The 62,380-nt window shown below is 48.8% G+C and overlaps 2 protein-coding genes across 6 annotated transcripts; both read right to left on the bottom strand.

Moving 5' to 3' along the window:
- Positions 1 to 6,956: 6,956 nt before the first annotated feature.
- Positions 6,957 to 12,399, bottom strand: LOC109762596 (probable alkaline/neutral invertase F). The gene is made up of 5 exons (XM_020321470.2): positions 12,261 to 12,399; positions 10,441 to 10,877; positions 9,761 to 10,195; positions 8,612 to 9,164; positions 6,957 to 7,680 (listed from the first exon to the last, which is right to left on the bottom strand). Exons 2-5 carry the CDS (start codon positions 10,840 to 10,842, stop codon positions 7,367 to 7,369), a joined length of 1,704 nt encoding a protein of 567 aa, XP_020177059.1. The 5' UTR covers positions 10,843 to 10,877; positions 12,261 to 12,399; the 3' UTR covers positions 6,957 to 7,366.
- Positions 12,400 to 16,778: 4,379 nt separating this feature from the next.
- Positions 16,779 to 24,347, bottom strand: LOC109762603 (RNA-binding KH domain-containing protein PEPPER). Of its 5 annotated transcripts, none has more exons than XR_005759296.3 (7): positions 23,888 to 24,347; positions 21,945 to 22,200; positions 20,700 to 20,848; positions 20,357 to 20,569; positions 19,944 to 20,138; positions 17,213 to 17,462; positions 17,027 to 17,130 (listed from the first exon to the last, which is right to left on the bottom strand). XR_005759296.3 is itself a non-coding variant. In XM_073501009.1 (6 exons), the coding sequence occupies exons 1-6, from the start codon at positions 24,287 to 24,289 to the stop codon at positions 16,822 to 16,824; spliced, it is 1,524 nt and encodes a 507-aa protein (XP_073357110.1). In that variant the 5' UTR covers positions 24,290 to 24,346; the 3' UTR covers positions 16,779 to 16,821. The 5 variants fall into 5 exon arrangements, 3 of the variants coding, with proteins under 3 accessions (XP_073357110.1, XP_045085608.1, XP_020177069.1); XR_005759297.3 differs by lacking the exons at positions 17,027 to 17,130; positions 17,213 to 17,462 and adding exons at positions 18,612 to 18,722; positions 18,815 to 19,213 and having other exon boundaries at positions 23,888 to 24,346; XM_073501009.1 differs by lacking the exon at positions 17,213 to 17,462 and having other exon boundaries at positions 16,779 to 17,130; positions 23,888 to 24,346.
- Positions 24,348 to 62,380: the final 38,033 nt, after the last annotated feature.

The raw sequence follows: 62,380 nt of genomic DNA, 5'->3' as shown, positions 1-62,380 counted from the left end.
GATTCTCGGGACAACAGAGAGTATTTCGGGACAGCTCCTAATAACAAGATTCACGGGGAATGATTGTATGAATGGCAAGTGTATGCAGTTTTCATAGGGGTTGACGGTGGAAGGAAATCGCAAATGCGATGTCACAAAGACTCGAGAGAACATCCTAGAGTAACTTCGGAATCTTCTAGTGCATTAGGCGATCATCTGAAGTGAGGGGCTCTCTGGGAGAAAGTATTTTCGAGAACCTAAAGTTAGTTTTGTTTTTAGCAAAATCATTTAACCCGAATAGAAGAGAGATCAGAGTCCCAGAGTATAGGTCGAGGAATAAAAGATCCTAATACCACCCAATGGCGACGTGGGCCCGTAAGCCACACAGCCATGTTAGTAAAAGTTCTGCAATTGACTAGACTCGACTTCGGCCAAGGAGTGTGGAAGGGGGATTCCTACAGGCAGTCAGCTCTGATACCAACTTGTGACGCCCCCGATTCGATCGTACACTAATCATGCACGCAAACGTGTACGATCAAGATCAGGGACTCACGGGAAGATATCACAACACAACTCTAAAACATAAATAAGTCATACAAGCATCATAATACAAGCCAGGGGCCTCGAATACAATTGCTCGATCATAGATGAGTCAACGGAAGCAACAATATCTGAGTACAGACATAAGTTAAACAAGTTTGCCTTAAGAAGGCTAGCACAAACTGGGATACAGATCGAAAGAGGCGCAGGCCTCCTGCCTGGGATCCTCCTAAACAACTCCTGGTCGTCGTCAGCGGCCTGCACGTAGTAGAACGCACCCTCGGTGTAGAAGGAATCGACGTCGACGGTGGCGTCTGGCTCCTGGGCTCCAGCATCTGGTTGCGACAACCAAGTAGAAGGGAAAGGGGGGAAAGAGGGAGAAAAGCAACCGTGAGTACTCATCCAAAGTACTCGCAAGCAAGGAGCTACACTACATATGCATGGGTATACGTGTAAAGGGCCATATCGGTGGACTGAACTGCAGAATGCCAGAATAAGAGGGGGTAGCTAATCCTGTCGAAGACTACGCTTCTGGCCACCTCCATCTTGCAGCATGTAGAAGAGAGTAGATGGTAAGTTCACCAAGTAGCATCGCATAGCATAGCCCTACCCGGCGATCCCCTCCTCGTCGCCCTGTTAGAGAGCGATCACCGGGTTATATCTGGCACTTGGAAGGGTGTGTTTTATTAAGTATCCAGTTCTAGTTGTCATAAGGTCGAGGTACAACTCTGGGTCGTCCTTTTACCGAGGGACACGGCTATTCGAATAGATAAACTTCCCTGCAGGGGTGCACCACATAACCCAACACGCTTGATCCCATTTGGTCGGACACACTTTCCTGGGTCATGCCCGGCCTCGGAAGATCAACACGTCGCAACCCTACCTAGGCACAACAGAGAGGTCAGCACGCCGGTCTAAATCCTATGGCGCAGGGGTCTGGGCCCATCGCCCATTGCACGCCTGCACGTTGCGAGTGCGGCCGGAAGCAGACCTAGCAACCTCCATTACAAAGGAAGTCACGTTACGCGGTCCAATCTGGCGCGCGCCGCTCAGTCGCTGACGTCATGAAGGCTTCGGCTGATACCACGACGTCGAGTGCCCATATCTTTCCCATGTAGTTGGTTAGTGCGTATAGACCAAATGGCCAAACTCAGATCAAATACCAAGATCTCGTTAAGCGTGTTAATTGATGTAACTGCGGACACCGACCACGGCCAGGCCCACCTCTCACCTAGGCAGTCTCAACCTGCCCTGTCGCTCCGCCACAAAGATCCACCCAGAGGTCCATCGGGACAAAGGTCCTTTTAGCCCCCAATCCGTGAATCACTCGCGGGTGCTCCACGAGCTGACCCGACTTTAGTCACCACACGTATCATGTATAAAGTATATAGTATAAAACCCGTGATCACCTCCCAAGTGATCACGACCTGATAGTATAACACAGCAGATGGACAAGAATGTAGGGCCATAGATGGAATACTAGCATCCTATACTAAGCATGTAGGATTGCAGGTAAAGGTAACAACAGTAGTGGCAAAGACAGGCTATGCAGCAGAATAGGATTAACAGAAAGCAGTAACATGCTAAACTATTCTAATGCAAGCAGTATAAAGAAGAATAGGCGATATCTGGTGATCAAGGGAGGGCTTGCCTGGTTGCTCTAGCAAGAAGGATGGGTTGTCAACACCGTAGTCATACTGGGTAGCAGCGGCGTCGGTCTCGGTGTCTAACGAGAGAAGAGGGGGAAGAAACAATAAATATAATGCAAACATATGCATGACGATGCATGACATGACAATGCGCGGTGCTAGGTGTGCCCTAACGCGGTAGGAGGTGATACCAACGAAGGGGGAAACATCCGGGAAAGTATCCCCGGTGTTTCGCGTTTTCGGACAGATGAACCGGAGGGAAAAGTTGCATGTTTGCTATGCTAGGGGCGTGTGGCAGACGAACGGGCTGCGTATTCGGATTCGTCTCATCGTTCTGAGCAACTTTCATGTACAAAGTTTTTTCATCTGAGCTACGGTTTATTTTATATGATTTTCTAAAGTTTTAAATCATTTTTAGAATTTATTTAATTAACTTAATTCAACATTATCCAGAACAGTGCATGCTGACGTCAGCATGACGTCAGCAGTCAACAGGGGTGTTGACTGGTCAAACTGACGTGTGGGTCCCGTTCGTCATTGACTAGACTAACTAATCATGATTAATTAGTTGTTTAGTTTAATTAATCAAAATTAATTAAGTTAATTAATTTCTTTAATTAATTAATTGATATTTTAATTATTTTTATTATTATTTTTTTAATTCTTTTTTTAAAACGTTCCAGGGTTGGGCCCCACATGTCATTGGCCCTAGGGGCCTTAGTGGGTTGGCTAGCAGGCGCCTGGAGCGGGCGCTGGGTACCCGCCCAGGTCGACAGGGGAGGGACGGGCGCTGGGCGCCGGCGGCAACCACGACGAGCGGCAGCAGCGGCGCAGGGGGCCTGGGCTGCGCGCCGGCGCTGCGGGCAGCAGCAGGGCCGCTGCGAGACAGAAACGGGGAGGCGGTCCGGGGAGCGACGAGTGGAGGCGCGTGAGGCGGGCAATGGAGGCGCCCGATGGGCGCGAGCGCCGGGCACGCAGGCGAGCAGGGTTGCTGCAGCGCGGGCGTGCAAGGGGCGAACTCGCTCAGGGGGATGCGGGGCTTCGGCCTTTGCTAGCGGCGGCGGCAGCACTAGCAAGCAGCGGCGGCAATGGCAGCAGCCGCAGCAGGCCGCGGCAAGCAGCGGAGGTGCGAGCGAGCGGCAAGGGAAGGCAACAGCGGTAGTGGGCGGGCGCTGTGGCGACCGCGACGGCGCGCCGTGCCGTGCGAGGGATAGAGGAGGAGAGGGGGGCTCACTGTGGCCGTAGGGAAAGGGCAGTGGGGCTTGAGGAGGAGGTCGGGGACGACGGCATCGGAGACGGGAGGCAGTCCGGCGAGGTGGCGTTGGCGACGGCGGAGCGGTCCGGCGACGGTGTCGGTGGCGAGCGGCGTGCGCCCCCGATCCAGATCGGGGGGGAGGGGAACCGAGCGAGAGGGATAGGGGGACGAGTGGGGTGATCGGGGGGAGTGGGGGTAGGTGGAGTTATGGTCGGGGAGGATAGGCCATATAGGCCGTGGCTGGGCCAGCCAGTTGGTTAGGTAGCTGGGCCGGTTGGCCCAACGTGGGGGGGGGGTGTGTGTGTTCTCTTTCCTTTTTTTTACTTTGCTTTTTACTTTTCAATTTACTTTTCCTTATTTTCCTTTTACTGGTTTAATTTTATTTTGGTTTAGTAAAATATGATGATAGCTCCTAGAATAATGTTTCAGAATAACCCACTACCTTAAAACGTTTTACCCCGATATAAAACAATTTAGTATTTTATAAAATACTAAAGGCGTTTAAATAGTTGTTTTGCTACTGTTCAAATCATACTAGTAAATATTTTATTTAAATATGGGTTCTTCATCATAATTCTTTATGCATTATTTTTCACCTTTTGAACATTTTAGATTTGACAGCTGAAAACTTTTATTGTTTGATTTTAATTCAAATTAAATTTGAATCTGTTTTAAACTAACGCGCGTTTATCGACAGTAACCGAGATGACGTGGCATCATTAGCAGGGGTTCACTGTAGCTTAATTATCCGGGCGTCACAGATGCCCTTGCCCCCACCTTTCCCCACATTTAAAACACAAGCCCCGGGCACGCCTGTAGTTTCTCAACGCTGCTACACGATCGTCCCCCCGTGCCAGTCGCTCTGGTGGGTGCGCTGCTTCCACTCCCCGGCAATCCTCCGCTGCTGCCGGTTGCACCATGGGAATGGGGCGACCCAGTGGTGCCCCGCCCGCCAGAAGTGGGCGAGGTTGTTGCCGGTTTTGGGGAGCTTCGTATCACCTTGGATCGCGGCGAAGCATGGCGTCCATCAATTCTTCCTGCAAAGAAGCCAGGGAAAAAGCGGAGTCCAAGTCCTTTGGTTGGTGAAGAACAACGCCTATACGAATCTCTTGCCTGAGCCCTTCTAAAAATTGTGTAGTGAAGAAAACATGATCAAATGCAGGGTTATGCACTAACAACTGATGCATGATTTGTTCAAATTGATGCATGTACTCGCTAACTGTGCCAGTTTGTTTGAGAGTTCGAAATTGACGCAGGTACACTTGGTACTGTTCTCTGCCAAATTTCCCACAGAGAGCTGTGCACAATTCCTCCCAAGTTAGATTTCAACTCTTAGCCTCCTGTAATTGAAGCCAGCGAGCAGCGTTTCCCATAAAATGCAAGGTAGCTACCCGGACTCAAAATTCTGGCTGAACCCCGTAAACATCAAAATACTTCTCATAGCGGGTCCGCCAAAATTGTGGATTATCCCCATCAAACGATGGAAAATCCAATTTAGGCAGGGACAACTCGCTGGGGTATGATGTGTGCATGCCTCATACTCTCTATACTGACCTACAGAACTCAGGGCAAGAGATCTAGAGGCAGGATCAGTTGGAAACATACTGTTGGCCGGAGGCGGCAACTGGGTGGTGACTACCCCATAAGCCAGACCCCCGGAATTCTCGACGTCGCCGTGGCCGCTTGGCCCGTGGTGCTCAGGGTTGCTGGTGTTCTGCACGCCCGTCTTGAGCCCCACCGGATCGGCTTCAGATCGACCCGGATCCCCCGCGGCTCCGGTGAAATCCGCCGCAGGACCCGTCGATTCCGCCAACACGGGGTGGAGGGCGATGCGCCCCACTTGTGTGCGGAGCTCGTCGGTTTGGTTCTGCAGGCTCGTCACCGCTGGGCGCCAGAGGTCGATGGAGGTCTGGATCGCATCCAGCCGGGCGTTGTTGGCCACGCGACTCTCGTGGACGGACTTGACGAGCGCGGCGAGCTGCTCCTCCATCGCCGCCGTCTTCAGCGCCTGCTTGGTGGCGTAGCGCGGTCGGGGGTAGGCTGTCTCCAGATCGTCTGACCTCTGATACCAGATGTAACAGGCCCGATCTACCTCAGCTCTCTCTCTGGATCAGATCTAGGGGAAGGAGGAGTGGTTGAGAGGATCAGGAGAGGAAGGGAAGGGGATTGGATACTTGGAGGAGGAGGAGCCTCGCTCACGTTTGCCAGTTGTCTCATTAGTCGATACAGAAACCGGGGCTCACCCACCTACTTAACCAATCGCGAGCATGCAGGCAACGCTTGGCCCAGGAAAACGTCCATTTAAAACCCTAAACTCGTAGAGGTTTGGTGAAACGAACCCTTAAGTTGAAATCCCGGTCGATTGCACCCTGAACTATGCAATCCCGGTCTAAATCGAACCTTGACATGGTTTGATACATAAAAACGCTGACGTGGCAGGGATTTGTCTGGCTCGCGGGCCAAGCAGCAGCGATGTTGACCACAACGCGCACTGGGCCGGCCCATCATACTCTTTTTTCTTTACGTTTTTCTGCAAAACGTTTCAAAAAACGCGCGCCATGACGTTTCGAGCCCTCACCTCACAGGCAATGTACGAGCGCGCTAACCATCCATGAAAACATCCGCTTCGTGATAGTTTATTCTTTCATTCTATTTTTAATAACGATCATTTTTTTGTGCTAGATTCTAGCTTGTTTGCTTTTTTGTGCCGTTTTTCTTTTTTTTTAATTTCGTGAACTTTTCTTGAGTTTATGAATTTTTTTCGTTTCTGTGAACTTTTTTCCGAATCTTTTGAATTCATGAACTTGTTTTCAAAATAATGAAATTTTTCTAAATTTGATGAACTTTTCAATGAATTTGTATTTTTTTTGCATGTTAAAATGTCTTTTTTCTGTTACACTGCTAAAAAAAGGTGTGCACATAAGGTGTTTTGAACTTGCAACCTCCCCTTTTTGGTGCAAAAACTGTCCTTACCAACCACGCCACCTCACCTCTTGTGAATAATTTATTCCAATTTCTTATCTTTTTTTCGTTTTTATCTAATGCGTGAAACTTTTTACAGAACTCGTGGACTTTTTTTGAATCCGTGGACTTTTTTCAAATCCACGAACTCTTTTCATTTTTACAACTTCTTTCAAAATTCCGAGAACTTTTCTTTTGAAAATTTGTGAACTTCTTTTGAAAACATTTGAATTTATTTCTAAATCCATGAAATTTTTATAAAAAAATTGCGGCCTTTTTTCCTTTTGAAAAATTGGTTCACGAGGTTTTTTTTTCGTTTGGTATTCCCTACTAAGATGTCCACGAATTTAACAAAAAATTAAAAACGAAAAATATAAATAAAAAGAACAGAAAAAGAAAGAAGAAAAAGAAGAAACAGGCAGCCACATACGAAAAGGCTAAAAGGACTGATCAACAAGTAGGTATGGCTGATCGCAAAAGAGGGAACAAAAAAACAAGCAGGTATGGCGAGTAACTCACACATCACTATCACCATCTCCAAAACAACAACACTTCCACGACCACACACAGAATAAGCCAACGGTGTACCATCATCGATCATCCATCAACATTCAGCGTCATCCATCATTCCATCAGTAACCACGCTCAACGAACATGTTCCATCTCCACCCAAAATCTGTGCACGCGAAAAAACCAGAGCTACTACCGTACCAAAAAACTCCTTTCACCGGCCTAGACATCCGGTGAACCAGCGCATGCACAAGCAAAATCACCAGTTCCTACCTACCAATGTTCCTTTCTACCGTAAGTAACGGTGACAGCAGCGAGACCAAGAAAAGAACAAGTTCCTCTCCCAACACAGGGATCTATGCAGAGATGCGTCTGAACCTGTCACGTACGCCAACTTCGTTGCGACGTTCGTATGTACGTAGTGTAATGTACCTCCTCGCCATCGGAACCGAGTGAGCCGAAACCTGTAGTGTCAGTGTGATATGTGCAGGCCCGGGCAGGAGTTGCTGCGCTTGAGGACGGGCTCCCGGATGTGGCCGTCGTCCTCCAGGGAGACGGCGCGGAGGTTGGAGGGGTCGTCCAGCAGCATCTTGGCCACCAGGTAGCCCGCCACCGACCACGTCTGGAACTTGCGCGACTGCTTCCCGATGTACCGCCCCGTCTTGCCGTCGTAGTACTCGGGGAAGTCGTCCTTGGCCAGACGCCTCTCCATCAGCTCCACCGCGTTGCGGGCGATGTGGGGCCGCCCCAGCTTCACGCTCACCGCCACCAGGAGCCACAGCAGCACTGCACAGGACAACAGAGGGTAAGCACATTGGCATAAAGAAATGCAGTACATACTACGTATATGGACAGAAGAGCATAAAATGCATGGGCACAGATCCAAGGAGGTAATGCTGAGTGAACATAGATTTGGCAATAAACGGCAGCGACATGCATCAAACACCTGAAGCTGTTCACTAGAAGATCGTCTATATGAGCCAAACTACCAGTCTCCTATGAGGATTATTTGATTTCAGGACATTCATATATACACCATGGACAGGTATAAAACCAAACAGAAAAGTAAAATACCACCACACAACACAAGTGTGCCCTCAAGTCCTGAACCAGTAAGTAGACTAACCACAGGTATAAAGCAGAAAAGAAAAGTGAATACTAACTATCCTACAAAAAAAGAAGTGAATACCACTCCCTCCGTTCGGAATTACTCGTCCAAGAAATGAATGTATCTAGATGTATTTTAGTTGTAGATACATCCATTTTTGTGACAACTAATTCCGAACGGAGGGAGTAACAACTAACGCATGTGTGTCCTTAGGTCCAACACCAGTAACCACGAAGGTGAAAAAGTAAAACAAATTCATGTGTTTTAGGGGGGGCATGATAGCGCAGGGTGCCATAATCAGATTCCTGGAAATACTGATACTGTACACAACCCTTTACTGAAGATAAATGCCTAAAAAATCACCATAATCAGATAGTACTATGCTACATTCAAACACAATATGATTGCCAGACAGGTATTAGTTTACTTTGTAAGAGCTACTGTGTCAAGATTGTAACTTAAACAATGTTCACAAAGGAATCATCCATAAATCAATCCTTGACAGCTAAGCTGGACAGAAGAGCCAGCTAAAACAGATCAATATTACTCCCAAGCCAGCACAAAATTTGAACTATAATGTGTTGTTAATCCAACTATTTTCAGACTTACCTGGCCACGACCCTCCATTGTGGTAGCTCCATCTGGTGTTCTTTGGGTCGCATCCAGTGACTATCTGCCATTCCTGGTTTTCCATTGCAGGGTAACAGATCTTCAGGGGCATCTCTCCAATAAGCTCTTCCCAGCGTTCCTCCACGAGATCCAGTATTGCCTCAGCTTGTTCTCCAGTTGCCAAACATGACAGGATCGCAATGAAGTTGCCCAAGCAGAACCAGCGGAAGTCCATCCTTGCAGGGCTGACATTTCCAATGAAGTAGCCACCACGGCTAGGCATGAAGTCAAATATCCAGTCAGGGATCGATTCAGGGATCACATTGAACTTGTTCAGAGCTGTCTGCGAGTACTCTTCGGTCTTGTAGCGATAGATGTCATTGAGTCTTTGGAAGTCGAGCCAGTAGTAACTGTGCAGATGGTAGCTCAAAGCTTTGATCCTCTTTGTTATTTGGTACACAAAGTCGTCATTAGAGTCTTTCAGCAAACTCAAGGCGCACCTCAGAGCCATGAAGAAGAGTGCCTGGATTTCAAGCGGATAGCCGTATATACCCTGCACGCATTTTAATTACTATAAGCAAGAGAGAATATGGCCATGAACGAATGCTTAAGGTATACATTCAGATAGTTCCCCATCCAAAGTTCATAAGATGATCCGTGCTATTTACTTGACCTTGTACAACATTATTATGCAATCTAAGGTGAACTTTGTTTCCAGTCCGAATCTCAATAAGAGCCGTGATACGTGACTAAAACGAATCGCCTTATCTCTTCAACACTTGATTGATGGCATTCACTTATCTGACAGTATGCTGTTCATAACTACACAATGCTCATACTTTCAAAACTACTGCATTATTGTGTAATGTATGATTCCTAATGTTCAGACTGATCGCATTTCAGATTCCTTATCTCATTTGTACACATAGAATATCCTTATAAGCACTCACATAATCCTAATGAGCTTAATGTAATTTCAATTTTGATCAAGAGTGCATTTGTAAGAATGTGCCTGGACAGTTACTTTGTAATAAAACTAATGGGATAAGGGGACAATTTCAATTTTCATGGTAAGCGGGCAGGCACAAGACATAATGTGAACAATAATAACAAAACACATTTATGTAGTGGTGTCTATGAGTGGCTTACCATTCTGCGGTCTATCATGGAGCAACCATCAGCGCAAAGTAATGCTGGAGATGTATCAAACCCTTCAGAGAGCCATAGCTTGAGAATAAGGCGCATGGCCCTTTGGCAGTGAGGACTTTCAGCCAGAGAACTGTCCCTAGTATATTTGGTGTAAGCACGAAGAAGAAAAATCCACCATAGGCCAGAATCCACAGGAGCAACTCGCCCGATAGCAATTTCACCAAAATCAGCAAGCAGAGTTTCAGTCTTCTTCGTAGGGTGGGAATGGTGCACCTTGAAGCTTGCTGGCATCACACCCTGTCCAAGCTTAAAAAGATCAACCATCTTCTCTCTTGATTGAAGGCGAGCAGTCTCTACCAGGAAATTCTTCACTATCGTTGGTTCCCCTTTCATCAAGAAAGCCAAGGCACTAGGAACGAAATCCCTCATGAAAACCTGTTCCAGGATATGGGAAGAATTTCAGCACTGTTGATGATAATGTATGTAGGGTACAAGGAGATTTATAAGTGTTTTTCATGAGACACACAGTAGGTGCTTTACACAAGAGACAGAATAACTAAAAGCATCAATGTTCGCTATTCAAGAATTTTGCTCTAAAAAATACAGTAGAATAGAGTAAGGAATGTTCATAACTACAAGGACGAAAGAAACAATGGTTCGACTGGGAAGGGAAAGGTAACCTGGTCATAGTTGAGTTCTGCCTGAGACTTGTCTATTGCAGCAAGAGTCCCAATTGGCTGACCTTTGAAGTAAACTATTGATTGCTTTAGGGCTTCCCAAGCAGCATCTGTGATTGTGTGCCTGTGCATTCCATTGCTGTCTGCAGTGAATTCTCCAGAAGGATCACATGAAGATATTGGTGCACAACCACCTTTAACGATCTCCGGGATTTGGGGCTGATGACAAAGTTGAAAACCATCATGCCCTATCTTAGATAAGATTGCTTGACTCACTTCAGCAGATCTGTGCCTTTCCATAGGCCACGCTTTTTTCTTCTGCTCCAGATTCAAGGAATCATACTTGGTATCATCCGTCAGTTCTGTGACCTTACTCTGAGGGGCAATTGTTGAGGAGAGTACCATCTTTCTAGTTCAAAAGTTCTGAAACAGCAAAACCTCTGCTAATACAAAAAGGTAAACGCAAGTCAGATTTTATCCAAGACTGAGTTGAATTCATTTCGAAATTCAGAAAATCCATACTGTACATAAAATAAAATACATTGTATTCTAACTGAAAAGGCCAGCATTCTACCAGTAGCTCGTGCAACTTACAAGTGGAGATGGGTATATGTTTGGTGAAGGTTACCAATGACAAACTGAGATACCAGAACATGAACCAGAGATGAAAGCAGAGCAAAATAAAACCAACACGCACTGCATCTTTTACTTAAGAAGATACACAAACAAACTACCATGCCGTCAAAATGTAAGCCTACAGTAAGAGGAACACATCATCTTATCCACAGAAAAAAGGCAATGACAGAAAGGGACTAAGGTAACGTTGGTAATTTACTCACATACTGCTAGGAACAATAGCTTTGGGGAATTGCCTGAGTCTGCCTACTGTCTGAAATAAAATGGGCTATGGACAGTGCATAATTCTAATGTGAAGGTGACAGAAGCCACCTACGCATGTTTACCAGTAAGCCCTGTAAAATACTTCTCTCATGTACAGCACTGAGACCAGCACCACTTGTCCCTGGTCAGAGTACTCAGAAACTTCAGATGCAAATCCAACAATAGTTTACTAAGGGAAGTATCAAAGCAAACTGATCAATCACCGCACCGCACAGGGACACAGCACAACATTACAAGCCGCTGATGTACAGCCTTACACCGACCACCACCAATCTCAAGCTCTTAACAAAAGCACGAAAACATCCACTATATCCTCAACCCAATCAGCACAGATTAAACAATTACTATCACGGAGGCACAACATAATCATGATTCATCAACAAATTCGACCTCTAAATGGAGAATCGTGAAACAGGATGGCACGCCCCTCATCGTGCGCAGAACAGCACCCTGTAAATGGTGGCCAACCGCGGACGATCCGAACGCAGCAGGACGAAAATCAGCGAAGCATTCCAGGCACTCTGCCACAAGAGCAGAGGCGCGGCCGCCAGGGCGACAGCCTCCGAAATCGAGCGCGCCATAAACGGAGGACCTAGGGTGGAGCAGATCGGAAGACCTAGAACGCGAAAAAAAATGGCCAGAACAGGGGAAGCACGAACCCGCGCGTGCGAAACCGCAAAACCCTCTCCCACCCCATAAACCTCGAGCGCAGCGAAACCGCGCGGTGAGAGAGACGGAGCGAGAGGGGAGCCCGATCGACGACGCGGCTCCGCCTCCACCCGTCCCCCGCCCGCGACGAGGCCTGCGGAGGCGGATCTAGACAGCGCGCGCGCGCGCCCGGAGGCGGCGGAGGCCGTGCCCCGGGCCGGATTTAAGCGGGAGAATCGCTGGGGGAGGGGACAAGCAGCCTCGTGCGCGCGTACCTCGGGACCGACGGCCGAATGCTGCGGGCGGAGGTGGCGGAGGCGGCGGAGGCGCGGCCGATGTCCCGGCGGGGAGGAGGAGCGGGTCGGCGAGGCGTGGGAGGCGGGGGTGTGTTCGGAGCCGGAGGGGTGGGAAATGTGGAGGGGAATGGGGAAGGGGTGGGTTTAGCGCCGCGCCTTTGTAGGGGGTAGGTCGGTGAGGACTCGGGAGGGTGAGATGAAAAAAGACTGGAATAACTGTGGTAATTAATTTATCTATAGAGAAGGAAACTCTGGTAATTACTACTGCCACTGGCTTTGTCGGGCGACGGGAGCGGTAAAAGGTTGCTGTGGGGGGATGAGTCGTGGGTGATCCAAACAATTTGCACTGGTCATTGGATAGCTCGTTCCCCTCTGAACTCCCTCTGTTTCATCCGTGTAGTGCGTCAAACATTACAAATTTTGATCATGTTTATTCATAGGCAAAAATATGTACATTTAAAATACCAAATGCACATCATTGGATACGTCATCATTAATACTTTCATGTTGCATATGTTTGTAATTGTATATATAAATAGTTTTTTTATAAACTCGGTCAAAGTTTACTTAGTTTGGCTTAAAAAAAAAGATATACACACTACATTATGAAACGGAGTGAGTAGTAATTTTCTTGCCGTCATGATGCGTTTCCTTCCAACTCGATGTCTTGCATTTTGAGTTAAAAAGAAATAAGGAAAAGTCGGACGAATCATGTAGTGCGAGTAAACTTAATCTAATGTCCCGTTGAAAATAAGAAGATAATCGGTAAATTTTCATGTGTTTCTCCATCGTGGAACGACAAATATCATAAGACATGTAGATCTAAGGAGTCCAGTGGAAAACGTAATCCAACTAAGGAGTCTAGCTAGATAGATCTTCGCTCTAACTCTACGCTAGTCCAGCGGAGCGGGAGGTGCTCAAGAAGAGAGGAATGCATTGGCAGTTGGCGAGCAAGCGTGCTACAGTTGGTAGGAGAGAAGTCCTAAGGAAGTGGGTGTTGGGCATGAAGAGACGTGAATGTTGGCCTGCTCCGATACGTTTATAATCGGGTTGTGCTACCACGACACGAACCGTTATCTTTTTTATTCAGCCCAATAGACCAAATATAGGCCCAACACGGCTTAATAGGTTGAATCCTATGTGGGCGAGCGGGCTAAACATGCCGTCAGGACGGCCAGTTTACTAAGGGGGGTCATGCTTTGGCTAGAGAGTGCAGCACACGGACCACCATGACACGACCCGTTATTTTCTTTTATTCATCCAATAGACCAAATATAGGCCCAACACGGCTTAATAGGTTGAATCGTATGTGGGCGAGCGGGCTAAACGTGCCGTCAGGCTGGCCAGTTTACTAAGGGGGGTCATGCTTTGGCTAGAGAGTGCAGCACACAGACCAGCACGACACGACCCATGTATCAAGCGTGCCATGATGGGTCGTGCCATGCCTGGCCCGTTTGGGCTAGGCCGGGCGTGCCGTGCTGTGGGCTGGCACGTTGGACACCTTTGCTCCTACATGGTTAAAAAAGGGTATTATAGAAGGGAAGATGATTTGTAACACCCGGGTGCTTCACACTCTTATATGACCATTTAGTTCAAAAAATACAAGGAAATTTTCAAAAAAATCTAGGGTTTTGGGATATGAAACCTGGGTGCCCAATCTACTTTCGTGTGAAATTTCGTTAAAAAATACCAGGAATCGTATCCGTGGCAAAAAAGACAAAAAAATTCCTATGCATAGAAAAAATTTGTTTTGATGGATTTTAGTTCGAGCTGTATTTTCTTTGTCACGCATACATTTCATGGTATTTTTCTATACATTCCTATGCATACGTATACACTAGGCATACGTATGTGGTGGCGTAGCAAGCTGATGGGTCTGTTTGGATTCTTCTTGTGCTCGACATGCCAATATTGGCGCGCCAAATTATTAGCAGAAGATTTGACTGCCAGCCACTCGCCAAAAAAATTGGCTAACAAACCACTATGGAAAGTTGTTGGGGCTGGGCCGAACTAAAAAATTTAACGAGATCCAAACAGAGGCCAACGCTACCTGAAGTCAATGCAATTTTTTTGACCGGGTTGCTCGGGCACCAAACCAAACAGACCATTTATCTTCCTGCAGAGGGCAACAGACAAACCGTGAGTGTTTGTGTGTGTGTGTGTGTGGGGGGGGGGGGGGGGGGGGGGGGTCAAAGGCTAAAATAATCTCATCTAAGCCCCCATGTTTTTCTCATACAATGGGGGGGGGGGATTGGTCCCCTCATGTTGACACATAGTGTGTTGGTTGGTTGTATTTGTGATATAAAATATTTTTATATTAATTGGACCACCCTGACCGGAAATCCTGACTACGCAACTGCTCACACAGGACACCAGCGTAGATTGCTTGTCTGGACTAAACCTAAGCACAAGGCTAACAAGATATTAGGGGTGCCATGGCATCCTCCTACTATTGTTTTAGGAGGAAAAAACAAGGACAATTTTGCCAAGCTTCACTATACCACAAAGATCAGTCGATATCGCTTCAAAATATGCTTTCCCCAGTTCTTCCTCCAAAAGGCGAAGTGGCCGTTGTCGAGGGCATTGATGGCTTGGGCGGCACAAGCTGCGTTCGAAACCGCAAGGAACGCAAATCGCTTTGATAACTATATGTGGGTTTCATTGTCCAAAAGTTGTAGTCTGAGACGGTGAAAACATATTTGCTCACTTGATGGTTTTGGTAATTCATGTCAACATACATGTTGTTGGACTAATGTTTTTCCTTAAGTATATTTCAGGAAATGTTCAACCTAGGCTAGTAGATGGATGGAGATGTGGACCCCTCAAGCTACAATGGACAAGCATTGGGAAAGACTTTTCATTTTTGGTTAAGCGATCCAATATCACATTAAGTTAGGAAAGCAAATACTATTAAAAGAGAATGAGATTTTGATCATGAGTCGTTTGCTCAAGTGCTTGAAGATATTGCTTCAAAACCCTCATCCACATTTTCACAATCCAATATGTTCAAAACTCTAAAGTTATTCTCGGTCCCACCGAAACAAATACACCCGGACCCGCCAAGATACACCAGACGAAGCCACAACCTAAAGCCTAGAAACTCGGTTCCACCGAGATGGCATTCGGTACCACCGAAGTGCATGTGCCAAGTTTATGCACTACTGCAGGATGCTGATAACGCGACACTACGATCAGAGACCCTTTGACGAAACTGTGTGTGATGCCATAATCGCAAACGGTGGTGTAAAAAACCGTCAAAAAAGGTGCAAAACGTTTGCGATGGAGGATGCATCAAAAACATGGTTCAGATTTAGTTGCGTGTGCGATGCAGGGCATACAGTTCAGCTCAATTAACTATTTGCGATGAGGAGGAACAAAAGAAACGGGCAGCCAGACGAAGGTATGTGCGATGTACAGCATACGGTTCACTCGGATGAACTGTTTGTGATTAGGCAACACAAAAGAAACAGTCAGCCAGATCAAAGGTGTGTGCGATATACGGCATGCGGTTCACTCGGATGAACTGTTTGCCGGTAACGAGATTGAACTAGGTATGAAGATACGTACCGACGATCGAATCTCGGGCAAGTAACATACCGATGACAAAGGGAATAACATATATTGTCATTACGGTACAACCGATAAAGATATTCGTAGAATATGTGGGAACCAATATGAGCATCCAGGTTCCGCTATTGGTTATTGACCGGAGAGGTGTCTCGGTCATGTCTATATAGTTGTCGAACCCGTAGGGTCCGCACGCTTAACGTTCGATGACGATTTTGTATTATATGAGTTATGTGATTTGGTGACCGAATGTTGTTCGGAGTCCCGGATGAGATCATGGACATGACGAGGAGTCTCGAAATGGTCGAGAGGTAAAGATTGATATATAGGACGATGGTATTCGGACACCGAAAATGTTTCAAAGAGTATCGGGTACATATCGGACTACCGGAGGGGTTACCGGAAACCCCGGGGGGTTAATGGCCCACATGGGCTAAAGAGGAAGGGGCACACTAGCCCACAAGGGGCTGACGCACCCCTCCTAGGCCGCCGGCCAAGTGGGAGAAGGAAAGAGGGGGAGTCGGCCTCCCCCTTCCTTTCCTCTCCCCCTCTTCCTTTTCCCTCCCGATAAATATGGTAGGGGGGGGGGTGAATTGGAATAAGGCCCCCAAGTAGGATTCCTACTTGGGGCGCCCAAGGCAGCTCCCCTCCCACCTATATATACATGGGGAGGGCGCCTAGAACACACACCAACAATTGTTAGCTGTGTGCGGCGCCCCCCTCCACAGTTTACGCCTCCGGTCATATCTTCGTAGTGCTTAGGCGGAGCCCTGCGCGGATCACTTTACCAGCACCGTCACCATGCCGTCGTGCTGACGAAACTCTCCATCGACACTTTGCTGGATCAAGAGTTCGAGGGACGTCATCGAGCTAAACGTGTGCAGAACTCGGAGGTGACGTTCGGTGCTTGTCGGTCGGAACGAGAAGAAGTTCGACTACATCAACCGCATTGTCAAACGCTTCCGCTTTCGGTCTACAAGGGTACGTGGACACACTCTTCCCCTCTCGTTGCTATGCATCTCCTAGATAGATCTTGCACGAGCGTAGGAATTTTTTTGAAATTGCATGCTACGTTTCCCAACAATATATACCCCACCCACAACCACCTACTCTCAGAGAGAGCAACCAGGACGAAACTACACTTCCCATATACATTTTCCGAGAGAGAACCACCTACACTTGTGTTGAGATCGAAACATTCCACTCCAACCATTTGATCCTTGATTTCTTGCCCCCTCAAGTTGTTTTCCACTCCAATCCTTCTCCCATCACCATGCCAAATCTGTGAGAGAGTGATTGAGTGTTGAGGAGACTATCTTTTGAATCACAAAAGTAAGAAGTTCATCATCAACAACATCTGTTACCTTTTAGAGAGTGATGTCTCCTAGATTGGCTAGGTGTCACTTGTGAACCTCCAAATCATATGGAGTTAAACCAGGGAGTTTATAAGGGTAAGGAGATCGCCTACTTCATGAAGATCTATCTCGAGTGAGGCTAGTCCTTCGTGAGCGCAAGCCATGATGAAATAGACAAGATTGCTTTTTCGTGGACTCACGCAGGCGTTACCCTCAGTGGTTTGAAGTCTCCATCAACGTAGATGTACGATAACGCCACCTATCAAAACCACACCAAAAATTACCATGTCTTCATTGAGTTTGATCTTCCTATCTCTACCCCCCTTTTACATTCTTGCACTTGCATATTATTCCTCATCTACTGCCTAGCCTCTAGATATGCATACGTGGAGTGTATTGGTTGTCATTTAACTTGTGCTAAAATCTGCCTAAGTTCCAAGAAAATAAAAAATTGCACCGTTCTCTTGTTAAGTGTCTATTCAAACCCCCCCCCCCACCCCCCCCCCCCCCCCCCCCACACACACACACACACACCCGCGACCCCTCTTTTTGATCTTTCAATTGATATTAGGGCATTGTTTCATATCAGGAGCATTTTGAGCTCGGTTGTAGAAAGATACTTCCACCTGGGGGGGGGGGGGGGTATTAATTTTGTTTAAAAAAGATCATTATTTTACATAGTGGGGTGTGCCCTCGAATTTTGCTTGGGAGCCCGAAATACAAATGTTTGAATCACGGTCACGCGCCTTGAAACGTCGCAGTCCACGCCCTCCGTGCAGAAAGTAAACACTGTCGTCACCGGAGAGATAGAGAGAGAGGCCATCGCCGTTGTCTCCGCTCCCCATTCACCGGAACAGCCGGGAAGCTCATCGCAGAGGACGAGTGCGTGAGCATCGCCGCCCCCACCCTACCAGAATGGTGGCACCGGCTTGCCTGGGTTACAAGAAGGGGGAATGAACCAGCCAGGTAGAAGAGCTGGGTCGAAGACAGCGTGGAGGCATTCGGTAAAACATCTACAGCATTTCCATCACAAGCCGGCATGGAAACTATCACATCCCCAAAACGATCAGGTGCCCCAATCTTCAGAACCAGCAGCAAATACCCCCTCTACTTTCTTCAGACAAAGGCGAATATGCAGACGAGTACCATAGGCAAGTAAGTAACTGCTGGGGCCTAGTGTAGTGTCGGATCAATCGTCGCGGCAAAGCCGTTCCATTCAATTTCCCCTCAATCAGGCATGGTCCGGGTGGTGATCGTTAGGTTAGGCGCGGCGATGAGGAGGATAGGCGCGCGGTCAGTCGCTCGGCTCCGCGTGCTACAGCCTGTACCCGTGGTATGCAGCAGAGTAGCAGTGGCGGACGCTGCCGGACGATGACTGGTACTCGCGGTACAGAGGCGGGGCGTACTCCGGGCTCACTGGAGCGCCACACGGGGCGAACGGCGGCCTGACCGGGCCAGCGTCAGGGTTGCCGTAGCCGCTGCTCCTGGGTGCTAGAACTTTTCCGTCGCGCAGTAGGACCTGCGTGCGAAAATGGCGACAAGTAAAAAAACAGACACCCAACATTGTCAGGACAGGAATTCTTCAGACAACAGTTAGAAACAGAACAGTACCGTTTCATTTGCCAGCGCGCATTACAACCGTCGATCAGAGATCCTACGGCTCCAGCGAGCGTACCGTTTCGCCCTCAAGACACCCGCTCGCAACCGTTGATCCCCTGATGAACGGCCGCAGTAGTTTTTCTTCCTTTAAACTTTACTGCAGCTCTGTAATATCTGAACCTGTCACTTTCTTGCTTTTCACCTGCTCGAACCCCTTTTTAAACCCTCCTCCGGCTTGTGGAGAGGGCATTCTGGATGTATCTGGGCTTGGCCTCTAAAGCCGCCGTGTTCCGGCTGGCGAACCCTAGTTCTGTGGCTCAGATCCACCAGCAATCGATCTCCCAAAATTCCCCAAAATTGAGTTGATTTCGGTTGCGTTCTCTGAATTTAGTGACAGTCCTTAGTTCGAGCCTGTCAAACATGCGGTTCATGATCGTACCCGATAAATCAACCGCGCAAAATGGTATAATGGTTCCAGTGTTTTGCAACGGACGTTTCATTTCATTTGATTAATTAAGAGGCGGCGATGACTGGTCTCCACGTAGACGCCCAGCGTAAACGACATTGTGACAACCAGAGAAGCAAGGCTAGTGTTGTGTAGTGTAGTGTGCTTCACATTTTACATAGGTGAGCTATCATGTCCTGGGTAGCTGCCTCCAGCAAGCTGGAACCTAGGCTAGTTATGAAATGGCCCGAATCACCCACGGTTAACAAAGGAAAATTACTACTCATAGAGAAGGAGCAACTGCGTAAAATTACTACTCATAGAGAAGGAGCAACTGCGCACAAGTGGCTTTCTCAAGTTTTATCCCGCTCCCGAGTCTTGGAGTGAAAGCGACCATGCACCATTTCCTTCTAATATCCTGCTGGTCTGATATCTAAGACAAATTTATCTTCTAAAGGTTGGCTGGAATCTCCAACCTTGTGTAAACTACACTGAACTTGTTGCAAGAAAAACAATCTGGTATACTCTAGCACATTTAGTTCTTGGCTCAGACCTAGTGTAACTGGTAGGTAGCAACTATCTGTGTATGCGTAGTAGGCTGGGCGCAAAAAAAATAAAAATAAATTCAGATGGCATCCTAATCTAATTCAGAAAATGGATAGTAAAGTAGGACCCCTCAGGACATTGATAGTTAACCTGTATGAGTTGATGCGCGGTCTCAACTTGTGAAGAAGTGCCTTCGATCGAAACTAGAACCTCATCCAGATAATTTCCAGTTTCCTCGAGGACAACCACCGCTCCACTGACAGAACGTATATGAGCAACGGTCTGTCCCCTGACACCAATTATCTCTTCAGCTTGCAGCAAAGGGATCTGCATCGTTTGCGTAATCTGAAAGCCAAAATTTCTGTAAGAAACTAAGAACAACGACTGCAGCAAGCCTGATGTAAGATGACTACACCAAGTCAGGTTTTGAGGGTCAAAACTCAAAACGGGAAATGAACAGAAGAAATCTGCCTGTACCAGGTGAAACCTGAGCACATTTTTACAAGCTAATAACTGACATAATATAGGTTTGAAGCTAAGGGATAATAGTTATAGCATTAGACCTTCGATATTATGGAGACAGTTGGGCGTCTGATATCTGGTGAATATGGGTCACAAACAGATGGGTCATGTCCGTATGACAAATATCTGCTGCCATTCGGGTTAAGAGGACTTCGACTGTAGGATAACAAAAGGTCCTGGTTCACTGGAGGAGCATAACCATTGGTAACCTGATTTTCTTTAGAACTATCCTGCACCTCGGTTTCTGCTTGGTTCTGCAGATAAGCAACAGAAATATCAATTCCATGAGAACGTTACAAGCTGCTCTCATCTTTATTCATAATATAGCGTGCAGCAACAACCATAAAAAGGATTACCTTTTCCCCTAAAAAAAACAAGGATTACCTTTCTTTCAAATAGATGAAGGACGCTATGATCAACTAGGAACTTCCGGAGAAGTCCAAGTACTGATTTTAGGGCATTGAGGACCTTGAGGGAAGCACCACGTATCTCCACAATTCTTTCAACCACCATCTGGTTACTCAAAAGGTCGTCTAGAAAAGTAGATCCAGTATCATGTGTTACATCCAGTGATCTAGATTGAATTCACAACAACCAAAACGAGATCGAAATTGAAAAGCCGGCAAAAAGGTATAAGCTTGAATAAGGTGAAAAGTATGTTGTAGGGCTTCTAAAAATGTAACCTACCAGGCAGACTATTTACAGTGTGCAAAAGAATCTCCATGGTATTAGTAGCAACAAATACCAGATCGAAATCAAGTTGCTTCTCTGTCGTAATGAATATTTCAGTGCTTTATGTATCATGAAAGGGAAAATCAAATCTAGTTCGATTATACCACTGATATATAGGGATGCAATCCGGAAGCTTATGTGACTTCTGGTCTCAATATTTTATAAAAGTGGGGGAGTTTAAATTTTCAAGTGATAGGGTCACAACAAACCATCTGGTTAACTGATTGGTGTAAATCCCTTAAGCAACCCATTTTCTACAAGGGTCACAATATACAATTTGGTTGAAAAATTGGTGTCAACCAACAAAACCAAGTATTCTCATGCTAACAAGTTAGATAACACAAGAATAAGAATCCTATCAATTGCACTCCTTTTTCAGTGATGAAACAGAGTACGTTCTACTATTCTAGTGAACAGGGCCGGTGCTACTAATTTCTGGTAGAAGGCAGGTGCTACTTTTCAGAGAAGGTTGGTGCTACAACACAAAGTTGGGAAAACAGTCGAATAGTTTTTCTGGATTTTTCTCGGCATAAAGAACTTGACATCAAGTACTGGTGGACTCTTGTACAAGAAATGATGGATCATAGAAGTTAGGGACACCACGTTTGCTTTGGAATGCCCAGGTATACTCCCTTGTTTCAGCATTCAAGTTATACATCCAAGATCAAAACCAATGTTAATAATTTATAGGTAAAAAAAGACTGGCGATTCTACAAATCAAACTGGAAATGCATCACATAATAATTGAGTTGAAAATGTATATACCTTTTCAAGTTACACATCCAAGAGCAAAACCAATATCATTAATTCATAGGTAATAAAAATGACCAGTAATTCTATGGATCAAACTGGAAATGCATCGCATAATAGTTAACATGAAAATGTATAACCGTGTACCTTGATCTATAATCCTCATGGTAGCACCAGTAGTTTCTTGAATTAACTTGATCATGGTTCCTTGCTTGCCAATTAAGTGCACCGCTTGTGCTTTAGGAACCATTAATCTAGCACAACAAATTTCTGGTGCAGAAGCAGATAATGTGACATCAGGATTGATCCCTTCTATATCATTTACATGTTTGAAGATCCTAACTGCAGCATCCATAGCAGGTGCCAGTTCTGCTTGTGTTTCTTCTGTTGCGGATATCAAGACCTAAAGAGGAGATATAAAATTTAACACAATGAATAAGAAAGTACAAACAAATGATCTAAGTTTAACCTTTTTTGTTCTTTTTTATGTACTCACAGTAAGTACCACCTCAACATGCCACACTAGAATCCTCCCGTTTTAAAAAGCTTATGCTTACGAGACTGAGAGTAATTTTCACCTGGTCAAGTCATTTCAACTTCCCTAACACATGGCCTTAGTAATGCCTTTGTTCCTATGATTGCAAAAACTGTTAAACTAAAACAACAACCCAACAGATAACATGGCCAAGACTTACCAAAGTAGAGATAGCTTGTAGAACAGTTAAATTAAACAATAAGTCACTTATCTATTAAATGCTAACAAAAAAAGCTCATTTAACAATTCGAACTATAAAGCTAACATTGTTTCGTCCATTTCATAACCAAATTAGGTCCCAGAACAAGTTAATAAAAAGTGTTCCAGAACTATTATATATGATGGACCAACCTGGTTTCTATGGTCTTACAGTTGTCTACTCATTTTCTCTAATGATGATTAGGCCGCCTCCGTGTGAGCTAGAACTTGAAAGAGCATGGGGATAATATAATTATTTGACCTTGTGACAACGCATCAGTGTCCTTATGCAAGATACAGCACAATTGCATCTAGGATAGCGTTGCAAGATGACAGTAACAATGTGCCGACGGCCACAATGCACAATTATCAAGAGAACATGGAAACGAGTAACCCAAACCAGGGCAATGCTGGCACACAATTGCTGATCTACATGTCGAGAGCTGCTTGTGGAAGACCCACGCTAACGCCACAGTCCAATTTACAATGAGCATGCACAAATCCCAAAGTCATTTCTAGCTTAGCTAGCTTATATTGCTAATCCATCGTTGTGACCACATGAGACCGTAGAAATTCATGCTCGACGCGCCCAACCGCATACTAAGCATGGCACGAGCGACTCAGTTTCCAATTCCCGATGTCCTAACCACCACCATCGAGCCATAAATCCTAACATGAATCAACCAGAATTCCGGGGGAGGAGCCTTAAAATCTGGCCGGTGACGCCGCCCGTGGTCTCGAGGACGCGGACATGGGTCTCCTCACAGAGGCGCTTGATGATCTCAAGTCCCAAGACAACTTGGAAATGAGCAACCCAAACCAGGGCAATGCTGGCACACAATTGCTGATGTATATGTCGAGTGTTTGCTTGCGGCAGACCCATACTTGTGCCCGGTCCAATTTAGAGCATCTCCGACAGCTCACAAAAAAACTCCCACACTAAGCACTTGTTGGGGCTCCCCAATAACACTTTTCCGGTTATTGGGGATGGAAGCTCCAGCAGATCCATAATAATCGCAGCCCCAATAGAGAGGGTCAACTCCCCCTCCATTTATGGGAAGATGGGCTGTTCTTTGTGATCTCCAAAAAATATTAGGGAAAGAGGAGCCATTGGAGCTGTTACTTTGGCCCAAATCCCCCAATACCAGGAAAATATTGGGGAAAGGGGAGCCGTTGGAAATGCTCTTACACTGAGCATGCACAAATCCCAAAGGAATTTCTAATTTAGCTCCTTAAATATTGCTAATACATCAACTTGATTGTGAAAGTATGCTCCACCCTCCACGCGCCCAATTTCCCGTGCCCTAACCACCATCACATCAAGCCATCAACCAAAATTACAGGGAAGGAGGCTTACAATCCGGCTGGAGACGCCGTCCGTGGCGTCGAGGACGCGGACGCGGGCGCGGGTCTCCTCGCAGAGGCGCTTGACGATCTCGCCCCGGCGGCCGATGAGGCCGCCCACCTTGTCCCCGGCCACGACCAGCCGGAACACGCTCGCGCCGGGGAACCCAGGCCAAGGCGCCGCCTTCTGCCCCTCCTCCGCCACCTCGGACGCCGAATTCGTCGGTGCAGGCGGCGGCGGCTGCGGCTCCGAGTTGGGGGAAGGGTCCCGCGGCTCGAGCGCCGGGTGCTCGTCCGGCTCCGAGTCGGAGGAAACCCACGGCTCCACCTCCTCAGGGTCCTCCTCCTCCTCCTCGGCTACGTAGGCCATGGCGTCGCGGGCGAACTCCTCGGGCGGCGGTGCCGCGGTCGCCATGGACGAGGGTTTTTGGGAAGGACAGTGGTCAGTGGACACGAGTGTGGAGTGTGGAGTGTGGACTCTTTTTGTTTTTTGGAGAATCTTGTGGACTGTGGACTGCGCGAGTCTGCAGGGTCCTTTGTTTCTTTATGGATTTTCACTAATTTTTTAATTCCCTTTACACTTTTTTTATTTGTTTCATTTTGCATTTCCATATATGCTAAGAAAAAATTATAAAACACGTTTAACATTGTTACAAATAAAAGTTAAACATTTTTTAATACACCATTATTTACATGCAAAATTTTAACATTTTTCAAATACAAGATTAACATTTTTCTATACACATTTTTAGATGCTTAATTAAAAAAAATTCAAACACAAGATATACATGTTTTAATGCATGGTCAACATTTTTTCTATACACATTTAACATTTCTTTAATTTTTAACTGTATTTCAAATGCAAGATTTTTTTAATACATGGTCAACATGTTTTCTATATACATTTCTTTTCAAATACTTGATTAATATTTTTTAAATGCTTGATTAATATTTTTCAAATAGAAGTTTAACATTTTTAATAGAATACAAGATTAACATGTTTTTAATGCATGGTGACATTTTTTAAAATTCTTGATTAACATTTTTGAAAATACATGCTAAACATTTTCTGAATACATGGTCAACATTTTTTCTATATACATTTAATATTTTTCGAATGCTTGATTAACATATTTCAAATACAATACAAGATTAATTTTTAATACATGGTCAAGATTTTTCCTATGCACATTTAACATTTTTTCAAATGCTTGATGAACCTTTTCGAAATACATGTTATACATTTTTTAATACATTGTCAACATTTTTTCTATACACATTTAACATTTTCAAATGCTTGATTAACATTTCTCAAAAACGTGTTAACATTTATTTTCAAATGCTTATTTTTTTTAAATACATGATCAACTTTTTCACACGCATTGTATATTTTTTTGTATACATTTTTTTATACATGAGATACATTTTCTCTATACGGGCAGCCCGGTGCATGAGCTCCCGCTTGCGCAGGGTCTGGGGAAGGGTCCGTGTTGGGGAACGCAGTATTTCAAAAAATTTACCTACGATCACGCAAGATCTATCTATGTGATGCATAAAACGAGCGGGAGAGTGTGTCCACGTACCCTCGTAGACCGAAAGCGGAAGCGTTTAGTAACGAGGTTGATGTAGTCGAACGTCTTCGCGATCCAACCGATCAAGTACCGAACGCACGACACCTCCGCGATCTGCACACGTTCAGCTCGGTGACGTCCCTCGAACTCTTGATCCAGCTGAGGCCGAGGGAGAGTTCCGTCAGCACGACGGCGTGGTGACGGTGTTGATGAAGTTACCGATGCAAGGCTTCGCCTAAGCACTACAACGATACGACAGAGGTGGAGATCTGTGGAGGGGGGCACCGCACATGGCTAAGATCAACTTTGATGTGTTCTAGGGTGCCCCCCTCCCCACGTATATAAAGGAGGGAGGGGGAGGCCGGCCGACCCTCATAGGCGCGCCAAGGGGGGAGGAATCCTCCTCCTAGTAGGAGTAGGACTCCCCCCTTTCCTAGTCCTACTAGGAGAAGAAGGAAGGAGGGGGAAAGAGAAGGAAGGAGGGGGCGGCGCCCCTCCCCCTAGTCCAATTCAGACTAGGCCCATGGGGGGGGGCCAGCCCTTGGCAGCCCATCTCTCTCTCCCCTAGGCCCAATAAGGCCCATTACTTCTCCGGTGGTTCTGATAACCCTTCCGGCACTCCGATATTTATCCGATGACCCCCGGAACTCATCCGGTGTCTGACTAACATCGTCCAATATATCATTCTTTATGTCTCGACCATTTCGAGACTCCTCGTCATGTCCGTGATCACATCCGGGACTCCGAACTACCTTCGGTACATCAAAACACATAAACTCATAATACCGATCATCATCGAACGTTAAGCGTGCGGACCCTACGGGTTCGAGAACTATGTAGACATGACCAAGACTCATCTCCAGTCAATAACCAATAGCGGAACATGGATGCTCATATTGGCTCCCACATATTCTACGAAGATCTTTATCGGTCAAACCGCATAACAACATACGTTGTTCCCTTTGTCTCGGTATGTTACTTGCCCGAGATTCGATCGTCGGTATCTCAATACCTAGTTCAATCTCGTTACCAGCAAGTCTCTTTACTCGTTCGTAATGCATCATCCCATAACTAACTCATTAGTCACATTGCTTGCAAGGCTTATAGTGATGTGCATTACCGAGAGGGCCCAGAGATACCTCTCTGATACACGGAGTGACAAATCCTAATCTTGATCTATGCCAACCCAACAAACACCTTCGGAGACACCTGTAGAGCATCTTTATAATCACCCAGTTACGTTGTGACGTTTGATAGCACACAAGGTGTTCCTCCGGTATTCGGGAGTTGCATAATCTCATAGTCAAAGGAACATGTATAAGTCATGAAGAAAGCAATAGCAATAAAACTCAACGATCATAATGCTAAGCTAACGGATGGGTCTTGTCCATCACATCATTCTCTAATGATGTGATCCCGTTCATCAAATGACAACACATGTCTATGGTCAGGAAACTTAAACATCTTTGATTAACGAGCTAGTCTAGTAGAGGCATACTAGGGACACTTTGTTTTATCTATGTATTCACACATGTATCAAGTTTCCGGTTAATACAATTTTAGCATGAATAATAAACATTTATCATGATATAAGGAAATATAAATAACAACTTTATTATTGCCTCTAGGGCATATTTCTTCAGTCTCCCACTTGCACTAGAGTCAATAATCCAGCTCACATCGCCATGTGATTTAACACCAATAGTTCACATCTTTATGTGATTAATACCCATAGTTCACATCACCATGTGACCAACACTCAAATCTTGCCTGTTTGGTAGAGAGAGTACCGGGTATTCCGATGGTTAAAGATTCAAGTCTTAGTGGCAAAGGGGGACAGCTTTGGCCTGCAAACGTTACCACTTTACGGCCCACAGCTTGTGTTCTTCGATATTAATTCGGTTTCTGTTTGTTTGGCTTGTCTCGTGCACCACCTGAATTGAATCATAGTAATGGGACTTTGGTAATCCAGTGATGAAGTCAATGCTGAGTCCCCTGTCTCGTGAACGATCGAACTTGGTAAACTTTGAAATAATCGTTTAGATAGCATTAGCCGCTTTTCTTCCCTTTCTTTGCCAGTCTTTCAAGTTCTGTACAAGAGTCAATAATCTAGTTCACATCGCCATGTGATTTAACACCCAAAGAGTACTAAGGTGTGATCATGTTTTGCTTGTGAGAGCAGTTTAGTCAACGGGTCTGCCACATTCAGATCCGTATGTATTTTGCAAATTTCTATGTCTACAATGCTCTGCACAGAGCTACTCTAGCTAATTGCTCCCACTTTCAATATGTATCCAGATTGAGACTCAGAGTCATCTGGACCAGTGTCAAAGCTTGCATCGACGTAACCCTTTACGACGAACTCTTTGTCACATCCATAACCGAGAAACATATCCTTATACCACTAAGGATAATTTTGACTGATGTCCAGTGATCCACTCCTGGATCACTATTGTACCCTCTTGCCAAACTCATGGTGAGGTACACAATAGGTCTAGTACACAGCATAGCATACTTTATAGAACCTATGACTGAGGCATAGGGAATGACTTTCATTCTCTTTCTATTTTCTGCCGTGGTCGGGGTTTGAGTCTTACTCAACTTCACACCTTGCAACACAGGCAAGAACTCCTTCTTTGACTGTTCCATTTTGAACTACTTCAAAATCTTGTCAAGGTATGTACTCATTGAAAAAATCTTATCAAGCGTCTTGATCTATCTCTATAGATCTTGATGCTTAATATGTAAGCAGCTTCACCGAGGTCTTTCTTTGGAAAACTCTTGTTCAAGTATCCTTTTATGCTATCCAGAAATTCTATATCATTTCCAATCAACAATATGTCATCCACATATAATATTAGAAATGCTACAGAGCTCCCACTCACTTTCTTGTAAATACAGGCTTCTCCAAAAATCTGTATAAAACTATATGCTTTGATCACACTATCAAAACGTTTATTCCAACTCCAAGATGCTTGCACCAGTCCATAAATGGATTGCTGGAGCTTGCACACTTTGTTAGCATCCTTTGGATTGATAAAACCTTCGGGTTGCATCATATACAACTCTTCTTCCAGAAATCCATTCAGGAATGCAGTTTTTACATCCATTTGCCAAATTTCATAATCATAAAATGCAGCAATTGCTAACATGATTCGGACGGACTTAAGCATCGCTACGGGTGAGAAGGTCTCATCGTAGTCAACTCCTTGAACTTGTCGAAAACCTTTCGCAACAAGTCAAGCTTTGTAGACAGTAACATTACCGTCAGCGTCAGTCTTCTTCTTGAAGATCCATTTATTCTCGATGGCTTGCCGATCATCGGGCAAGTCAACCAAAGTCCACACTTTGTTCTCATACATGGATCCCATCTCAGATTTCATGGCCTCAAGTCATTTTGCAGAATCTGGGCTCATCATCACTTCCTCATAGTTCGTAGATTCGTCATGGTCAAGTAACATGACCTCCAGTACCGGATTACCGTACCAATCTGGTGCGGATCTTACTCTGGTTGACCTACGAGGTTCAGTAGTAACTTGGTCTGAAGTTACATGATCATCATCATTAGTTTCCTCACTAATTGGTGTAGTAGTCACAGGAACTGATTTCTGTGATGACTACTTTCTAATAAGGGAGCAGGTACAGTTACCTCATCAAAATCTACTTTCCTCCCACTCACTTATTTTGAGAGAAACTCCTTCTCTTGAAAGGATCCATTCTTAGCAACGAATGTCTTGCCTTCGGATCTGTGATAGAAGGTGTACCCAACAGTCTCCTTTGGGTATCCTATGAAGACACATTTCTCCGATTTGGGTTTGAGCTTATAAGGTTGAAGCTTTTTCACATAAGCATCTGAAAGAATCGAGAAGAGGTGTCTAGAGGGGGGTGAATAGACTCTTAGCAAGAAAAGTGGCAGTTTCTAATTTCTTCAAGTTGAGGTGGAGTTTTAGCACATGTTTAAACATTCACAATACATATCAAGCAAGCATGACAAGAGTATATGAGCAGCGGAAAGTAAAGCATGCAACTTGCGAGAATGTAAAGGGATAGGATTGGAGTGTGCAAACGCAATTGGAGACACGGAGATTTTTGGCGTGGTTCCGATAGGTGGTGCTATCGTACATCCACGTTGATGGAGACTTCAACCCACGAAGGGTAATGGTTGCGCGAGTCCACGGAGGGCTCCACCCACGAAGAAGCAACCTTGTCTATCCCACCATGGCCATCACCCACGAAGGACTTGCCTCACTAGGGTAGATCTTCACGAAGTAGGCGATCTCCTTGCCCGTACAAACTCCTTGGTTCAACTCCACAATCTTGACGAAGGCTCCCAAGTGACATCTAACCAATCTAGGAGACACCACTCTCCAAAAGGTAATAGATGGTGTGTTGATGATGAAATCCTTGCTCTTGTGCTTCAAATGATAGTCCCCCAACACTCAACTCTCTCTCACAGATTTGGATTTGGTGGAAAGATGATTTGAGTGGAAAGCAACTTGGAGAAGGCTAGAGATCAAGATTTATGTGGTTGGAATGGAATATCTTGACCTCAACACACGAGTAGGTGGTTCTCTCTCAAAAAATGTATGCTGGAAGTGTAGGCATGTTCTGATGGCTCTCTCCACGAATGAAGAGTGGGTGGAGGGGTATATATAGCCTCCACACAAAATCTAACCGATACACACAAATCACCAAACTCGGTGGGACCGAAAAACTCGGTTAGACCGATTTAGTTCAAAATGTGAACGTTAGGATATTCGGTGGGACCGATATGATCAACTCGGTGGGACCGATGTGCTAGGGTTAGGGTAAAACCTCATCTCAGTTTGACCGATTACACAAACTTGGTGGGACCGATTTTGGTAATAAGCTAACCAAAGAGTTGGTCAGGCAAACTCGGTGAGACCGATTACAAATCTCGGTAAGACCGAAATTATTGCAATAGGCAACGGAGAGTTTGCAAACCCATCTCGGTGAGACCAATATCCCATCGGTGAGACCAAATTGATTAGGGTTTGTGGCAGTGGCTCTGTCAAGTGAACTCGATGGCGCCGGATAGAATGATTCGGTGGGGCCGAGTTTGACTTTTGGTTTGGGACATATGTGGATATGAGAAAGTGGTTGAGGGCTTTGGAGCATATCACTAAGCACTTTGAGCAAGCAAGCCATTAAGCAACACCTCATCCCCTTTTAATAGTATTGGCTTTCCTATGGACTCAATGTGATCTTGGATCACTAAAAGTAAAATGTAGAGTCTTGAGCTTTTGAGCTTGAGCCAATATTTAGTCCTTAGCATCTTGAAGGGGTTCCACATCCTCTTGTCCATGCCACTCCATCTGTTGAACTTGTCTGAAATATTCTAGATAAAAACGTTAGTCCAACAGGATATATGTTGACATTAATTACCAAAACCACCCAGGGAGCACTTGTGCTTTCAATCTCCCCCATTTTGGTAATTGATGACAACACGCATCAAAGCTTTAGATAAGGATATGGAGAATAGCAAGTAAAGCTTTTGTTAGGGATATGACTATCGGGTATGACCCGCCCAGGGGGGCCGGGTCATCCCTATGGCGGTTCATCTCAATGAAGCCCAAGAGTATAATAACAATGGCGGTTCATAGATAGGCTTAGTAGAGGGCCCAAACCCGAAGGCGGCTTAAGGCCTACGGATATAAACCGCCATGTATATGTAGACTTGTATTATAAGGCATGTAAGATAAGTCACCGAGCCGGACACGTTGTATGAGCCGGCCGGGACACTGTAGGCCGCAGGGCGTCAACCTGTGTATATAAGGGGACGACCCAGCGACGGCTTAGGACAAAAAAAACAACAGATCGAGAGCCAGGCTAAGCGTGTTCGCTCCCTAGTCATCGAAACCCTAGCAATACCACCTCAAACTGGATTAGGCCTTTACCTTCACCACAAGGGGCCGGACCAGTATAAACTCCTCGTGTCCTTTACCCCGTTTAACCCCTTTAAGCTAACCTCATTGCAATGGCTCCACAACTAAGTCCTTCCATGAGGACATCTGCCGTGACACTTCCACGACAGTTGGCGCCCACCGTGGGGCCACTGCACGGTGGTTTCGAGTTCTTAAAGGGTAACTTCAAAGGGATCAAGGGATACGCCATGGGCCGGATGACCAAGAGTCGTCGCGGCAAGCTCTACATCGACGACGCAGGCCGGGGCCCCGAGGCCGGATCAATTGAGTACGGGTACCGGGTCCCCTTCGGCGGAATTCACGTCTTCATCGGCAAGATCGGCGAACCGGGTCCTAAGCCGGACATCTGCATCGACATCATCGAGACGGCTCAGCGTGCGAGACCCGCCCTAGTTCAGCCCGCCATGAATCGTGCCTTCGTGGGATTCATCCATGGAGCAGAAATGGAGGATAGATTGGCATCTGGAGGTGAGACGGTTGTTTACTCTGATGGTGAGTCGTCCACCGGTGAGACCGAGTCATTGTATCAACTGCAAGACGGTCGGCTTGGGGCTGTTCCGATGGCGACAGTATTCTGGACCCCTGTGAGCCGCCGAACCGGGTTGCAATCTTCATGGCCGGTACGCAGCCAATACAACATTCTTCAACTGCAGCGACATTGATTTTCGGGTCAGCAGTGGCGACGATGGCCGGGGCAGGAGGCCCTGCCCGCCCGCCGGCTCAAGTCTTGTCCGATTTACTAGACACCTTGGCGACACTGTTGACGACGGAGGTTAACCCAGATAATCGAGATCAGCATAACGCGGAAGTCACAAAATTGCGAGATCAGATAGCTCAAGCTAAGGAAGACCTGGTGGCGGAAGACACCAGGATGGCCGCAGAGCGGGTTATGTTGGATGCTCAGGCGCAACGGATTCAGTCAGAGTCTTTCCGGCTCATGCTAGATCAGAACACTTCAAACGAAGTCATGAGGAGGAGGCATCAGACTTGTCCGCCCCCGGTTTACGAGGCAAGAAATCTCTTTAACACGCCAGGAGCAGGAACCAGTAACCCGCCAGTGGTAAACCGGGTTGAAGCGCCTGGGACGAGTACGCCGGTTCAGCCGCGCACGACGGACCCGCCTCGTCAGAACAATACCCCGCCACAACACATGCCGACACCACCGGGTCATTACTCTAACCCTTTGGATAACATGATTGCTGCGGTGTCACGATTGACGGCTCTCTCGGTTGAAGGCGGGTCTCCAACGGCGGTTGAAACACGAAGGGCTACATAGCTCCTTCAGACAGCTTTGGTTCAGCAGCAGGCTTATTATTACAGTCATGACATGATTCATTCCACCCCTCGCCCGAGACGGATTTACAGCAGGCATATCGATGAGCCGGCTGTGTCAAGCAGCAGGCGACGCCACAATCTGCCCCATGGATATAACCCGGCGGGTGATGGAGCTGATGCACAGAATGTAGTGGATCAAGGCAGGGCGCGTCGGGAGGCCGAGCTGGCGGCTCAATATGCGGCCCGTCAACCTTCTCCGGTTCGTCCGACGACTTCGGTAGAGCCAAGTGTAACCTTTAGGAATTTGGGTGTGCCGTGTTTGGTACCGGCTCTGCGTAACGTACGTTTGCCCAAGGATTTCAAGGGTCCCCGTAAGGTGCCCAACTACACTGCCGACTTACCCCCTGAAACATGGGTTGAGAGTTATGAGATGGCAATGGAACTGCTAGACGTCGACGACGCTGCATGTGCTAAGTACTTCACCATGATGTTGGAAGGGACAGCTCGTACTTGGTTGAAGGGATTGCCAGCCAACTCCATTGGGTCATGGGCCGAGTTAAAAGCCCGGTTTATACAGAATTTTAAAGATACGTGCAAGCAGCCCATGTCAATTGTGGATTTAGCCTCCTGTGTCCAAGAAGAAGGTGAGTCGACAACCCATTGGGTGCGCCGGGTCTCAACAATCCTGCACTCGTCGGATCGCATCAATGCCGATTCAGCAGTCTTGATGTTGGAGAACAATTGTCGTTTCACGCCCCTAAAGCAGAAATTAGGGCGGCTCAAACGCCACTGCAATGACATGGGGACACTCATGGCAGCTCTGGTTAAGTATGCTGACTCTGATGGTACCAAGGACCCCGAGTCTGATGATGAAAAGCTAGGAAAGGGAAAGAAGAGCAGCAACACCAGAGGGCAGCAGCATAACCCGGCGAACCATGGAGGCAACGGCAAGCGCAAAGCTGATAATAGTTTGGACTTTGTGGCTAACACCAATGCGCAGAATAATGGTCAGCATCGTAAGGGTAAACCGCCCCCACGGGCTGGTGGGTCCAGCTTCAATCTTGAACAGATGCTAAATCAGCCCTGCCCAAGACATGGTACGCGAGAAAGACCGTCTTGGCACCTCTGGAAGGATTGCTTCATTATGAAGGAGTACAAAAATTCCAAGCTTTTTCAAGAAGTCATGGGACGGGTGGTGGCTCAGGATCCGACGCTCATGGACCGGGTTACGGCGGTGGCGGCTCTAACTCTATTCCAAGGAAATCAAGGCAATCACGGCAACCAGGGTGGTTACAATCAGCAGAGTAATCAGGGGAGTCAACAACAGCAACAGTCTGGTTATCAGAGCAACCCGAAGCAGTTGAATAGTGGACAGTATCATGTCTTCACCACTAGCTTATGTAAGCGCGACCAGAAGCTTCATAAGAGGGCAGTCATTGCTGTTGAGCCGGCGGTTCCCCGTTACTTGCGCTGGTCTGAGCAGCCCATTGTGTGGAGCCGGGAAGATCACCTGCCCCGGGTTGATAATCCGGGTCACTTGGCTCTGGTGGTCGCACCTCAGGTCGAAGGATATAAGTTCACCAAGGTACTCATGGATGGAGGGAGCAGCATCAATATCCATTATTATGAAACTTTCCGCCGCATGGGGTTGACTGATAAAAATCCTAAGCCATCAAACACTGTTTTCCATGGTGTGGTGCCTGGTAAGTCAGCTTACCCAGTTGGTAAGATAGGTCTGGAAGTTGCTTTTGGAGATGATCATGATTCTAGATCGGAGACATTGACCTTTGAAGTGGTCAAGATCCACAGCCCATATCACGCTCTGTTTGGACGGCCGGCTTACGCCAAGTTCATGGCGCGGCCTTGTTATGTGTATCTGCAGCTCAAGATGCCGGGTTACAAGGGAACCATCACGGTGCATGGAAGCCGGAAGATAGCTTTGGAGTGTGAGGAAGGTGACGCTGCCTATGCTGAGTCTATTTGTGCAACTGAGGAGTTGAAGTTTTAGAAGGACAATGTTGACCCGGCGGACATGACGTCTTTGAAGAAGCCAACTACAGAGCATGATTCTTCACTCAAATTTAAGTCGGCAGATGACACTAAAATGGTTGATTTCGTTCCTGGCGACTCATCGAAGCAGTTCAGTATCAGTGCCAATCTGGATCTAAAATAGGAAAGCGCGCTCATCAAGTTCATCCCTGAGAACCGGGACATCTTTGCATGGAAGCCTTCAGACATGCTGGGTGTACCGAGGGAACTCGTTTTTTTTGACCTGGGAGACTGCAGGGCTTACACCCCACAGCATTTTATTGATTATAATAAAAGAATATACAATAAGGTTCCTCAAGGAAAGGAACAGAATAGAAAATAACAGAAAAGAGAAACTATACAATCTAGGCTAAACTAAGCACTAGAAGCTAACAAGAAGAAAGAAAAGAGTACATTTGAGAAACATCTCAAGGAGGCAGGAAATCAATCCATTTGATCAAAGCTTCTTTGTGTCTGGTCTTGATCCTGTGTGCTAGGAGTGAGATGTCATGGATAAATCCATTCCTTCACTGCCTGAAGGTAGGTCTGATATGCCTGAAGGCTCTGTCATTCCTGACTTTCCAAATATTCCACCATGTAAGGAAGACCACTTCTGAGAAGAATGGTTTATTAAAATCCTTCCTGGCATGAAGCGCAATGTGCACCATGTCCTGACTATTCGACTAGGATATTTGAAGATAGTTCCATACTCTCATGCTAAAGTTGCATTGGAAAAATAAATGGGTCCTGTCCTCAAGCACTCCCGTGGGGCAAAGTACACATTCGGGGCCATCATTAATTCTCCAATGCCTGGCGCTGAATCATATCCTTGGTGTTTACTCTGTCCATAATGACAAGCCAGGCAAACATTTTGATTGACATTGCACAACAAGATTTCCAGACCCAACACAGAATAGGGTTGGTAGTCATTGGCTGGTGAACAAAGTCATAGTACTTCTTTGCAGTATACTCAGCTTTCTTCCCATGTCTCCAAGCCCAAGAGTCATTACAATCAGAATCCAGGGAAAACCCATTCAAAATGTCAGAAAGCTGGTTGAACTCCCTAAAAGCCAATTCAGATAAGGGTAAAGAGAACATGTTTTGCAAGTCACCAGCCTGTAACACTTCCATAACAGAGGAATTCTTCTGTAGGCAGAAAGAAAATAGTCCTGGAGAGGGATGCATGAGTTATCAATCTCCCAAGAATCAGACCAGAAAAGCAGAGAATCTCTTCTTCCAACTGTAACCGAAGTAACAGCCCTAAATTTATCCATTAATTTGCAGATATCTCTCCACCAAAAAGAGCCACACAAAGTAGTGTCATGAGGAACTCTCTGAAAATAATAAGAGTCCCAAATCAAATGAACCCAAGGTACATCTACTTTGTTATAAAATTTGTTGAGGAATTTCAGAAGCAAAGCCTCGTTTTGTAGACCCAAATTAAGTATTCCAAGCCCACCCTTAAGCTTAGGCCTACAGACCAAAGGCCATGCAGCCAAAGAATGCCCCTTCTCCTGACCATATTTTCTCCACAAACATTGCCTTTGAATTCTTTCCAGTTGCTTCAGAATTCCCTGTGTTATAGACAAACTGCAAAGGAAATATATGGGTAATGAAGATATAACAGAGTTCACCAACTGCAGCCTGCTACCTTGTGGCAGAAACCAGGAGCTAGCAGTTAACCTTCTTTCCATACAGTCAACTAGAGGTAGTAAATCCACAATTTGGGCCTAGTTATTCCCACTGGCAACCCTAGATATGTGAAAGGCATTACACCTAACTGACATCCAAATTGTGCAGCAAGAGCATTGGCCACATTGGCTTCCACATTAATTGGGTACATTGAGGATTTGTGAAAGTTGATCTGCAATCCAGTGGCCAAAGAGAAAGAATTCAAAACTGTTTTAAGCACCTCCAACTAAGCTGAATCAGCAGACACAAAAAGCAGAGTATCATCTGCATACTGTACCACTGGATAGTCAGGGTCATGAGTTGCCAGAGGCAAAGAAAGAAGGCCATGATTCAGATGATCATTAATCATAGTCTGCAACAGATCAGCAGCAATTATAAACAACAATGGTGAGATAGGATCACCTTGCTTTACACCACACCTACACTTGAAATGCTTTCCTGGTACACCATTAAGTAAGATTGAGGAAGTTGTAGATGACAACGACTGCTGAATCCAGGAGATCCATTTATTATCAAAACCCTTTGCCACCATGATTTTTATAATTGCCTCATGCTGAATAGAATCAAATGCTTTTTCAAAATCAAGCTTGAGTAACATGATTGGCTTTTTTGACTGGTTGCACTGATGGATGTACTCAAAGGTCCAGGCAATACAATCCTGAATTGTTCTTGACTTGATAAAGCCATATTGATTCTTATGAACACATTTGGTGATTTCATCCTGAAACCTGTTAGCAGCCAGCTTAGTGAGGAATTTCAACCCCACACTTGTCAAAGAAATTGGTCTGAAATCTCCAGTAGTCTCAGGGGATAACTTCTTAGGGATCAATGTAATGAAGGACTCATTGAGATTTTCCAACTGAGCAGTTCCATCATGGAACTCATTCACCAGTGTAATGAAATCACTGGAAATGATCGGCCAACACTTCTTCATAAAAAGGCCATTAAAGCCATCAGGTCCTGGAGCCTTGTCAGTTGGCAAATCCCTAATAACATGTTCAATTTCTTTAACTTCAAAGGGCTTTGTGAGCACTTCCAGTCCCTGCACCCGAGGAATAAGAGAGAGAATGTCATTGCCCATCAAAATTGGCTTGACAGTTCCCATTCTGCTCTTAAAAATCTCCAGAAATTCCTTAGCAATCATTTCATGGTCAGAAGAAACTGTTCCATCAGACAACTGCAGACTGGCAATTGAATTTTTTCTATATCTTTCAGTTGCCATGGCTTGGAAGAATTTTGAGTTTTCTTCACCAACTTTGATATATCTAATAGTGCATATTTTCTTCTAGTATAAAACTGCAAATGTAGAAGATGTTCAGGATGCATCTTCACCAATTTCCTAAAATTGGATTCAGTTCTGAACAAGGACCTGAAGTCTTCCAAATTATCTAACCAGAGGATCACCCAGTTGCACTTCTCAATCAGTGTTTTAATATGCGACAAACCCTTCTGCCATTTCTTAAGTGCAAACCTCAGTGACTTTAATTTGTCCATTATAATTGCTGATATATGAGTTTTGTGAGAATGCTTTGCCAAACCTCCTGAACACACTCCATAAAGCCAGGTTGATGTACCCAATAATTTTCAAATCTGAAGATGTGAGCCTTTGGGATGGTGGTGCAGATTGAAACTACACAAGGAACATGATCTGAGGCAGTTTTAGCAAGTGGTGTGACTTGCGTATTGGGGTACTGACTAATCCAACTGGCAGAGGTAAAAACCAATCCAATTGTTCCAGGAGTGGGAAATCCTGCATGTCAGACCATGTAAATCTTCTCCCCTTGAGTGGCAGTTCCAACAGGCCCAAATGGCCTATGATCTCGTTGAAGATGAAGATATCATTGACATCACCTCCAGGAAGATTTCGCTTATCCAAAGATCTTATGAAATTAAAATCTCCCGACAACATCCAATTCTGCTCAGGTTCTACTTTTAGGTTGTAGAGCCAATTAACAAACTCATCTCTTAGAACACCATGGCAAGGCCCATAAACATTCACCAGATACCATTGATCATCATTATGCACAGATTTAAAACTAATCACAATTCCAAAGGGTTTAACTTCTATTAAAGTACCCGAGAAAAATCTGAACGCCACACAGTCAAAATTCCACCAGAAGCTCCCCTTGAAGGAGATTCAATGAACTGATCAAAACCCACAGGACAAATGCTCTTAATTAAATTACGAGGGTAATCCGAGAGCTTAGTTTCCTGCAAGCATACAACTGCACACTGACTTTCAGTCACTTTCTGCCTAACCGCACGCTGCCTTGTTTCAGAGTTCAATCCACGGACATTCCAACACAGAACCTTCCAGTTACGCATTGACATTCGATTCATAAAATAACATATAATAGCGTAGCATAAAACAGTATGACACCCAGTGCCATACAACCCAAGTCATAACAGATCAAAAGTGCCAAGTCTCGACCAAACTGCATAAGTTCAGTAACGACATAAAAGAAAGCAAATTTAACAGGCTCGCTACACCTAGATAAAACATTAAACATTAACATTAAGCACTATCGGAGGAGGAGTCGTCCTTGGGATTAGCCATAAGCTTCTCCCTAGAAAGCAGCTTGGGGTCAATTTCCAGCTCAGCTCCGATTGCTTGCAACACCAAGATAGGCATATGTGGAGGAACATCTTCAGACTTGTCATTACCCATATCTTCAGACTTTTCCATGCCAGCAGCATCTTCAGAATTGGGCCGGGCCTTCTCTTCAATGGGCTTGGAACGAGGGCGTCTTTTGGCAGGCTGAAGTGAAAGTTGCTCAAAGATGACTGGTTTGAAACCATCCAGCTTTGCCGCGCTTCTCGTACACCTTCTCACCGAAGTGTCTATCAATGGAGCAGATACCTTCCGTTTGCCATGCTGATTCTTCTGCCGGTTCTTCGACTCCGCTGCAAAAACCACAGGTGAAGAAATTTCCTTCAAGCCACTGGACTCCACAGCCTCAGACACTAAATCACTATCTGTCAAAGCTTCAGACACAGTCACTCCGGCCATGGTATTTGCAGATAGACCATTACTAGAACTAGATAACACATCATGTGATAAATCTCCAAACAAGGATCTGGCAACTAGACGCGTAGTCACGGTAGAATTACTGTGAGGCAGAGTACTAGGCAACCTTGGAAACAACAAAGACATTCTCTGTGAATCATCAAAAGCAATTGACCACTTGCGCTTGGAATAGGTGACTGTACCCAGGGGCTTAAACAAAATGGACAGGTTTAACAGGCACATCTTTAACTGAAATGGACAGAACAAAATGGACTGGGCACATCTTTAACTGAAAATTCAGACATCAAATTTTCAAAAGATCGCTTCCAAATCATCTCAGGTGGAAGAGGAGGTCCAGCCACAATCCTGGCCATCCCAATGAAGATCTGATGGTGCTAAATGACAGGTGGTTGATAAGGGACAATAGCCAAAGGATTTTCCATAGCTGTAGGTTGATCTTGAACCTGAAAAAGCTGTTCAGGCATAGGTTGATGCTGCTGCTCATTCACCTGAATATGCTGCTCAACAGACCCGGAGCCCTCAGGTTGATCAATGACAATGGAGATTTGATCCTGTTCTGGCACAGCGGGCTGCGGGGGATGGTTATTATCCTCATCATTGTCCCCCCAGTGATCATTTCCCCAGTCAACATCCACAGCGTTATCAGGAGGCAGTGGTGGGGCAAGAGGCGCATCATTCCACCCCAGCATTGGGTAGGGAGGAAGAACAAATGGTATGTTATCAGGAATTAAATGACCAGGCATTGGATGAGGATTACCATCCAACGACATTGGATCCTCATCATTGGGCATTTGATCAGGAAAGTCTGCCCCAAGCACATAACACGCGGCCGTCCAAGAAACCTGTGCACCCCCCCATTCAGCATAATCTCCAAAGACAACATCTCTTGGCACCAGAGGCGTATCAGGAAAGCTTGCCTCAACCAAAGTACGGACTAGGTACGGATCTTCACTATCCCAGGAGTGAAATTTCCCAAAAGTACCTACTACTTGCGAAATATACTCGGTCATGCGGTAATCTAGAGAATCCCAACAAACATGATCCAGCCCTTACGAAAACCATGATTTCCCTTGAAATTCTCTCCCTCATCATGCTTCATGAATCTAACAAACCGATCATTGCCCAGAGCAAAAGGTGGATGCTGAATCAAAGTATATCTGATAGACGGATCCCGCACCTAGAATAAGCCAACCCCATGAAACCATGGCTGAGCAGAGCGGACAAGGGTACCTCTGTTCTGAAGAAACTGAACAACTTCCTCTCTGACGGGCCCGAGAGGCCCCTTTGGAGCAGGCATGACCCCAACAACCATGTAATCTTCATGGCGACGGGGGGGACGAGCAGCAGGCGTGAAGAAGGTGCGTGGGAGATGCCGATCCCCACAATCAATGATGTGATGCCCCGCCGGCACAAGGCGATGCGGGTCAAGCTCGAAGTTTGCCATGGCCGGTTGCAGCGACGAGGAGCAGAGGGTTTCTTTGGAAGGGAGAAGAGGAGATTGGAGCAATGTGGGCGGCGGCGATGTGACAGGGCAAGCTATCCCAATAATTCCGGCTCCCTTCCCCTGATCAGCTGAGGATTCCGAAATACTCGTGTTTTGTTGCAGAGAGCTCTGCCTCCAAACCAATCCATGGGAGCGTGCGAAATCATTACACTCATGCCTAGAGTGACCCACACGAGAGCAAGCCGAGCAGACCGCTCGCATTCCACAAGAAACTGCCAGGTGGCCCCTCCGAGAGCAAATAGTACAGGTTAAAACCCGGTCCACCATGTCATCAACCATAGCCTCAAACTGCCGAGCTGCCTCTTGTGTAGATGGAATTTCTAATGAGTCGACCGTCAGGCTGGGGCTGAGCAATGAATCCAGCCCAAGAGAAGATGGCCCAGTAGGAGTGTGTGTAGATACCAGCCCAACAGAAGGTTGGCAATCCTGGCTCACTGGGCCCGCGCACCGCGGGCTATCCATGTGGGATTGGCCCGTCCCCAAACATCCATTTTGAATCAAAGAGGTTCCCGCCTCCGCAAATTGCGCTGAGAGATTCCCGGAAACCACGGGTTGCGGATCCACAGATACCGGACGACACAGCGGCGCTACGGCCTGCCGGTGCAACTCCGGCAGCGGGTTGACCGTACCAAACACGATGGGTGGCCTAGCCACCGTCCAATGCAAATCTAGAGCTGGCGATTGCCAAATCACAACACGCTCATGCGCAGAAAGATCATACCCTCCATCAACTATAGTATCAATGCAATTCTGAGTAGCCGGATATCTATAGCCTTTGCAAGCAGAATACTGTTCAAACGTAGCAAAAGATAGCTTCTTCCTTACTGAACTTGAAGATTTTAAAGAAGATCTAACCGGGGGCTTATGCATGGCCATTAAACCTAGCGAGGACCTACGCTTGGTAGGACTAATCAAAATCCATTCTGCATCACATTCCTTTCGCCAGATCTTAAGTTCCCTAACCCAATTAGGTCCTCCATTACCCCAAAGGTGGAAATAACACTTGAACATATCACAAGCAAAAGAACGTAGATCCATAATAATAAAACCAACTTGCTTGCATGAGACTTGGAAAGAAAAACTTTGTCCTTGACATGACTAACCCGAAGATCAATTGCCGATCCACCAATCGCAGCTTCCAATGCCGCCACCACAGAATCTTCCGACAATCGAAAAGCGTGCCTACTGAAAGACACAATCACAATGAAGGCCCTCCCTCATCCCAACGGATGGATCGTGCGACTAGTAGATCTGAAAAACTCATCAGAAAAAACCCTACCCTTGGAGAATCCAAGCCAAGGTTAGATCCACCAGATGAACCCATAAGAGATGGGTATTTCCTTGATCCAGAGAAGACGCCGGGCAAGATGGCCGGAAAGGATCAACAAATCAATGGAGGGGGATGAAGCTTGCCGGTGGAGAGGTCAGCGCCGAGGTGGGAGGTGGCCATTGTTGCCGACTACCCTCCTAACTAATGAGTTAGTTGAAGAACTCTCCCGAGGAAACTCATTGAGCGCACTCTTAATATTGATCCAAAATTTAAGCCGGTCAAGCAGTTTCTTCGCCGATTTAATGAGGAGAGGCGGAAGGCCATTGGAGAGGAAGTGGCCCGGCTCTTGGCAGTCGGGTTTATCGTCGAAGTTTTCCATCATGAGTAGTTGGCTAACCCGGTGCTGGTACTCAAGAAGAATGGCACTTGGCGGATGTGTGTGGATTACATGGACTTAAACAAGGCTTGTCCGGCTGATCCGTTTGCTCTCCCTCGTATTGATCAAATCATTGATGCTACGACGGGTTGTGAGCGTTTGAGTTTTTTGGATGCTTATTCTGGTTATCATCAAATCAAGATGGCAGTTAAGGACCAGGAGAAAACATCTTTCATTACTCCGTTTGGAGCCTTCTGCTATGTTTCTATGCCTTTTGGGCTCAAGAGTGCCCAGGCGACTTATCAGCGGTGTGTGCAAAATTGCCTTCACAATCAAATTGGGCGCAATGTTCATGCTTATGTAGATGACATTGTGGTGAAGTCAAGAAATAAGGAGACCCTAATTGATGATTTGAAGGAGACGTTTGACAATCTCCGGGTCTACAAGATGATGCTTAATCCAGCTAAATGTGTCTTTGATGTGCCAGCAGGCAAAGCTCTTGGGTTTCTTGGTTTCTAACAGAGGCATTGAAGCTAACCCGGAGAAAATCAAAGCCATTACTTCATTGGCTAAGCTGGCGTGCGTTAATGATGTTCAGCGTCTGGCGGGTCGTATTGCGGCTCTGAGCCGGTTCATAAGCTGGCTGGATGAGAAGGCTATCCCCCTTTATCAGATGATGAAGAAGACGGATCATTTTGTTTGGAGCAATGCTGCTAACCAAGCGTTTGAGGATCTGAAGAAACAATTGGCTGAGCCGCCCGTACTTGCTGCCCCTGTTGATAAAGAGCCTCAGTTGTTATATGTGGCTGCTAATAGCCGGGCCGTCAGTGTAGCCATCGTGGTGGAAAGGAAGGAGGCAGGCAAGGAATATCCGGTTCAACGACCGGTTTATTATATCAGTGAAGTGCTTATTGAGTCCAAACATAGATACCCACATTGGCAGAAGCTTGTGTATGGGGTTTTCATGGCAAGCCGGAAGCTTAATCAATATTTTCAGGGTCATCCCATCACTGTGGTTAGCTCTGCCCCTTTGGGAGATATCATCCAAAACAGGGAAGCAACTGGCCGGGTTGCTAAGTGGGCCATTGAGCTTGGACCTCACGGTTTAAAGTATGTGCCTTGTACGGCTATCAAGTCCCAAGAGCTTGTGGATTTCATCAATGGTTGGACAGAGTTGCAGGCACCAGAGGAAAAGCTGGATTACACATATTGGACTATTCACTTTGATGGATCTAGACAGCTGGAGGGCTCGGGGGCTGGAGTTATCTTGACTTCCCCACGAGGTGATAAATTTTCTTATGTCCTCCGGTTAATCCCTTATACTAACAATGCAGCTGAGTATGAGGCCTGCTCCATGGCCTTCAGATGGCTAAGGAGATGAATTTAAGCTGGGTGTGATGCTTTGGCGATAAAGATTTGGTGGCCCAACAGGTTTCTGGTACTTGGGATTCCAAGGATCCGCTTATGGCGGCTTATCGTCGAGAGGTCGATGCAATTGCAGGTCACTTCAAGGGTTACCAAGTTGAACATATTGATCGAAGGAAGAATGAGGCGGCTGACAACTTAAGCCGGCTAGGCTCTCAGCGTAAGCCGGTACCACCTAATACGTTCCTGGATGTTCTACTCAACCCTTCGGTCAAGTTGCCTACGGAAGAGGACCTTGTTGTTCCTGACCTGGAAGCACAATTGGTGGCGGCTCTTCATGGTATTCCTGATTGGACAGTGCCCTATTTGGCTTACATGACCCGGGATGAGTTACAGGAGGATGATACCTTGGCAAGACAGATAACCCGACGGTCAAAGTCCATGACAATTGTCAATGGGGAGCTGCACCATTGCAGTGTTACAGGGGCGTTTCAGCGTTGTGTTTCTCCTGAAGAAGGCTGTGAGATTCTGCGAAGGAGATTGTGGTCATCATGCCGGCTCTAAATCTCTTGTAGCCAAGGCTTTTCGTCACGGCTTATATTGGCTGACAGCTCATGCTGATGCTGAGGACTTGGTCAAAAAATGTGACGGTTGTCAGAAGTTTTCACGTCGAGCTCATGTTCCGGCTCAGGAGCTGAGGATGATTCCAATCACTTGGACGTTGGCGACTTGGGGGCTTGATATGGTTGGACCTTTTAAGAGGTCCAAGGATAAGAAGACCCACCTTTTGGTGGCGGTTGATAAGTTCACTAAGTGGGTTGAGGCAGAGCCGGTCAGTAAGTGTGATGCGGCACCGGCGGTTCAATTCATGAAGAAGGTGATCTTCCATTTTGGCTTTCCACACATCATTATAATAGATAATGGCACAAATCTCTCCAAGGGTGATATGAAAGAATTTTGTCAAGTGAGCATATCCGGCTTGATATGTCGTCAGTGGCTCATCCCCAATCCAATGGTCAAGCTGAGAGAGCCAATCAAGAGATCCTAAGAGGCATCAAGCCCCGGCTTATGGTCCCCTTACAGAGGACGCCAGGTTGTTGAGCGGAGGAGTTACCTTCCGTGTTATGGAGCATCAATACCACCCCCAACAGATCTACAGGTTACACGCCTTTCTTCATGGTTTATGGAGCATAGGCGGTTCTCCCTAGTGACATCCGTCACGACTCACCTCGTGTGGCGGCTTATGTTGAAGCTGACAATGAAAAAGCACGTCAGGAAGCACTTGACCTGTTAGATGAGGAGCATGACATCGCGGCGGCTCATTCGGTGATTTACCAGCAAGATCTGCGCCGTTTCCATAGCCGCCGTGTTAAAACCAGAACTTTTCAAGAAGGCGATCTGGTGCTCCGGCTCATCCAGGATCAGTCCAATATGCACAAGTTATCCCCACGTTGGGAAGGACCTTTTGTGGTCAGTAAGAATCTGAACAACGGGTCATACTACCTTATCGATGTTCGAGACCACAAGGACTCACGCACGTCGGAGGAAGGGACCCGCCGGCCGTGGAATATTGCTCATCTTCGGCCTTACTACGCTCGAGCCACTGGCTCTTGTGATGTACATATTTTTGACAATGTATATATTATGATCAATATAATAAAGACGGCATCCCTGCTAAAGCAGGGCCTCTATCGTTTTCTCTTTAAATATTGAGTCTTTGGTTACTTGGGGGCTTCCGGCTCATAAGCAAAGCTATGATTACCCTTTGAACCGGCTTAAAAGCCAATATAAAAAAAACTTGGGGGCTTGCTACCCAGGTTAAAGGGACCAAAGAGAGTCTATTGCAAAAGCACAACTCAAACATAGGTGCCCATTGAGCACAGCTCAAAAATATTGCTTGGGGGCTCTTTGTTCTAAAGAAAAAGAGTTTTTATAACCCTTGTAATAGGCTTAAAAGCCAGGCTTGGAAGCCAGGTGTAATCACCTAAAACCCCGGGTTATCCTACCTTTTTAAGTCTGCCACTCCGCCCAGGTAATCCTGGAACGACCCGCCGTACTTTTGACAAGTCAATCTTATACAGACCCTGGACTTGTCAAAGTTAAAATGACGATTTGTTGTGTGAGGTCCGGCTTATAAGGTTTGAATGAAGGTTTAATTCAGTGGCTGTGCGGCCCTTGAAAGCACTTGAGTTTTAGGCTTGGCAGCCTATGAAAAGCCTTGTTTTTCGTTGGTTTCCTATTCAACAGATTTTTTGAGGTTTATCTAATGAGGCTTATAATGCTTTCTGATTACAATTCATCTGGTGTTTATTAACCCGGCTTGGCTTTTGACTATAAGTCGCCAATATGAGATCAGATAACATCCAGTGTTCAAGTTTTGGGTTATCACCCTTACTCTGCTGGTTTGGTAAACCAACAGTGTGATCAAATATCACATCTATGACATATTTTGTTATAATTGAGCCAGTCCTGATTATAAACTATTTTAGTTTCCAGTGATTATATATTGGGCATTATGACCCATCCTGCGGTAAACCCTGGGACACTTGTGATCTGTTTTGCATACAGGAACAGACTCAAAAAGTTGATATTATAAGCATTAGTGGCAGATCTTCAATTGGCAGATCAACAGTCTCATGCAAAGCAGAACGTGCACGATGGCACGACAGATTCAAAGTTTTACTATCCTATTACATGCCTCCATGAGCCGAATGAGATCAAAGTTTTTTTTGAAAAAGATCAAGTGTTTAGAACCGCCCGGCGGTTCAATCTTCTTGGCCTTGCTGCCCGGAGTTTTCTGCGTCATCCTTTGCCGGCTCTTCATCTTCCCCCGCCGTCTAAAAAGTTGGTGATGACCAATTGATGCCAGATAAAGCTTCAAATTCAGCCTCATCATCTATAAGCTCAGACGGATCGACTACAGGGGCAAAGGTGTGCTTACGAATTGGCGGGATTAAGTCCATCACTTTGTAAGCAGGAGTCGGCATCTTCTGATTCTCCTGGTTATAAGCCGGATGATACTTAGAAAGGTCTAAGTCGTTGGCAATCAGAGTGGCCATTGGGCAAATTTCCTTTACGCAAGCCGAGAAGTCTTTCTGATCAAAAGGTGCACCATCTTCTTTTAAGCTTGGGTAACTAGTGGCTACCTCAGACGGGTCAAGCTCTGGTACCCATGCCTTGGCCCAGCTCAAAGCTGTCACAGCGTCGGCTCTTGCAAATGACCGTTTTATCTCATTAAATCTTACAGGCAGCACAGAGAGTTTCTTCAAAACATCTGTCAGGATAGTTGGTGCTTGGCCTGTGGGCGAAATGGTGGCTAACGCACGTTGAGTTCCGATGTACAGCTGCTCGACAAGTGTATAGACAGCTTTAAGCTTCACAAGCATATCTTGATTGAGGTTGCTGCTCCTGGGACCTGGATACATCGCAGGTTGATTAAATGGCGGGTTATATGATCACAATAAAAATTCACTTTTGATGACTGGCAAGGCGACTCACCAAAGATAGCTGAAATCATCTGAGATACACGGTTTTTTAAGCCGGTAAGCTCAGAGGTCACCTCTTGAAGCGCTGCCTCTTCTTTCTCAGCACGTTGCATTAACGCCATCTTTTCTTCCGCCCAAGTCTTTTTCTCTGCTTCAAAACTGGTCTTCAGCTTTTTTGACTCAGCCACGCTAAACTGGAATTTTGGCTCAGCTTTCCAGGTCTCAGTTTCCTGAGTCGCCAGCCGGGTCTTTGCATCATTCAATTGAGACTCCAGTTCAGCAGTGGCAGCCTATATGTAGTATAGAGTTAGCAACATTTATATCAATATACCAAGAATACAAGTCTCAAGTCTTTTGCCAGCAATAACACTTGACACTTGGGGGCTAATGTCTATCAAAGAAAATTTTCAAGACAAACGGCTCTTGTGAATAAAGTCCCCAGTACTTTGCAAGCAAGACTACTTGGCACTTGGGGGCTAATGCATATCGCTTGTATCTTCTTCATAGTGAGCCGGTGTACTGTAAACAGTCCCAACCGGCTCATGGGGGCTATGCAGTTAAGCTCCCCTTTCTTCCACAATGATAAATAGGACCGGCTCATTCATGCTGATTAAACCGGCCCTTGGGGACTACAGATGGAAACTTAAAGCTGCTTAAACATCTGGTTTATTTTTAAACCGGACAAGGAGGGATTCTAGGACATAAGTTTATGGATTCTGTTAAAAGTCTACAGCCTATTCAATATTATCATACCCAGTAGACTTGGGGGCTGGCAGGATATACATAAATTATTCAAAGCTGAAACATACCTCATACTTTTGGTGCATTTCTTTCACCATATCAACTTCAAGATCGCAACTGGAGTGTACTTGGCTGAGATAACCAGAGAGGATCTCACTGCTGCTCAGCTGTGCATAATGGGAGATGTCAAACTTCATCTTTCGCCTTTCAATAACCTCTTGCTTAGCAGTATGTTTAGCCAAAGCTATTGGATTTCCCGGCTCTACAAAGCCGGTGCCAGTAATCAACACATCATCATCATGAGTTTCCGACGGCTTAAATGAGCTTGAGGGTGCAGGATTGGAAGGATTAATAGCAGTGTCATCAACACTGAGATCCGGAATCTCAGGCGGAGTGACGGTAACAGGTTCTTCCGGCTGTTTGTCAAAAGCTTCAGGAACACAGACTTGTGGCTCCAGCTCAGCAGTTTTCGGTATTTCAGTTGGTTTGTTCACCTTCACCTTCTTGTTGGGATTTGCTTGTCCACTACGCGGATTATTACAAGTTAGTGTAAATATAAGGGTATGAAGAATTACAGAGTAAAATCAATTGCTATTACCCAGGGGCGGTTTTGAAAGCCGGCAACTCAGTTTGCGATGAGTCGCCAGAGGAAGAACGGGCAAGTTCCTGATTAAGGGTTATCAACAGAGTTAGAAGGTAAACAGATAAGATCCGCCAAACAAATAAAAAGAGTAATTAAAAAGGAACCTCGTTTCGACGTTTTTGAGGGACAGGAGTGTTCCGTAAGCCGGAGGATAACTCATCACCTCCACTTGTCCGGGTCTAGCGGCGATTCTCGTGTTGCTGTTGCTTCAAAAGAAAGTGAGGATCTAAATAAGCCAAGGGGTGTGAAAACCTTACTTTCGGGGTTACTTGTCGAAGTTTCTGTCTTGGCAAAGGGTCTGAGCCGGAGGAAATAATAGTTACCTCTTCTTCAGCTGCTTGGCTGGCTCCCGTGTCAGCCTGATAATAGTCAGTGTCAATAAGATGATTGAAAAATGAGCCAAGCGAGTCAAGGGCTACCTTCGACTCAGAGGTGTCATCCAGTTTGAGCAGGTCAGAGGCGCTCGGTTTGTTCTTCTTCTTGGTGGTCTTCTTGGCGGTTTTCCTAGCGGCTTTTTTGGCAGCCCTGACCTTCTTAGCAGCCTCGTGATCATACTCCACTTTCCAAAAGTCAGACTTAGCCTGCAAAGGTTATTAAGGGTCGAGTTAATAAGGTATTCAAATGATGAGGTGAAGATAAGTAAGTTCAGAGGCTTATATCTGGTGGCGGGTTAAGCTTGCAGAAAGGGGCCAGACCCACTTTAACACAATCTTCCGGGCCTTCATTCACAAGAGACTTAACCATTGCATTTATTGCTTCATCAGTTAATGGTGCGGAGCTGTGGTGTAGTGAATCTTTTTCACCACCAGTGTAAGTATACGTTAAGGCGGTGCGGCGGCTTAACGGAATGATCCGCCAAGAAACCCAACACTTGACTAAATCAACGCCAGTTAGTCCATTTCCTAGCAGAGCTTTGACCTTCACAATAGTAGGTGCAATCTTCTTCCGTTCAGCGGCGGTAAGTTTTTCAGGAAGATTATGTTTTGGGTTCAGGTGCTCAACACGATAACCCGGCAGTGGATTCTCGTCTGCCGGGGAAGTATCTTTGCAATAAAACCACGTTTGGTTCCAATCTTTTGGGTGACTCGGCAAGCAGGCATAAGGGAAGATGGCGTCTCTTCTGCGTTGAATTGATATTCCGCCGAGTTCCAAGCTAGGACCATTTGTGAACTCAGTCTGGCGGTTTAAGTAAAAATACTCTCTAAAGAGATCAACACTGGGCTCCTCTTGATGGTATACTTCACAGAAGACTTGAAAGTTGCAGATATTTGACACGGAATTGGGTCCGATGTCTTGAGGGTGGAGCTGAAAAAGTGCAGAACGTCTCAGAAGAATTTAGAGCCGGGCGGTGAGAAGCCCCGGTTCATGTGGTCAGTAAAAACGATGACTTCGCCGTCTTTCGGCTGAGGTCTTTCTTCGCCCGGGTCAGGAGCACGGTAATGCATCACATTCTTGGCGGGCAGATACCTGGCTTTGAAAAAGTCTTTAAAAGTGCCCTCGGTGACAATGGAGGGGACCCAGTTGCATGTGTAGACTGTTTTTGGAGGCATTGTGAAAGAAAGAAAGCCTAAAGGAAAGAAAAAATTTGCCGGCTCAAGTCAATTGGTGAAATCACAGGTTAAGCGCTGACAGTATACATTCAGATGGTGGCTTAAGTGAGGACTAATGGTATATGAATAATTGTGTCGGGTGGTAGGTTCGACATATGCCAACGGGTGGCTTATCATTGTGGGAGCCAGTAAGACGTCGCCGGTGCCTGCAAACGGGATGAGGCGAAGACATGCACGCCGGCGAATCTTACCCAGGCTCGGGGCTCTCCGTGGAGATAACACCCCTAGTCCTGCTCTGTGGGGTCTCCGCATGATCACTAGACCAAAATGAGTAGCTACAAACGCTCCTTGAGCTGTCGGGTTAGAGGGAGAAGAAGGGCAAGGCTAGCTCTCCTTTTCTCTCTATATGGTGTGTGTAATTCTATGAGACCAACCCTTTGCATGGGTGCCCCGGGGGGTTTATATAGGCCTACTCCCCAGGGGTATAATAGTAATCCGGCTGGGCACGGGTCCCAGCCTTCAGTGTGTGTGTTCGCCGGCTTCTCCGCTGGCCATTGGGGCCCGCCGACTGGTGGGTCCCGCCGGCTGCCGGCCTCTTGGTCGACAGGCCGGCCCCACCGCCTGGCGGTCTTGTCGGCGGCTGGTTACTGTTGCCTTGCCCCTGATGACGAGGGCTTTGTCGAGGTAAGCGTGGCTACAGCGCCGCCGCCTTGCGGGCTCTCACTGTAGCCTCACCTCGTCTTGTCTCCTTAATGAGGCTCGTGTTTCGAGGGAGGGAGGTAGCCGGCTATTGGGAGCCGGCCACGCCCCCGGCCGACTAGGGGAAGCCGGGCCGCCTTTGAGCGTCTCTCTGGCTAAAGGGGCCCGCCGCCCGCGGGCCATACTGGCGTCTGTCGTGGGTAACGTCGAGGTCAACATGGCTACAGTGCCGCGCTGGACGGGAGATGGCTGATCCGCACGGCGCCCTGTGGCCATGCCGGCTTCGGGATTCGGGGGTAGTGGGCCGCACTGCAGCCACGTCCCGTCTTATCACCGTTATGTGGACGCAGTCTTGGTGGGTGCGGTCTTGGCCGGCTTCTGGGAGTCGGCATTCTTCAAGGCCGGCTTCTGGGAGTCGGTCCTCTTGGGGCCGGCTTCCTGGAGTCGGACATCTCGTAGCTTTCTTGGGGAAGGTTTCTAACTGGGTCGCCTTCGGGAAGTCGGCCCTGGGGATAGTCGGCCGGGGGAAGGCGGCCCTATGCTTCGTATGCTTGAAGGCTTGAATGGCTAAATAATTTTTGAAGAGCTAGGGGGAGTCGGTTAGGCTACCCGTGGCCATTTACTCCGACAGTAGTCCCCGAAGCTGGTTGGGCTTCGAGGTTGAGTGGAGGTCGAGAAGCTCGGGCAGCTTCTTATCTTGACGAGCCAGCAGCTGGGAGCCGGCTTCGGTTGGGCGCGCTGTCTTGGCGAAAGTTTTTTGAAGTCGGAGGGCGCGAGTCTGCTGGCGAGCGCGCCGGGCTACGGGCCGGCCACTCGCCGCCTGCGAACCACGTGGAATCCCTTGGCTGAAAAGCCTGCCAGCCCACACGCGCGACAAGACGTCGCCGCAGGTCGGGGGCCCACCACTCCTACGCCCGGGCCCGGGCGCGGATTCTCTGCGGCCCAAAGCCGTCCGCACGTCTTCCTGTGGTGGTTTTGGCACGCCTTTAGGGCGCAGTAATCGCGGGACGTGGGGGGAGTGGGTGCAGTTAATCCCACGTCCCACCCCACGTCTCGCCTCCTCGGCTTCGCCGCACGAGGCTATAAGTAGGGGGAGGAGGGGAAGCGGCAGGCGCTCGCATGCTCCCCTCCTCTCCGCCATCTTTTTCCTCCTGCTCTCCCTCACAGCCGCGCCTCGCTGCCGCGCCGTCCCACCATCCTTTTCTCCGCCGCTGCGCTCATTCTCGCCGGCTTCACGCCGTCATGCAGTACGGCGGGGACTGGGACGGCTCCAACGTCCATGAGGACCACATCGAGTTCCTCTGCAAGACGCGGCGGCTGCCCGGCGCGGATAAGGTGCGGGTCCGCCTCGCGCCCGCGAAGGAGATCACGCCGGAGTCGGAGGAGGGCGAGCGGGTGGTCTTCCGCTCGCATTTCTTGCGTGGCATCGGCTTGCCCGTGAGCGCCTTCTTCCGCTCTTTTCTTGAATTCTACCAACTCCAGCCGCACCACCTCACCCCGAACATGGTGGTGCTGCTGTCCGCCTTCGTCACCTTGTGCGAAGGCTACCTCGGCGTCCTCCCCACCCTCGAGCTCTGGGGGAAGTTCTTCCAGTCCAAGCTGGGCACGCGTATGCAGGGCGTGCCGGCTGAGAGTGGCGCCTTCATCACGATGCGGAGGGTGACAGCCGACAACCCCTTCCCCGTCATCACGCTGATCTAGTCAGTGAAGCTCTGGCAGAAGTCATACTTCTATGCGAAGAACGTCGCCCCGCAAGGCGACTACGTCAATTTGCCGGCTTACATAGCCGGCCCGCCGGCGGGTAGGCGGCCCCAGTGGTCCTATCGGGCCGTGACGCTGACGCCGGCTGGAGCCGCGGCTGTCGCCCGACTGCGGGTGATGATCCAGTCGGAGGGCCTATCTGGGCCCGACCTGCTGGCCGCCTTCGTCACGCGCCGGGTGCTTCCTCTCCAGAGCCGCCCTCATCTGATCTGTCAGATGAGCGGCCAGCTCGATCCGAGTCGGATGTGCACCAAAGACATGCCGCATGACGAAGTGGCCCACATGGTGAACTACCTTGCGAACTGCAAGCTCTCCGCAGAGTGGCAGTTTGGCAAGGAGCCATATTGCCGAGCTCACCCGCCGCCCACGGTATGTTCTCTTTTTCTCTTTCTTCTCTCAGTTTTGTCGCCGAATTCCTTTTGGCCGACTCTGACTAGTCGGCTTGTCTCGACAGAGCCCTCTTCTTCGGCCTGCAGGCGGGTCGGACGCGGAGCGCCGATTCATCCCCGACCGGACGGAGGACAATCTGGAGGACCCCGACTTGGGGGCGGCCGCCATGGAAGACAACACCGAGGCGGGCGGCGGCCAAGCCGGCGGCGAGGCAGGCGGCTCCGGGCTTGGAGTCAGCTTCGACGACTGGCCGGATGACGACGAGGCGGAAGTCGTCCCACGCCGCCAGCCGGCGTCTGGCCACGGCGCAGGTTCCTCCGCCGCGCCGCCTGCCTCGTCAGGCTTGTTCGGCAGTCGGCCGAAGAAGCCCAATGGCGGGGCAGCGGCGACCAGGCGGGAAGAGGCGGCCGCGAAGGCGGCCCGCTTCCGCAAGGCGGTGAAGCAGCCGCAGACGGTGTCGGCGTAAGTATATACTCCTTCATGTATTCTTTCTTCTTTTCTCTGGTAGTTCATGAATCCTTGTCCTTTCTCAAAAAATCAGGGCTCCATTGTCGCCCGAGCGGGTTGCTGCCGCCTCCGTCGTTGGATCACCGGGAGGATCCGGGAGCACCACTCACCGCGTGGACCCCCGTGCCGATCTTCAGGCGGCGACGGAGCGTAACGCGCGGGAGGAGCGGGAGGCGGAGGCATTGAAGGCGGCCGCCGCCAAGGCGGCGCAGGAGGAGGAGGCGGCGAAGGCGCGCGCCGATGCGGCGGCCAAGGCCCAAGCGGAGGCTGCGGCCGCGGCGATGGCGGAGGGGCTTTGCTAGTCACCCCTCTGCGCGTCGCGGTGCCTGAGGCCCCAGAGCCCCCGCCAGAAGAAGCCGGCGGCGACCAGCCGGGACTGGAGAGGGAGGACGACATTGTCGTCCTGGAGAGGGAGGCGGCACCGGCCCCGCCGACTGGGGCGACCCAAGGCGGCCGGCCTAACTTGCTGCCCGCGCAATCGGCCGGGGGCGAGCCGGCCGCGAGGATTGATCTGGTGGTCCGGACGCCGTCGCGCCAGCGCGCGGGGAAGGCCGCATCAGAGCTCGAACTCGATGTCGGTTGGGATGACAGCCTCGGCACCATATACAAGGAAGAACGGAGTGAAGCCGGTCGACTTGTTAGGGGTAGTACGCAGACTCCAGAGGACAGCCGACAGCTCATCGAGCCAGCAGCCGGCCGATCGCTCTAGTGGTACGACCAGTCGGGGCTTGATGCCAGAGAGGATGAGTCCATTTGCATGCTCGACCTGGCCGTTTGACTGTGGGTGGGCAACGGACGCTAAGTCCAGTCGGATACCCTGCGTCGCGCAGAAACATGCCAGTGCTCCTTTGGCAAAGTTTGTGCCGTTGTCGGTGATGATGTTGTGCGGCACACCGTACCGAGTAGTGATGTCGGCAATGAACGTCACGGCAGTTGGCCCGTTCAGCTTCTTTATCGGCTTTGCTTCGATCCACTTGGTAAATTTGTCCACGGCGACAAGCAGATGTGTCAAGCCGCCGCGGGCTGTCTTGAATGGGCCCACCATGTCCAGCCCCCAGACGGCAAAGGGCCAAGTGAGGGGGATGGTCTTGAGTGCAGAAGCCGGCAGGTGTTGCTTGGAACTGAAGACTTGGCATCCTTTGCAGCTCTTGACTATCTCTTTGGCATCTTCCAAAGCAGTTGGCCAAAACAAACCGTGGCGGAAAGCTTTGGCCACAAGTGATCTTGAGGCTGCGTGGTGGCCGCATTCGCCTTGATGGATATCCTTGAGGATTGCCACTCCTTTCTCTGGCTCGACGTAGCGCTGGAAGACTCCAGTGACGCTGCGCTTGACAAGCTCTCTGTTTATTATTGCATATGCTCCGGCTCGACGTTGCACTAGTCTTGCCGAGATCTCATCAGCCGACAGCTCTCTGTTGACTAGAAAGTTGAGGATGGGCTGGGCCCATGATGGAGCTGTGACTTCTTCTACTGTCAATACGGCCACCGTGACTCGGGTGGGTGGGTTGGGTGGTGGGGGGTTGGAGTCGGCCACCGCTTCTTGTGTTGCTGCAGTCCCTGGGCCGACTGCTGCAGTCCCCGGGCCAGGTTCTGAAGTCCCCGAGCCGGCTGCTGGGTTCCTCCAGTCGGATCCGGCTGCATCAGGGGCAGGCGGTATGAAGATAGAGTCCGACTCTGGAGACGGCTTTATAGACGGCTTGAGGAGGCGCTGCAGAGAGACACCGGTCGGTATAGCCTGTCGGGTGGAGCCGATCCGCGCCAGGGCATCTGCTTGGTCGTTGTCGGCCCGTGGTACGTGAAGGAACTTGTACCCTTCGAAGTACCCACTGATCTGCTAGACGAGGAAACGATAGCTCGCCATGTTTGCATCCTTGGCGTCCCAGTCGCCAGATGACTGCTGGACCGCCAAGTCTGAGTCGCCATAGCACAGGATCCGGCGTATGCCAAGCTCTTTGGCTAGCCGGAGCCCGTGTATGAGTGCCTCGTACTCGGCCACGTTGTTGGAGGCGGCGAAGTGGATTTGCAGCGTGTATCTGAGTTTGTCGCCTTTGGGAGAGGTGAGGACGATGCCGGCTCCCAAGCCGGTGCACATCTTGGACCCGTCGAAGTGCATCCGCCAATGGGTAGAGTCGGGAGCTGGCGGTAGGTACTGGGTCTCGGCCCAGTCGGCGAGGAAGTCAGCCAATGCTTGGGACTTGATGGCGGTGCGGGGCTGGTAGAAGATTGTGTAGGGCGCCAGTGCAATGGCCCATTTAGCCACCCGACCGGATGCATCCCGGCTGCCTATGATCTCGGCAAGCGGGGCGGTGCACACGACCGTGATGGGATGCTCTTGAAAGTAGGGCTTCAGCTTCTTGGCAGCGAAGTACACTCCATAGCACATCTTCTGGTAGTGTGGGTAGTTTTGCTTTGAGCTGGATAGTACTTCGCTTAGATAATACACCGGCCTCTGGACTAGCTGGGCTCGGCCTTCTTCCGGGCGCTGGACCACGACAACTGTACTGACCACTCGGCTAGTCGCGGCAATGTAGAGGAGCATGGGCTCTTTCTTAGTCGGCGCCGCCAGGACAGGTGGAGTAGCCAACATCTTCTTCAACTCATGGAAGGCTTGGTCTGCTTGGTCATTCCACTCGAAATGAGTGGATTTCTTCATGAGTCGGTACAGGGGGAGAGCCTTGTCTCCTAGCCGGCTGATAAAGCGGTTCAAGGAGGCCAGGCACCCAGTGAACTTCTGCACGTCCCGCAACTTGGTAGGATCTCCATTCTCTCAATGGCCTTGATCTTCACAGGGTTGCACTCAATGCCGCGTTCGGAGACCAGAAAGCCTAGAAGCTGGCCGGCTGGTACTCCGAACACACATTTCTCGGGGTTGATCCTGATCTGGAATCGGCGCAAGTTGGCAAATGTTTCTTTGAGGTCCTCCAGCATTGTGCCGCGCTTCTCTGTCTTCACCACAATATCGTCTACGTAGACGTGGGCATTTCTGCCGAGTTGCTTGAGGAGGCATTTCTGCATGCAATGCTGAAAAGTGGCACTGGCATTCCTCAAGCCGAATGTCATAGTCAGGTAACAGAAAGCTCCGAATGGTGTGATGAAGGCAGTCTTCAGGCGGTCTGCTGGGTCCAACTTGATCTGGTGGTATCCTGAGTAGGCATCCAAAAAACTCAACAGCTCGCATCCGGCCGTGGAGTCTATCACTTGATCAATCCATGGCAAAGCAAACGGATCCTTGGGGCAGGCCTTGTTGAGGCTGGTGTAGTCTATACACATACGCCACTTGTTGTTCTTCTTCAACACCAAAACTGGGTTGGCAAGCCATTCTGGGAAAAATACTTCCATAATAAAGCCGGCGGCGAGGAGCCGGGCTATCTCTTCTCCTACGATTCTTCGCTTCTCTTCTGACAGTCTGCGGAGGGGCTGCTTGACCGGCTTCGTGTCGGCTCGGACGTGCAATTTGTGCTCGGCGAAATCGTTCGGAACACCCAGCATGTCCTTTGGGGACCATGCGAAGATGTCTCGATTCTCACGGAGGAAGTCGACGAGCTCGCCTTCCTATTTACTGTCCAGGTTTGCACCAATGACTGCAAACCTTTCCGGGTTCTCCGGGTCCAAAGGTATCTTCTTCGTCTCCTTGGCCGGCTGGAAGGAGCCCTGCGCATCATAATCTTTGGGGTTGGGGGACAAGGCCGGCTGCTTGCCGGCCATGGCCACAACTCGTTCCAGCATCTTCTTCTCTTCCGCTACTACGAGGGACTCGGCCAGCGGACTGCTGGCTGCAGCGCACTCGATGGACTTCTTGTAGTCGCCGGCTACAGTGATGATCCCCTTCGAGCTCGGCATCTTCATCTTCAGGTAGGCGTAGTGGGGCACAGCCATGAACTTGGCCAGAGCAGGTCGGCCAAGGAAGGCATGGTAAGGGCTCTCCAGATCTACTACCTCGAACCAGATTGCTTCTCGGTGAAAGTGATCTTTGTCTCCGAAGAGAACATCCATCTTGATCTTGCCGATCGGGGAACAGGACAAGTCGGGTACGATGCCATGGAACACGGTCCGGCTTGGCATGAGCTGCTTTTCCTTGATGTTCAGCTTCTCCATGGTATCGCGGTACAGTACGTTGATACTGCTTCCGCCATCAATCAAAACGCAGGAGAATCGGGCAGCTCGCCTCTCTGTTGCGAGGGTGACATCCAATACTAATGCGTAGGAGCCAGGGGACGGCATCACCTCTGGGTGGTCGGCCCGGCTCCAGTTGATGGGCTTCTCGGACCAGTGCATGAACTTGGGGTTGCTGGAGGCGACTGCGTTGACCTCTTGGTGCTGTCGGCGCCGACTACGCTTGTCTTCAACTTGGCTTGTGAAGACGACGTAGGAGGCGTGCTCTTCAGGGAACTCATCTTGAATGGCTCCGACTGCTGGTCGAGCAACCGGCTGCTGGGGGGCTGGAGGCGGCGGTCCGGGAGGCGGAGGCGGCACCAGCCCCTCGCCCTTGGAGATCCGTGTGAGCCAGTGGCACTTTCGGGTCGTGTGGTTGGACGGATTCGCACCGCTGTGGAACTTGCAGGGGGCATCGAGAGTCTGCTCGTAGGAGAATGCCGGCTGCCAAGCCGGCCTGCCGCCCTTCTTCTTGGGAGCGGGCCGTTCTTCGGGATGCTCATCTTCAACTGTGGCCACCTGCCGACTGGTGGAAGGCGGCATAGGGGCCTTGCTCTTGTGGTCGTTCTGGTAGGGGCGCTGATTGGAGTCGCCAGCCGGCGTCTTGGGAGCCGGAGCGAGCACCTTCCCAGAGGCGTCCACTCGGAGCTCGGTCTTCATCGAGGAGTCGGCCGTGGCGTACTTGTCCGCGATGATCAGCAGCTCGTCGAGGGTAGCCGGCTCGTCGCAGAGGAGTCGGTGCTTGAGGATGGTGCCCTCCCGGCACCCGGCGGTGAAGTATTCGATGTCCTGAAACTCATGCACCCCCTCGCAGGAGTTGCGGAGCTCGGCCCACCGCGTGAGGTAGTCGCGGGTCGACTCGTTGGGCCCTTGGACGCATAGGGAGAGCTGGCGAGGCTTGGGAGGTCTCTTGTACGTGCTGGTGAAGTTGCGGACGAAGACTTCCGTGAAGTCCAGCCAGCTGTTGACGCTGTAGGGCTTGAGGCTGTTGAGCCAGGTACGCGCGGGACGTACTTCACGGCTACACGCCTGTTGCCGTTGGCTATGCTAACAGCCGTAGGGTAGTCGATGAGCCAATCTTCCGGCTTCACAGAGCCATTGTACTTGGGCGTGTCTCTGGGGAGCGAGAACCCTTTGGGGAAGGGCTCGTCGCGGATGCGGGGGCCAAATCATGGCGGACCGACATCGTCTTCTTCTTCTAGCACCAGGGATCGAGCCAGGCGGTCGATTCGGTGGCGGGCGTCGTTCTCGCCGACTCCTTCACGGTGGCCTAGTCGGCCACCAAGAGTCGGATGCGTGACAGGCGGCGGGGTGGTATATCTCTCCCCTCGAGGCGGGGGAGGAGGCGGATTTCCTTGGCGCTCCACTGCTCGAGGGCGGCCTTCCGCGTCGCGCTCGATGGTGATCCTAGTCCGGCTGCGGCTAGCAGCCGGCTCCTTGTCTTTCCTCGCGCGGGCGCCGCTCACAGTCGGCGACCGGGATGTCGCGGCGTGCTCTCGGCGCGGGGGAGGACTCTCAGCGCGGGCGCCGGCTTCGTGCCGTTCTGCGGCCGCGTCGATCAGCTGCTGGATTCGCCTTGTCATGTAGGAGAGCTCATCGGCTCCCAGCCCATTTAGCTCTTCAGCGGCCGCCTGAGCGGCTCGCAGATTCTCGAGCGGGGTGGCGTAGACGGGGCGGTCCGCCCCCAGCATGCTGGCGATGGCCGCGCCGCGCTTCTAGACGAGGCCGGCTCGGCTCGGCCCGCCATGAGGCGGCGTGCCAACGGCGGCGCGGTCGACTTCGCGCTGGTGAGCCTCGGTGAGGCGTCTCATGGAGGCTATCTTCTGGCCTTCCGCGATGAGGGCGAGGCGGCGTGCCTCCAGGGTCTCAGCGTCGGCGTCAGCCGGGATGGGGATGGATAAGTCATGCATCGCCGCTTGCAGGGCGTCGTGGGCGTTCTCGCCCGAGTTGGCGACGTGGCTGATGGCCAGCACTTCGGTGACAGCGCTGCTGCCGCTGTCAGCTCGAGGGAGAGGGTCATCGAAGACTACCACGTCGGAGGGGTAGGCGTCGAGTGATGCCATGTCGGAGTCGACAAGCATCGGGTCGGTGGAGCCGACCGACTCCAAGTCTACAGCAGGCTCGCTGGAGACGTGAAGTTGGTCGAGGAGGCTGACGAGGCGGCTCTCGGGGTAGTCCGTGCCCGCGTCGGACGCGGGCTCGTCGGAGATGCGAGTCTCGCCGAGCAGATCGGCGAGGCAGCTCGCTGCGCAGGCATCGTCGACGCCTTGCAGCGCGTCGGGGCAAACGCCGTCGGGCGCAGCAGGCTGGCTGCGCTCGCGGGGGAGGAAAAGGGTTCCCGTCCAGAACAGGTCTCCGGACGATGGTGCACCTGGCCCCACGGTGGGCGCCAAATGTCGGGTGGTGGTGCGACATATGCCAACGGGTGGCTTATCATTGTGGGAGCCAGTAAGACGTCGCCGGTGCCTGAAACGGGATGAGGCGAAGACATGCACGCCGGCGAATCTTACCCAGGTTCGGGGCTCTCCGTGGAGATAACACCCCTAGTCCTGCTCTGTGGGGTCTCCGCATGATCACTAGACCAAAATGAGTAGCTACAAACGCTCCTTGAGCTGTCGGGTTAGAGGGAGAAGAAGGGCAAGGCTAGCTCTCCTTTTCTCTCTATGTGGTGTGTGTAATTCTATGAGACCAACCCTTTGCATGGGTGCCCCGGGGGGTTTATATAGGCCTACTCCCCAGGGGTACAATAGTAATCCGGCTGGGCGCGGGTCCCAGCCGTCAGTGTCTGTGTTCGCCGGCTTCTCCGACGGCCATTGGGGCCCGCCGACTGGTGGGTCCCGCCGGTTGCCAGCCTCTTGGTCGACAGGCCGGCCCCACCGCCTGGCGGTCTTGTCGGCGGCTGGTTACTGTTGCCTCGCCCCTGATGACGAGGGCTTTGTCGAGGTAAGCGTGGCTACAACGCCTCCGCCTTGCGGGCTCTCACTGTAGCCTCACCTCGTCTTGTCTCCTTAATGAGGCTCGTGTTTCGAGGGAGGAAGGTAGCCAGCTATTGGGAGCCGGCCACGCCGCCGGCCGACTAGGGGAAGCCGGGCCGCCTTTGAGCGTCTCTCTGGCTAAAGGGGCCCGCCGCCCGCGGGCCATACTGACGTCTGTCGTGGGTGACGTCGAGGTCAACATGGCTACAGTGCCGCGCCGGACGGGAGATGGCTGATCCGTACGACGCCCTGTGGCCATGCCGGCTCCGGGAGTTGGGGGTAGTGGGCCGCACTGCAGCCACGTCCCGTCTTATCACCGTGATGTGGACGCAGTCTTGGTGGGTGCGGTCTTGGCCGGCTTCTGGGAGTCGGCATTCTTCAAGGCCGGCTTCTGGGAGTCGGTCCTCTTGGGGCCGGCTTCCTGGAGTCGGACATCTCGTAGCTTTCTTGGGGAAGGTTTCTGACTGGGTCGCCTTCGGGAAGTCGGCCCTGGGGATAGTCGGCCAGGGGAAGGCGACCCTATGCTTCGTATGCTTGAAGGCTTGAATGGCTAAATAATTTTTGAAGAGCTAGGGGGAGTCAGTTAGGCTACCTGTGGCCATTTACTCCGACAAATTGTAAGCCGGACGTGTAAGCCACCATGGAAGGTACATGTATTCAAAATCTGACAAAGAGTAAAATTCTACTAAGTGTTGGACAAACAGGTTTCATAGATTAAAGTTATAGATTTGGATCTGCAACTGTTCAGAAAAATGGAATAAATTCGAAACCTATAGAGGTGGCAGTGGAAAAGCAGAGGTGCCCCAAACGAGATCTGTCGCGATGAGGATATATTCTAGTATAAAAAACAGGTGCTAAAACTACTACCGCGCAAGATTTATGTGGTTTTTGGATCTAATCCATGGATCTAAACAAGGATAAAGAAGGGCGGCGACAAACACCGACGAACACCGATGAACACTGAAACCCTAATGACAGATCTATGGCGAAAGAAAGGAGGGCTTACTGATGCTGATGGGACAGCGGAGAGGCGCCACGGTTTTCTGGTCCGTTCAGGGTGATGCAGCGGCCGGAGTTGAGGTCAGAGACGAAGGTTGACGGCGGCGGAGCTCGTGCGGGTTGGTGCATCGCGAGGAGGAAGAAGAAAGTGAGAAGGAAAGGGGGGATAATGAGAGGAGAGTCCGAGGTTTATTTATAAGGCTAGAAGGACAAACGACAGGCGCGAGAATCGAGGAGGCAGAAAATGGATAACCAATGGCGCGGGCTTCTCAATTTTCGGAGGGACAGTAAAGAAATATATTTATTAAGTTTTGGGTTCTGTGAAGCTTTAATGGTAGGTGACGTTACGGCGGGTTACCGTAAATTCCGGAGATGACGTCATGGCAGGTTACAATATTTCATAGTAAGATGAGGAAGGATTTTTCTAAGTATTGAAGATTGACATGAACAAGTTCAAATCAACCTGGGGCCTATTGTTGGGGATATGACTATCGGGTATGACCTGCCGGGGGGGGGGGGTCATCCCTATGGCGGTTCATCTCAATGAAGC

This window comes from Aegilops tauschii, chromosome 6, assembly GCF_002575655.3.
Source record: "Aegilops tauschii subsp. strangulata cultivar AL8/78 chromosome 6, Aet v6.0, whole genome shotgun sequence".
Lineage (NCBI taxonomy): Eukaryota > Viridiplantae > Streptophyta > Magnoliopsida > Poales > Poaceae > Aegilops > Aegilops tauschii.
Note: the sequence above shows the minus strand (reverse complement) of the source record. Positions and strands in the feature narration are given on the sequence as shown.

Bases quoted from the DNA above. Each gene is read 5' to 3' on its own strand.
- LOC109762603 (XM_073501009.1), bottom strand. From the start codon at position 24,289: ATGGCGACCGCGGCACCGCCGCCCGAGGAGTTCGCCCGCGACGCCATG. The intron at 22,201-23,887 runs GTAAGCCTCCTT...TCTCCTCTTTAG, and splicing joins ACGGCGTCTCCAGCCGGATT to GTCTTGATATCCGCAACAGA. The intron at 17,131-19,943 runs GTTAACTATCAA...ACTCTCTCACAG, and splicing joins CCGCGCATCAACTCATACAG to ATTTGGCATGGTGATGGGAG.
- LOC109762596 (XM_020321470.2), bottom strand. From the start codon at position 10,842: ATGGTACTCTCCTCAACAATTGCCCCTCAGAGTAAGGTCACAGAACTG. The intron at 10,196-10,440 runs GTTACCTTTCCC...ATCCTGGAACAG, and splicing joins CAGAACTCAACTATGACCAG to GTTTTCATGAGGGATTTCGT. The intron at 9,165-9,760 runs GTAAGCCACTCA...AAATGCGTGCAG, and splicing joins CCATGATAGACCGCAGAATG to GGTATATACGGCTATCCGCT.